We start from the raw sequence: 58,949 nt of genomic DNA on the forward strand, positions 1-58,949 counted from the left end.
AGTATAATAAAGCAATATAATACGAACGCAGACTTGTCCGGCTAAAATTTGTTGTGTATCGATGTGACGCAATTATAATAAAATCCTGAAATACAAGTGTTGGACTTAATGAAATTATAAAGTGATAATGTTGGACTGTTGCCATGGTAACACTGCTTGGACGGATTTGGAAAATACTCATGGCCACAGGCTTGCCTCTCATGTAGGCCTATTAACTGAGAGCTATTGGCCTTAAGTCTTCAGATGAGTCAGCAAGAGATGGATCTCCGTTCGCTAATATGTGCATATGACTTACAAACTATCTACAGCTTACAGGTCAACAGATCTGTTTATTGAGATCAATGAATTAAGTAGCCACCGTAAGTTTCATTGGAAAGTCCTCTGAATTATTGTAAATCAGTAGAAAATGTTCGAATGGGACTAACGGGCCACCGTACTGTATGCACAAAGCTGTATTTATTGCTGAATTTATACTCAAACCTTAAAAGAAAAAAGATTTTCTCTTCCAAAAGAGAAATTTGTCTCTTCCGTAGTTTTACGCCTTACTCAAGAATATTTCACTTATACGGTGGTGGCCATGACAAATGTACAGTGTTTTGATATAGATTTATCAAAAAACCTCACTTCACCTTTTGTTTAAAGTAAAGAAAAATATTTCCTCACCAACTGGATCACATGTGTACGTGGGAAGATCTGCCAGCAACCTGCAGATGGTCGTAAGTTTCCCTCTCCCGGCTCTTTCCGGTTTCCTCCCACGATAATGCAGGCTGCAGTTGTATAAGTGAAATATTCTGGAGTACTGCGTAAAACACCAATCAAATAAATAAATAAATAAATTGAATCACATGTTGGAGGAAGACAAGAAGACAACCTCAGCCCTATACGCTTTTTAACATTTTTATGGACTTTCCACCATTATGGCGGGATGTAATACCCTCTGATCCACAAATTTTACCAAAGTCCCAGTTTTAACAAAACACCTCCTTTGTACAGTCTCTTCTCAATCTGTATTTAAATCGAGGAAAGTTCTGGTATAATTGTAATGTAAGCCCGCAGCCTGAGGTATTCCTCTTTTTTTATAGCATACTCGAATTTAACAACATAAAGTTGGAACTACGAACGATTTGGGTGAGATAAGAAATATCATCTCGGTGGATAGCCCAAAACAATTAAGGATACACATGTACAGTATATATATGAAAGCGCTCTTCAGTCATCAGGAAATGACCGGTTATACCGTAATTAACTTGCATGTAAAACTAAATAAATAGCTCTAAAACTAAAACCATTCTATAACCTCATAAACCGAAGCGACGTTGAACACGAATTGGATGACTTGAACAAAAAGCTGCTATTAGACAATGGCATTAGAACGTAAAGAAACACTATAATAAAGTATACATCACATTAAAGACTACTGAACACTATCCAGCAGAATGGTTCCATTTAGCCTACCGGTATATATTTTTTAAAACATCAGACTCAAGAGTGGTTTGTAGTGACCCATATCAGTGACGTCACATCCATGTTTTTCTCATCGATCTATATGTAAACGCTTTGTAGATGATGAAATTCAGCTGTTTTGTGTTTTAAGTGAGGAAAGCCTGATGTGCCACCACTGGTTCCAATATGGCCGGAAGAGGCCAACACATAGAATCCAATGTTTCAAATGCATCCAGCTAGGTTGCTAGCATTCTAAAACAAACAAAAAAAAACCAAAACAAACTGAACCCTTTTATCAACAGCGTTTAATGTTTTTCCAATGGTATATTTCCATGGACATATACTTCACGTTTTCTGTTAATGATTTCTTTCTTTCTGACTGTTAACAAGCCATAACTGAGATATCAGATAAAGGTTTTAAATTTTAACAAACTGACATTTCAGTCTTCAAACGTAGCCGGTAATAAACTTTTCCGTAATAATTTTCCGACAGCTGACTAATCAGATGGATGTATATAGATGTATATATGCTTGGGGCTTAACGCCGTATGCCATGTGACGATGAGGAGTCATTTGGTGCATGCGTGTAGATATACTGTGTCTTCATGTGGCAGGACGAGTCTATGCCGCCGAAGCACCGCCGCCACTGAAGTATCATGCCGAAGATTCCAGACATGACAACTCTTCTTCTCGTCGTGGGTTTCCACGGGTCAAACCAAAGACTCTGAAAATAGTAGGCCTACTTGTTGCTGCCTTGATTGGCGCTCAACACTGAGAGGTTAGAGCAAGGAAACAGAACTAATTGGCTCGGTGTCAGTATAACATGTCTGAGTGGGGTGTCATGTCTGGCAAGGACTCGCGCTGCTACAAGAAGATACAGTATATGTACACAAACCAAATGGCTTCTCATCGTCATATGACATAGAACATTAAACCCCAATACATATAGACCATTTCATTAGTCCGCTGTCGGAAAATTATTACGCACAAGTTTTTACAACACCCACCAGAGGAAGATGGCCACGGTGCTGAAAAACGTGTGCCTGTCAAAATTCATTTTGCAAGTTCTTAATTCGTTAAAAGATGCCAACCGGGCTTTGGTGCATAATAGACAGACGAGCATTTTTTCGAACAAACGTGTGTTGTCAACGTCAGCTGGTGGTAAGGTCGGGCAGTGCTGTTTGCCGCACATACCACGAGAATTGGGCTTCAAATGACCTACAGAATGACATTTACCCGCACTCGGCTCAGCATGAAAGCCGGCCTGGGATCCGGTCTGGACATAGTAGTTAAACGACAATGAGTATCAACTCAAAACTGATATAGATGGAATGCTATTGATTTACTCTGTTCGAAATTATCTCCTGTTTACAAACCATTCAAACATTGTATATATACTAAAGTACTAAAGATTTTAAAACTTGTTGCTGCCTCCCTTGGCGCTCAGCACTGAGAGGTTAAAGCAAGGAAACGGGACAGGTTGGCCCGATGTCAGTATGATGTGAGAGGGTTAGGTGTCATGACATTAGGTGTCTTTGCCATGAGACTTCAGTGACGTCAGCACTTTGGCGGCATGAACCTGCCCTGCTGCAACAAGACACACTTACACACATCAAATGACTCCTCGTTGTGATATGTCTTAAAAGTTGTTCAGTACGACGTTAAACCCAAAGTATTCATTCATTCATGCTAGCTGGTTAAATCCAGCAAATCCGTAACATCTCGTCTTCCCATTGCCACACAATTTTTTAATGGTACAAGAGGGTACAAGAGGATGCTGGTCTTTGGCTTTATGTTGAACAGCCATGAATATGACATATCCAAATATTCCTCGATCTCAACCAACAGTCAGTGTACCCAGACCAGATAATCCTTGCCCCTAGGTTAGATTCATTACTGAAGACCTGCTTAGGTATGCTGGTAAAAGCTAACGAAATTGTTTGCTAGCAGTTTAGACATGGATTCCATGGCTGTTACAGTTTTGATATTTGGATTGGTCATCACAGCCTTAGTTCTCAAAAAGCACTACATAACTTTCAGGCTGCTGCCAAAAAATTTGCAGAGAATATTTATCAAGTGCCATGTTATAGCTATCTAGAGTGACCTCACAAAACCTAGGAGCTCTCCCTTACCATCGATATTAAACTATGTGACAAGGAGAAAATACAAACAAAAATGCCTGATGCCCAACCAAAGAGTATCAGCTGTGTTCAGTGTTCAGAGGTCTGATGTTTTGTTCAGTTTGGAGCTCAGTCAGGGGAATTTACCGACCATGCCATGCCAACCCTCTTATTGATAACAGACTCTTTCATGCAGATTTTGGGAAGATTTTTTGTAATAAATCTGACTTTGCTAAGGAAAAATAATGCAAAGTCACAATATTTTTTTTCAAGCAATGACTCTCCCAAGGTGGTTTTCCTATCAGCTCATCCTGACAAGTTACTGCAGTATCCTGCCCAACATGCACGCATTGTGACACAGGCAGCCGTTCTCAGTTCCTTGCTTATAAATGTGTGGTCGACAGTTCATCAGTTCAACACTGAAACAATTCACAAAATCTAATTTATTGCATCGATATCTGTCTATCCACTATAAGAAACCACACTGATAATCGAGAGCTAATGGATTTTTTGACATGACAACCAATTATCACAGGATGCTTTCAGTGCTAGTGATTGGCTAAATTCTTAAGGGCTTCTACAACATGGCTAATCGGAATCAGTTGTCCATCAGTGCCGTATCCCCAGTGCTGAACTTCATCCTCTTAGCTTTCAAAACTTCACAGAATTTGTTACATATTTTTCTGTGATAACTAACATGTATCATTTTTTGTATGTGTACATAGTAGCAGACTTTCTAAACTTACTAAACAATAAAGTCTTGGTTTATACATGTATGCGGCTTTCAAAGGTATTAAGCTCGTAGTGAATTGCAGACCTTACCTACCGTACCTCATGTCGATGAAATAGGTAAACAGTGCATTTATGTTTGCATCACAGATGTTCTTTCGAGTCGTGTTCAAATTTGAGTAACCAATACCAAATCTATCATGAAATTTGTAATCCTTGGCAGTGACATTCAGTTGCTAGGTGAAATTTTTGCTGACTTGTATTATTTTCAGTACACGCAATTGATCCAACCAGATACATGTATGTTGTCAGTAAACAAGCAACAATCTGTAGACCGGTGGGTTGGGCCAGGACCATGAAGAGATTGATTATAAGCAGGGACTGTGTCATTTTGTGTTAACACAGTGATCATCATTCTCACAAATATGCTTCTTTCCTAGGACAAGATGTGAAATCTGAGACAAATCAAAGACAAGAAGATCCACTGCCACTGTTCTGCAGTGAACGAGTGCAATCTCTTCTGGGTCGTATCACCGGGTTTGATGTCACTAAAATAAATCGTGTACGTCCAGCAGCCTCAGTGCCACCCGAGTACCATCTGCTGACAGAAGAACAACTGAAACAGGTGAAAGTCATGCTGGATTCACATGGACTAGAAAACTAGATAACTAGATATATCAGTTTTAACAAATATGTAGAATGTGTAACTACAGTGCTGTAAGAAGTGTTAACTACTGTGACCCTACATCAGCACTATAAGATGAGTAAACTGCTGTGACTACACCAGCACTGTCATATTTGTTAACTTCTGTGACTCTACACCAGCACTGTCGTATGTGTTAACTTCTGTGACTCTACACCAGCACTGTCGTATGTGTTAACTTCTGTGACTCTACACCAGCACTGTCATATGTGTTAACTTCTGTGACTCTACACCAGCACTGTAAGATGTGTAAACTGCTGTGACTCTACGCCAGCACTGTAAGATGTGTAAATGACTGTGAATGTACATCTGTACTGTAGGCAAAGCCTGGTTTCCTCCCACTATCATGCTGGTCACATTGTTACATGTACATGTATATATTTGTTAATAACTCTTCATTAATAGGTGAAATCTTCTGTTTAATGTCAGAAACAAGAATTGGCTGAAGCTGAAGCTCGTGATCGCCTGCAGATGCCGCCCTACATGAAGGCTCGTGAACCAATCACAGAGGTGCTGAGTAGGGATAAACAAATACAGGGGGTGAATCAGCACAAGTATGTCTTTACAGACATCACCTACGCCATGCTGGACAGGGTCAGTTCATTTATAGTGCTCTCCTACCTGCCAAGCCCAACATTTCTTGTTCTCTCTCGCCTGATCAGCCAGGTGTCCACATTTTTAGTTTTTCCCACCTGTTCAGCCAGGGGTCATCATTTCAGCCAGGGGTCGTCAGGGGTGATCTCCCCCTTTCCGAACCAAGAATTATCATTTCTAGTTTTCTCCCACCTGCTAGCTCAGGGATCAATATTTCTAGTTCTCTCCAACTTGGTTGGCCAGAGATCAACATTTATAGTTCTCTCTCACCTGCCCAGCTAGGGATTATCATTTCCATTTTCCCACCTGTTCAGCCAGGGATCAACATTTCTAGTTCTCTCCCACCTGCACACCCAGGGGTTAACTTTTCTCTGTGTTCTCTCCCACCTGCTTAGCCAGGGGTTAACAGTTCTAGTTCTCTCCCACCTGCCCAGGCAGGGATAATCATTTCTAGTTTTCTCCAACCTGCTCAACCAGGGATCAACATTTCTAATTCTCTCCTACTTCATTAACCACTTCATTTGCCACTTCATTTACCAAGGGTCCACATTTCTAGTTCTCTCTCGCCTACTCAGTTAGAGGTCAATATTTCTAGTTCTCTTCCATCTGCTCGGTCAGGAGTCAACATTTCTAGTTCTCTCCCGCCTACTCAGGGAGGGGTCAACGTTTCTAGCTATCTTCTGCCTGCTCAGCCAGGAGTCAACATTTCTAGTTCCCTACCATCTGATCAGCCAGGAGTCAACATTTCTAGTTCCCTACCATCTGATCAGCCAGGAGTCAACATTTCTAGTTCCCTACCATTTGATCAGCCTGGAGTCAACATTTCTAGTTCCCTACCATCTGATCAGCCGGGAATCAAAATTTCTAGTTCCCTACCATCTGATCACCCGGGATTCAATATTTCTAGTTCCCTACCATCTGATCAGCCGGGAGTCAACATTTTTAGTTCTCTCTTATCTGCTCAGTCAGGAGTTGAGATTTCTAGTTCACTTTCCCTCGTGCTCAGACAAGCCTCAACATTTCTAGTTCCCTCCTGCCTGCTCAACCAGGGGTCAACATGTATAGTTCTAGTGTTACATGTGGTTGAAAAATCATGCTTGTTATGTGGGTGACAAATCATGTGTGTTATGTGGTTGATAAATCATGAGTGTTGTGTGGTTGACAAATCCTGCATGTTGTGTGGTGGACAAATCATGAGTGTTGTATGGTTGACAAATCATGTGTGTTGTGTGGTTGACAAATCCTGCATGTTGCATGGTTGACAAATCCTGCTTGCAGTGTGGTTGACAAATCCTGCTTGCTATGTGGTTGACAAATCATGCATGTTGTATGGTTGACAAATCCTGCTTGCTGTGTGGTTGACAAATCCTGCTTGCTGTGTGGTTGACAAATCGTGCATGTTGTGTGGTGGACAAATCATGAGTGTTGTATGGTTGACAAATCATGTGTGTTGTGTGGTTGACAAATCCTGCATGTTGCATGGTTGACAAATCCTGCTTGCTGTGTGGTTGACAAATCCTGCTTGCTATGTGGTTGACAAATCATGCATGTTGTATGGTTGACAAATCCTGCTTGCTGTGTGGTTGACAAATCTTGTGTTGTGTGGTTGAAAATCATGTGTGTTATGTGGTTGACAAATTATGTATGTTGTGTGGTTGACAAATCATGGGTGTTGTGCGGTTGTCAAATCATGTGTGTTGTGTGGTTGATAAATCATGTTTATTGTGTGGTTGACAAATTATGCATGTTATGTGGTGGACAAATCATGCATGTTGTGTGGTTAACAAATCATAAGTGTTGTGTGGTTGACAAATCCTGCGTGTTGCATGGTTGACAAATCCTGCTTGCTGTGTGGTTGACAAATCCTGCTTTGCTGCGTGGTTGACAAATCATGCATGTTGTGTGGTGGACAAATCATGAGTGTTGTGTGGTTGACAAATCATGCATGTTGTATGGTGGACAAATCCTGCTTGCTGTGTGGTTGACAAATCTTGTGTTTGGTTGAAAAATCATGTGTGTTATGTGGTTGACAAATCATGCATGTTGTTTGGTTGACAAATCATGTGTGTTGTGTGGTTGTCAAATCATGTGTGTTGTGTGGTTGATAAATCATGTGTATTGTGTGGTTGACAAATTATGCATGTTATGTGGTGGACAAATCATGCATGTTGTGTGGTGGACAAATCATGAGTGTTGTGTGTGGTTGACAAATCCTGTGTGTTGCATGGTTTACAAATCCTGCTTGCTGTGTGGTTGACAAATCCTGCTTGCTGTGTGGTTGACAAATCATGCATGTTGTGTGGTGGACAAATCATGAGTGTTGTGTGGTTGACAAATCACGTGTTTTGTATGGTTGACAAATGCTGCTTGCTGTGTGGTTGACAAACCTTGTGTTGGATGGTTGAAAAATCATGTGTGTTGTGCGGTTAAGAAATCATGTGTGGTGTGGTTGACACATCATCTGTGTTGTGTGGTTAACAAATGATCTGTGTTATGCGGTTGACCAGTTGTACACACATTACAACAGTAACACATATAGATGTTTTATTAAAGAGCAAAGGGAGTCACTTACTTGACCGAGGTGGTAAAGGTTCCAACGTTTCGCAGTGACCCAGGAGCCTCTTACCAGTGCAGCCGCTCATGCTCAGCTCATTCTAGCTTCCTCTCCGGTCATATGTGGGAAGGTCTGCCAGCAGCCTGCGAGTGGTTGAGGGTTTCCCTCGGGCTTTGCCCAGTTTCCTCCCGCCTGCGGCCTCGTCCAAAAACAATGGACACTTCCCTTTTAACAGCAGTTGTCACAGCGTATATGCAGTGAATGAAGCCATTATTTCTTAATTAAATAAAAATGAATTAAAGTGCAAAAGACTGCTGGTTATACAACAGAGTTGTCCCATGGGTTCAGTGTGGTTGTATGTGTGTTTCAGGAACGACAGGTTGTGGTCCGAGAGCCGGATGGTACATTGCGGAGAGCAACGTGGGAAGAGAGAGACAAGGTCAACCAAATATACAACCCTCAGCCAGGGCGCAAACTCTTTGTCCCCAAAATGTTTTCACCTGAAAACTTGGAGGTACAATGTTTTTAGATAATGTTCAGTAACTGTGAAAATAAAGATAATAATAATAATAATAGTATTAGATGCTGGTCAGGAGGTGATTATTTGTTTAATACTGTTCTCAGGAGTTTTTCACATATATGGTGATGGTCATATTTATGTGTGGAGTCAGTCTTTGTAAGCAATGCAGTGGCCAGATTCTCAGCATGAAGGATTATACCAGGCATGGATTGTCTCTGTCTCTGGTGTTTTTTAGCGAGATGAGGAAGTCTGAGGACGCTTTATGCATTGTGGCCTACTTGCTTTCAGTAGACACTTTCATGATAAGACTGAAACAGTGTTAAATGAAGTACATGTAAGGTCAGCCACATGCAAACAAACAGAACGCCAATCACACAAATATAGATTGGTGCATGTATTATGTCTTATTGGCATGTTTATTCCCCAGAAATTGTTAGCACAGAGAAAATATGAGTATGTTTTGGACCGTGCTTGTGTACAGTTTGAGCCAGACAATGTGGAGTACATCAGAGTGAGTCATTTTTTTTGTTATCACCTGTAGATTTCACTGTCAATCAAATAGTAATATTGTTTACTAAGAATCTAATGTATGTGTAACCTTTTAGCCCAGATAACCTGTGTCCATATATAATGAGTTGTGTCATACATGTACACAAACTTTAATATTGACTATGTTGCCACTCCCCTTTGGGTTTAGCAATGGGGATAGGCCAAGTAAATGTACTGATTAGCTCAATGTAAGTGTATTGTGACTGGGCGGGATATCATGTTCAGTTGTACATTGTAGCTACATGGATATGCCATGTCATTTCTAAACTAAGATTGCACTTTGTCCCTTTGTTATGTAATGGAAGAATTCTTATGTCGTTCAGATAATATTTAATAGGTAAGCTGAAGAAAAAACCTATTTTTCAGTGGCCTTCACTGAGTCAAAGGCACATTTGGCATTTCCCCTAGCTTCGGAGAAGAAACCAAAAATTTAGTTTATAGGCCCACTTTTGTTTTTGTTTTGTTTTTGATCTGAAGAAGTAACGAACTAATAATCTTAAATAAGAGTTACCATTGTGGTTCTGTTGTCATCTCCGTGATTATTGGCAACAATAATAATTGCGAGTGAAAATTGAAAGAAGAAGTACATGTAGTTGACTCTTGCCAAATGGCCACAAAATCAAGTGCAGACAATCCAACATGAACCTCCTGTCCATTAAAATTGGGTGAACTTGTTTTGTAACATGTTAAGTTATTGTTCATTTCACTCAGAATAAGTTTCCCAATAAATGAATTAGCATGATTTTTTCAAATTGCGGGGATTGGGGAGGAATGTCTTTTTTGACCTGTTAAACGAATTCAAGTATAGGCTATAGGAAAGTTTAGGAACATGTTCTTAAGTATGGTGTAAAGCTGCCATGAATTTAATCATTTGTTTGATATTCCTGATAATGTGTGCTTATATTCATCAGGTGACTCATAGAACTTATGAGGTGGTGAACAGCCGGCATGATTTTGATGAACTTCGCTCAACTCGGCATTTTGGTCCAATGGCGTTTTACTTGGTGTGGCACAAGAACATTGACCAGCTTCTTGTGGACATGCTCAAGAGAGACAAGTGAGTCTTCTTCTTTGTCAGAAATCTGGGTCCGGTTGTTCAGAAGTGTATTAAAAGTTAAGCCAGTCTTAAATCTTAATACCAGTCTCGACCTAATAAAATTAATGGCACTTAGTACAAACTACAGTTAATACCAGGATTAACTGCTAATACACTTTGGAACAACTGAGCACAGAACACTAAACCCACCGGCTGCATGCATAGGTGGTCTAGAAACGAGTGGTGCAGTGAGTAAGAATGAACGAATAGGGGCACAGTGGATCATGATGAAGAGATAGCAGTAGGATGGTTGGTGATGTGGCGATAGGAGTACAGAAGTAGTGATGAAAGGATAGTGGTGGGTACTAGTGAGAGAGCAATGAAGCACCCCTGTGTCGAAGCAGTAGAGTACATGTATTTGTTGTGATTCATCTTTTCTGTCTTATCTTTGGTGTAAAGAGATTCACTCTCACTAGCAGTTGTTGTGATCAGTACTTGACAAAAGTTGTGTTATTTTCCAGACTTGTTGATGGTGCTGACCTAGTCCAGCTGTTCCATGCAGTGCACCCAGACTGCGAGTCTGCCCAGGAGTCCACAGGGCTCACAGATTCCTTACAACTCATTGAGGTAAGAAACCAGGGAAGGCAGTGCTGATAGAAACTGGGTACAGGTATAATATGACATCAGTAATAATGAGTTTCTTTAGTTAATATACACTTTGTATTCGACCGGAAGTAACTTATTGAATTTACATGTATCACCCAATCCTGCATGTACTTAAAAGTACATGGGACACAGCTTTTTGCACATATTTATCTCCCTTTAATGTGTAAATGTACTAGAGTATCCACCACTAACTCTTGTTAACTCTGAGCCCATGTGATTGAATGTAGATATATTAAACTGGAGATAGACAGATTACTTACCCCGGTATGAGTTATTGTGTTGGAAAACGTGTAGTTTCAACGTTATTGTCAGCGAGGTGTTGGAGAGTGAGGTGCAGTGGTGGTCTTGTCCGTTTATGCACTACAGATAGAAGGATTAAATGGTCGTGCAAGCTGAAAATAAGAGACATGTCCCACCTAAGCAAGTTGTGACCCCCTCCCTCGTCTTGCATCGTTCACTTCTGTTACTCTACTTTGCTAAAGAACTATCTCATTGCTTCACAAGCACAGCTTTAAAGAAACAATGAGATAGTACAGAAAAGAACAGGTGAAGGCAAGACTGGGACGGGCTGTTTTCAGAAGGGTTTTGTTCCCTGTGGTGTTAACATGCTGGGTTGTGAATCTGTTGTTGTTATTTCAGCTTTATTGTCAGCGAGATGCGGTGGAGCGCGGTCAGGTGGAGCTGGCTCTTCAGGCTTATTATGCTGAACTGCAGACAGAGAAAGCTGCATAGATTATGACATCAGATGGCAAATCCACCAGGGGAGGGGAACCTGTTACCCATCCACAAGCAGACAGGTGCTTTTTTATGGCTGTGACCCTTTGACATCACAGCTCTGAGTTAGACGCTTTGTCTGTCTGCACAGAAAATGAGCACGTATCAGTCTAATTTGTCTTGTTGAAGCGATGCGGAGTTTACATTGCTTCATGGTGCTTGTGGCAGCTGACTGGTATGCTCTACAGCTGGACAGACTTTATACCAAGGATTTAGTGATGATACTGTTTGTTAGTTGATGGTACAAGTGCATTTATGTTGTCATTGTTTGTGCTGCCCACTCTATAAATGGATATTTTCATGCGAGTCTTCTAGCAAGCATTGCACCACATAGTAGACCCACACAGCAAGCTGGTGTAACAAATTGCCCTCTTTCAAATAGATTTTCACTACATCTTGTTTTAACAACGAACCACAAATGTATCAGAAAAGATGTTATAACAAGCAAGTACTTTTCAACTCATGTACAATATATGCAGCAACTTAGGTAAAGACCTCCTATGTAATCTGTTGAACTGAAAATTTCAGTATGTTATTTCATTGATTGTAGAGGGTTACTTTCTGTATGTAAGTCAAATTGGCGTATACATTTCCATAAAACAGCTGGAAATACAGTGATACTGAAGATTTTAATGTTAGATTCAGGTCAGTTTCAGAAGCATTGTGGATTGATTATGTTATGGCGTAATAATTAAAGATACCACATGTTCCATTTTGTATGGACATTTTTACTGACTCAGATTTGGATTATGTTTGGATTGCTTTGTCTCCTTTTTTGTGAACATTATACTATATTATATTATATGCACAGCATTTTCGAATAAATAAAATGGAAAAGGTTATTTCCTGCTACATTGTCAAAGGACCAAATCATCAAGTTTTTATTAAGACAATGGGTCCATTACTTCAGGACGTATGCTGTTGAGAATGCCAAGGACGAGGACCGACGCCAAACGGCAAAATGTAGGCCCCATCTCTCGGGGACATAAATTCATATCCATGAAACTAAACTTCTATGTAAGGGTGCAACAGCGTAGTCGTGCACGGCTGGTGGGTTGTGTGTCAATAATTGCAAAATAAATTTGGATCGCAAAAACTCCTCCAAATATGCGATTTTTATGAATGTTGTATGCACGTCCATTAACCTTGTGGCACATCAGATGTGGTTTGAAATCGGTCCAATTTATACACTACACACTATGGCGTATAGTTTGTAAAGCATAAATGACATAGCATGCGTCTTGTGGCATCGAAAACTCGAATACAGACCAAGTGAGCAACACTAAACGTGGGTCTGGTAACGCATGTAAGCACTCCCGGTACGGTTTTCACGCTCCGAATGGTTTCGTTGGTCATCCGGCGCCCACTGTACTGGTGCTGTTGAATTCAGATTTACAGAAATAACCGGCCATAACATGTCACCAAATGTAAAGCTTCACTTCATCAATAACTTATTGTGTGCTACTAACGCAGCGACAAATACCCGTACGTAACATATTTTTAAATCGGTCAACTGGGTGTCCGTAAACGACACTAGCTTGGGCACTTGCAAAACATCACAATTCACAGAAATGTACACGAATATTCATATTATGAGATTATTATAGTTTACGCTGCTGTTTGTTTACGTTGTTATAGTCATGGAGTGAGTGAGTGCTTGGGGTTTAACGTCGTGCTCAACAATTTTTCAGTCATATGACGACGAAGGAATCCTCAGGGTGAATGTGATGTGCCTCCTTGTTGCAGGACGGATTTCCACCGCTCTTTAATCTAGTGCTGCTTCACTGAGACGACTTACCGAAGGTAAGTAAACCGCTCCCTCCGAGCCATTATACGTGGCACTATCCCCTTCATGCTGAACGCCAAGCGAGGAAATTACAACTTCCTCTTTTAAAGTCTTAGGTGTGACTCGACCCAGGATTGATCCCGAAGCTATAGTCATGGAAGAATCTGAACGCTTTCCACAGTGAACAACGACAAGGAATTGCCGACAACATAGTTTGTACCACACTCCCTTGCGTTGATATAGTGAGACTAGACGAACAAGACAAAACGAATTCCCAAAAGACAAAAGAAAGAATTCTCCGATAGATTTCCAAGACCTCGCGACTCGAAGCAACTGGGTTTTTGGCCATTCAAAGCATATGGCGATTTTAAAGCCTTTGGTTTTCGGGTTTGATTACGGTTTCCTGACTTCGAGGTGGAAGCTCTAACCATTTGGCCACGGAAACGGTCCGTGAGCACCTGGAAGCAACTGTATGAGAGCATGCATTTGACAACGCGCCGTTTCTAGTCGAGCTTATGATTATTATATACCGACAACTGCTGACTCAGCAGTTGCGATCGGAGTTGGACATCTTCTATACTTTTGTGCAACCCAAAGCGTCAAGTTCTATATATATTTATAAGCCTTATAAGTGTTAAATTCTTAAGTACGGAGCAAAATACCAATGAAATAATTAGATAAATCCCGAAAGCAATGGGCTAGAACCCACCCACGTTAACAACTTGACCTTCGTTTAAATTGACGAACTTTGCCCAGAAGGTTTACCGGTTCATCGTATTGAAATGAACTTGGTACATACCTTCATCATAACAATTAAGTTACAGATCAAGTTCGAGTTTGGGCTGTTTCGTCCATTTTTAACAAATTATGTTTATTTTTTAACTTCATAGTTTTCCAGACATGTATCAACGCTGTTCATCCAGTGCCGTTACCAATATCAAAGCGGTTTTTGTCCTGTTTTAGATAGTTTTTCGGAGTTCTTTTAAAAACAATTGCATAGTTACTTTGGTCTTAAACTTAGAACATTTATTTATCAAGACAACTTACAAACCATGTTTTGGTCTGTTCCAATATGAACACAGTTATGACTGTTTTTTGTTCAGCTGTGGATTATGGAACAATTGTTTTTGGATAGTTTTTCGGAGTTCTTTTCAAAACAGTTGCATAGTAACTTTGGTCTGAAACATTTCTTTATCAAGACAACTTACAAACCACGTTTTGGTCTGTTTGTTCCAATATGAACACAGTTATGACTGTTTTTCTTCAGTTGTGGATTATGGAACAAAATGTATTTATTTTGGATTGGTGTAGGGGACATGGATACTATCGCTGGTGCAATACCTTCACAATGCTTGTTATTATTTTTCTCCCGAGAATTAAACGTTTATTTATTTATTTATTTGATTGGTGTTTTACGCCGTATTTCACTTATACGACGGCGGCCAGCATTATGGAATTAAACGTTTATAAAATGAATACAATTTGGCTGATTTTAGTGAAGTTACATGATCAAGTATGGCCTAGACTGGGTTCAAAAACTGCGAACATTTAAAAGTGACGCATACCTGTAGGCCTATATAATAGACGTATGACATGGCCTGCGTGGCGACCATGTTGGATCTTGTAGAAAACCAATATATATTATATCTATATAGTTTATGTAACCAATGGTCCAATTAAATTGAGATTTCGTGCTCAAACTAATTCCCAGGGTTCGACTTTTATGCCAACGTTTTTAGATACTTATATCTTGAACGTCTGTTTACTTATATGTAAACAGTTTGGCCATAAGAACGGAGTATTGCCATTAATGGAATATCAAGTCATTCTGGTGGAACGTTTAGAGAATCATGAAAGAAATCATTATCGGCAGAATTAAAGCCCAGATTTCTTCAGCATGCGCATAGGTCTACTACTGAGCTCTATTTCTGTGTAACTGGTTCCCTGTATGACTAATAGTATTTTCAATAAAATACACTTAGAACCTTATTATACTCACTTTTATAAGCCCAGGAACGCCACTGGGCGTTTGTTGTCATATGTCACATGGCCTGGGAATATAATTTGTAAATAAATAATTGAGACTGAGCCTTTACTTCAATCGTCATACTTGGATACATGTGAACATTTACCAGAGAACACTGTACACAAACGTATCGCCACCTGGCTCATGTTCGTTTCCACTGTGCCATTTTATCCTACTATGTTATCTCCCCTTGTACGTTTTTGCGTGTACATGTAGGCCTACTACAGAGCTGTGTTTGACCACAGCCATTTCAACTAACGAAATCATATTTCTCGGCTGAGCATGCGAGCATGACGCTGTATTTGTGTACGTCTATATATAAATTAACGCCCTCGTCTGCACTAGGTGTTCTGATTCTCGGCCTGTATAAATGGCATACCCGGTATTTGACATTTTTGCTCTTGGTTGTGTGTATGTATGTATGTATGTATGTATGTATGTATGTTTGCACGTATGCTTGGGGTTTAACGTCTTGCTTAACAATTTCCAATCATATGACGACGATGAGTCATTAGATGTGTGTACATATATTGTGTCTTCTTGTGTCACGGTGAGTTCATGCCACCTAAGTGCTGCCGCCAAGGAAGCATCATGCTGAAGACACCAGACATGACCACCCTACCACATTATACTGACATCGGACCAAGGCCGTTATATTTCCTTGCTCTAACCTCTCAATGCTGAGCGCCCAAGCGAGGCAGCAGCAAGTACCTTTTTATAAGTCTTTGGTATGACCCGACCCGGTTTGATCCCGGGACCTCCCGACTTTGAGGCGGACGCCCTAACCATTGGGCCAACTGCTAGAAATAAAAAGTATAAACATCCCTATTTTGAGCCAAAGAGCACAACAGAAAGTAACTCCAGAAGTAAGTTTAAGACGGGTGGGGTTCGAACCCCGTAAGTGAACCCAAACTGGAAGTTAAATCCAACGCCTTAACAACTCGACCATCATAGGCCAACTTCATATTTACAAACTGCTATACTGCATCCAAATGCCAAGTATGTATAGACAAAAGGGAATATTGATTTTATCAGCGTCGAACCTGAATCTAACCAGCCACCTAAGAGTCTTATTTCCTCTACAATTGGGTCTCCGCGCTACGATCTGAGCTATCGGCTGGGCAAACAGAACCGTTCAGTAACCATTCTGCTCACTACAGTATAATGTATCGTATCCGGACCCGTCCTCCTCTCCCCATGACTTGCATATCGGAGGGTTTTCTGTTACGACCAACGACAGAAGGGTATGATTTTATTCTTGGGAAATGGTTGTGAATTCCTTGCATAAAAGTGAATACATTTGACAGAGAGCAGGTTTTGAAGTTTGATGTGTAAAACATAAGCTGTGTAAGCCTAAATCTGCGTAAGTCCATATACTGGTTCACATGCAGTAAGCAACGTCAAAGTTCTGCATTGCGATGTAAAGACAACCATGCATACAAAAATATAAACATCCGTTGGAGATTTATATGTAGGCCCTATGTGTGTATGCTTGCGTTTTAAAGCAGTACGTAACAATTTTTCAGTCATATGCTGACGAGGAGTCATAATGTGTGTATACACATACTGTATCTTCTTGTGGCAGGCAAATCCATGCCACCAAAATGCTGTTGCCACTGAAGACAACAAGACAACAGACATGACATCCCACCCAGTCACATGATACTGACAATGGACAAACCAGTCATGTTTCCTTGCTCTAACATCTCAGGGTTGAGCACCTAGCGAGGCAGCAACATGTACCATTTTGTAAATCTTTTTTACGACCTGACACAGGTTTGATCCAAGGTCTCCCAACTTTGAGGCGGACGCTCGAAGCAGTCCTGGAAGATTTATAGTAACTGCAATGTTTGCTTGTATACACGTTGTATTTAATGTTCTGAATCTCTTCTCGGGGAAGTGGTTCCAATGAATGCGTTTAAAGGGTTCTCGCTGTCTCTGATGATTAAAGCGCTGGTTCACTGCGACTGCCAGGCCCTTGACCAATGTAGTAGCGTGTTTGAATCCAGCTCTTTTATAATTCGGTTGCGGCTTTAAGTCAGGGTGTTTTGTCGCAGACGTGGTGAAGGGCGGTGGTTAACTCCAGCATTCGCTAATTTCACCCATGAAGCTGCACAGATGACCGCCAGTACATGTATGTGCAAAATTCTAGTAGGTTAATCAATTCAGTTGGAAATTGTGGTGGTGGTGGGGGGGGGGGGGGGGCGGACTCCGTGGCCGAGGTGGTTGCCGTGCAAAGCCTCTCACAAATGCGGTGGCTATGAGTTCAAGTCCAGCTCATCCTGGCTTCATCTCTGGCTGTACAAGTTTGCCGGTAACCTGCGAATGTTCATATCATATGATGCTGGTGACCTTCGTATGGGTGAAATATTCTTGAGACTGGCGCAAAAAAAAAGCAAACAAACAGAAATAAAAAACAACAAAAAAAAAAACAACAAAAAAAAAAATAAAAAAAAACAATCAAATAAGTAAACGTTCACAATTCTTCTCCTCCAGGAGGGCAATGACATGTATGCATGTAGCGTATTTAAAAGCATGTTAAAACCAAACTCAAGAAGTTGACGCCGCCCCTCTACTTTTCGTCCGTCAAGTTTTTGGGGTCGGTAAAAGTGGGGTCTATTTTTTCATGGCACAATTAAACCACCATAGGCCCTACATAAAAAAGCAAGAGCTGATGTAGCCCTATTAATGCAAAATAAAGCCATAAAGGTGATGGTTGTGGGCTGGTAGGCCCTTCAGAATAGCATTTGTAAGGTGGGGGTTACTGTATCTAGACGACTTAACTACGTGTAGGCCCATATAACAGAATAAGAATGGGTCTTTAGTGGGCCTATGCCTTACAGGTCTGTCCATGTGCTAGTGGATATACAGGTTACATCCCTTGTCTCTACTAGGCCTATGGGCTGTAAGATATATAAGACTCAAGTCACTGTTCTGTAATTAGGCCTATTTGATTTATTTGGATTTGTGCTTTACGCCGTTCTCAAAAATATTTCACTTATACGACGTCGGTTGGCATTATAGTGGGAGGAAACCCACGACCATCCGCAGGTTTCTGCAAGACCTTCCCACGTACGGCCGGAGTTCCTCAAGAGCTAGATTTGAACTCACAGCGACCACATTGGTGAGAGGCTCTTATAACTTATTATACGCTGCACTAGCGAGCTGAGCAACTGAGCCACGGAGGCCACAACTCTTCTGTAGGGTAGATCTACTCATGTACCGGTGCCCGTGTAAGTCTACTTTGAACAATGCCTCAGCAAATCATCCGTGAGTGAGGGTTGTAAATCATTCGTCCCTGTTATTAGAACCAATTGTTTTGGCGCGCGTGCCCAAAGTTCCCCTTGGCATTACAACTCACTCATTCATATTGAGATAGGCCCTCTAGCCGCGCTGGTTGTTTACATGCGGCCATGACAACACCAGCTGCTTGACGCCTATAGCAAACTTCCCATTGACTACGCATGCTCACCTTTGAATTCTGGGATTGTTTGGTCGCCATTATTAGTTTGTTTATACTGGGAACAGGTGCGAAGAATCTCTTTGACATTCTTATCTAATTAAATTCCAAATTATTTCCATTATGGAGATTATTTTGAAACAAACGGTCTAAACCATATCTGTGAAGAGCAAGTCAGGCGAATCGTGATGCAAATGACAAAGAATAAGACGTGCTTCACATTACGTTGATGTTGTTGTTGTTTCACGCGATGGGCTGATTTTGACAGATGGACTGCTTATAGGAACCAGTAATGCCCACATTCTGAGGGTTCCCTTAGATTTTAACTTCACAATGTGAATATGACCGGGAGATATACAAGGAAACATGTGCCTTTCATAGAAATGTGAGTCTAATTCTGGAATATTTAATCTAATCATACGAATTTCATTTTCAGCGTTTTAACAACTCACACTGGCCAGTGCTCCGCCAAAACTTTTTCATACTGTTATGATTCATGGACCAGAACAGTACCTTTAAAAAAGACCGACCTTTTTGAGGATTCACTCTTCTGTCTTAATAAAGTTATATTTGCCCAATTCTTTCTTCTCTGTACGACTTGGACCTACATTAGAATGAAGCCTTTTTATCCTCCCCCCCCCCCCCCCCAACCAAACCACATACATATGTACGTCGATCGTCATGCTATATATTTTCCAACTTCAGTTCCACTGAACATACTGCCCCATGATGTAGTCTGGATGAGAATGGTGAAGCGAAGGATAGATGAATGCAATAGGGATGTTGTGATAAGGCCTAGCCTACAGAAGCAGTACTACTACTACTGCTACTACTTTATTTTCTGAGGGAGATCAGTTTGTTATAAAACCAGTCTTTCTTGAAATTTACTCAAATTAAAACAAAGAGTTATTTATTGATAGGAAATTCTGAATGACAAGAAAACCTGTTGGTTTTTAGGAGAGATGAAGAATTAAACTGCCAAAATTTTATTTTTTTATTTAGAATCCCTGTCACTTCCTCTGACAAGTTGAATGAAAAGCGGCACCATTCATAGTGCCAGCATATACAGTACATGTAAACCATCTTGTCTATAGTATGCTATTTTAAAATTCTGACATTCATCTGAGTATGTCCTTGTCTCATGTTGCAGATTTATACTCCCACCTACTTCCCAATGATGTCAATCACATTCACCTCCATTGTTCCATTTTCATGTCAATTTCTGGTTGAATGATCTCTAATAATACTATCTTACTCTCATCTATGGAACTAATTGAAATCCTTTAGAGAGTGAAATTTGTATTTCCCGTTACTGTAGCATATTTCTTACACTGCATTGTGCCACTCCTCGTGCTCACTTAACATCACTTCCACCACTAGAAAAGATTAACCTTTGGAGCATTTGCGAATTTTTTTGCTTAGTCTTAGCCTTACCACTGTTTTCCTGGCCAGGCTGACCTATAATTCAGTATTCATCAATTAAATTGTTAGAATCATGTTGTGCACACTTCAGATAAAGAGAATGCATGTGTATCAAGTATCAACAGAAACAGTGTTTTTTGGACATCACTCCCTGCCTCATCACTGACCCCAATGACTGGCATTGTTTAAAAATTCTGCACCAAATTGAATAGTCTTGGCAGTGATGTAAGGCGAGCGTAGAGAGTAGCACATACATGTACATGCTGTAAAGTGACCAGTGTGAAACATGTTCCATTAAGGTGTCCTGAAATGTGTGGCAATTTTTTTTTGTTTTTGAGAGCCAGTGATGGACTTGGTGTCCACAACAAATTTCGGAATTTTAAGATAGCACACTAAGTCCATCAAGATGATGTTGCAACTGAGGGTAGTATGTCTATGAATACTTTCACAGTTTCACTTACAAGTTAATATATATTACTCATCTAGTTGAAGTAATAAGCTAAACTGCAGTGAAATTTATGGCTGTGGTGCTATTTTCTATTCCTTATTTTCATATCGTGAACATATTTCTTCCATTATTATCACGAGGAACAAGTTTATTAGGTCTAGAAGGTAAAGTGATATTTCCCATAGTTTATTATCAAAACATTGTAAAAACATTATTTTAAGATTTTAAGTGCAATACTGTTTATATTTAATTAATGTGCGTGACTTCTTGAGGACAGCTTCAAACAGTGTCTAACATTGTGGAGGCACAATTTGTTTTATCAGATAATATCTGTCCTACTACTTGATGCCAACCTTTATTTCCTGTGGTAAACATGTAATCAAAGTATCTCAGTATCTCTGTGTAGATAAATCATGTACATTCATTTACTAACATAAAGTTGCTGGCATAATCAGAGTGCTTGCAGTTTTAGAAAGTTTTAGGTGAAAGTAAGATTTTTACCATTTTGTTCATGATCATGTGGGTGCCGTTCAGGATGGGTTCAGGAAATACATGATGCATTTAGGGTATGACTGTCCATGCTTTATACTTCTTCATGTTTGACCAGTGTTTTTTAATTCATAACTAATCATTGCATTACAAGCCATTTAGAAGTATCTATACATGAATCTACAATCAAGGTTACCCACTGTAATAATACAGAGTGGAGGAAGTATCTGAACATTTTTATCCACAACAGTTCAGTTTCGAACGATTTCACTAACTTAAAGTTAATGGTTAACATTCATGATTCATGAACCTTGAGGTATTGTTCATTGCCAATAAATTTCATGAACAATTATGTCATACATTCATGAGCAATTATTGGTTAGCGCGCTAGCGCAGTGTAATGACCCAGTAGCCTCTCTCAAATGTGGGCCACTGTGAATTCAAGTCCAGCTCATGCTGGCTTCTTCTCCTGCCATATGTGGGAAGGTCTGCCAGCAACCTGTTGATGGTTGTGGGTTTCCCTTGGGCTCTGCCCGGTTTCTACCCACCATAATTGCTGGCCGCCGTCGTATAAGTGAAATATTCTTGAGTACGGCATAAAACACCAATCAAATAAATAAATAAAATCATGGGCAATTACTACACTGTTCAAATGATATTGCAAACTAAAAATAAAAACAAGGAACCATACAATTGTGAAAAATAAATTTGTGGAGTGGGAAAGGTAATGTCACATCATAACTGTTGTAAATTTACTTCTAGCTGTGCATTCTAAAATGTATCTAATGTGTTGTACATGTAGTACAAATTGAAGCCTGATGTTTATGTGTTTGTAATTAAACAACATTGAAATGTCACAGAAGTAGAGTGGAATATACATCTGTTTTTTTGTTTGTTTGTTTGTTTTTCCCTTTTTTTCTTTTTTTATCTAACCAAATATGTGGGAGGCCTCTTTTAGAACAGGTGTTTCTTTCTCTGTGTGTACACAAGGTAAAGGGTGATTTCTTCCTTTCTTTCAAATTGGGTTTATAGCTCCATTTCTTCTGGGGGAAATATCATAATCCATTAAATTTACTAGAGTGAAAACAGTTTTACTGTGCTATTTATTTATTAGTATTTGATGATAGTTTAATTGTAGCAGTATTGGACGAGAAAGCTTACCTGCATGCCACAAGGCCCAAAGTAAAACTTTTCATATGACACATGAGACCAGTTTGCCTCCAAAGACAGTTCGTTTTTCTGTCTTGCTGTATACTATACTCTTGTTTAAAGGAAAAGACCTCTAAAAGTCGAAGTAGACACCACTAAATAGACCACTTAAGACTACGCATAGATACACTTTTATTTATTTTTTTTTTCCTTGTGTGTTAAGAGAGTTGAAGACGTTTAAAGATTAACTCTCCAATGTATAATAGATTCAGTATGGCTCATAAACCCCACCTTACTTATTCAAATATTTGAATGCCTTTCAACACCATTAAAAAAAAACCCCAAAGATAAATGAAAGTATTTTTTGTATAGTTTCAGTTGTCTGTATGATGAACCTTACTTCACATTTTAGCTTTCTTTTACTTGATGTGTGTGACTTGTATAGAGAGTCTGCACGTTGTCCTGTTGGTTTGTATGGGCAGTCTGCACAAAGACTTGTTGGTTTGTATCTAGAAAGTCTGCACATTGTCCAGTTGGTTTGTACAGGAAGTCTGCAGCTTGTCCTGTTGATTTGTATAAGAAGTCTGCACATTGTCCCATTGGTTTGTATCCAGGAAGTCTGCACATTGTCCGTTGGTTTGTGTGAGAAGCCTGCAGCTTGTCCTTTTGGTTTGTATAGGAAGCCTGCAGCTTGTCCTGTTGTTTTTTTTTTTTTTTTGGAAAAGGACAGCTTTGTTCTGTTAATTAGTATCAGAAGTCTGCACATTGTCCTGTTGGCTTGTTTGAGAAGCCTCTAGCTTGTCCTGTTGGCTTGTTTAGGAAGTCTGCACATTGTCCTGTTGGCCTTTTTTGGGAAGCCTGTGTCCAGTATAATAGTTTGTTTGGGAAGCCTGCAGCTTGTCTTGTTAGTTTGTGTAGTCTGCACATTATCCTGTTTGCTTGTTTGGGTAGCCTGTAGCTTGTCCTGTTGGCTTGTTTGGGAAGCCTGCAGCTTGTCCTGTTAGTCTGTATAGGAAATCTACACATTGTCCTGTTGGCTTGGTTAGGAATCCTGCATTTTGTCCTGTTAGTCTGTATAGGAAATCTGCACATTGTCCTGTTGGTTTGTTTGAGGAGCCTGTAGCTTGTCTCTAACATGTAATTCTCTCTACAAGTAGTGCCAATAGATCAGGCATTTAGAATGTAGTGGAATTGCTTATTTACTGGGATCACTTTCTTCAGCCTTTTCGTGTACAATGGCCATGATAGCATTTGCATACATAGTAGTAGGCAGATATTAATGTTTCACTGAAACCATTTTATGTATAAAGTCTGCACATTGATGTGTTGATTAGTTTGGGAAGATATCTTAGTTTGCATAGGAAGTCTACCATTGTCCTGTCAACTGGTTTTGTTTGGGAAGAGAGTAGCTTGTCCTGTTAGTTTATATAGGATTTATTTATTTATTTGATTGGTGTTTTACGCCGTACTCAAGAATATTTCACTTATACGACGGCGGCCAGCATTATGGTGGGAGGAAACCGGGCAAAGCCCGGGGGAAACCCACAACAATCCGCAGGTTGCGGCAGACATTCCCACTTACGGCCGGAGAGGAACCCAGCATGTGCTGGACTTAAACTCACAGCGACCGCATTGGTGAGAGGCTTCTGGGAGTTTGTATAGGAAGGTCCGCACATTGTCCTTTTGGTTTGTATAGAAAGTCTGCACATTGTCCTGTTGGTCTGTTTGGGAAGAGGGCAGCTTGTCCTGTTAGTTAGTATAGAATGTCTGCACATTGTCCTGTTGGTTTGTTTGGAAAAGAGCGGCTTGTACTGTCATTTAGTATAGGAAGTCTGCACATTATCCTGTTGGTTTGTTGGGAAGAGGGCAGCTTGTCCTGTTGGTTTGTTTGGGAAGAGGGCAGCTTGTCCTGTTAGTTTGTGCAGGAAGTGTGCACATTGTCCTGTTGGTTTGTTTGGGAAGAGGGCAGCTTGTCCTGTTAGTTTGTGCAGGAAGTGTGCACATTGTCCTGTTGGTTTGTTGGGAAGAGGGCAGCTTGTCCTGTTAGTTACTATAGAAAGTCTGCACATTGTGCTGTTTGTTTGTATAGGAAGTCTGCACATTGTCCTGTTGGTTTGGTTGGGAAGAGGGCAGCTTGTCCTGTTAGTTACTATAGAAAGTCTGCACATTGTGCTGTTGGTTTGTTTGGGAAGAGGGCAGCTTGCCCTGTTGGTTTGTGTAGGAAGTGTGCTCATTGTGCTGTTGTTTAGTATAGGATGTCTGCCACATTGTCCTGTTGGTTTGTTTGGGAAGAAGGCAGCTTGTCCTGTTAGTTTGTTCAGGAAGTGTGCACATTGTCCTGTTGTTTAGTATAGGAAGTCTGCACACTATCCTGTTGGTTTGTTTGGGAAGAGGGCAGCTTGTCCTGTTAGTTACTATAGAAAGTCTGCACATTGTCCTGTTGGTTTGTTTGGGAAGAGGGCAGCTTGTCCTGTTGGTTTGTGTAGGAAGTGTGCACATTGTCCTGTTGTTTTGGTATAGAAAGTCTGCACATTGTCCTGTTGGTCTGTTTGAGAAGAAGGGCAACTTGTCCTGTTGGTTAGTATAGAATGTCTGCACATTATCCTGTTGGTTTGTTTGGGAAGAGGGCAGTTTGTCCTGTTAGTTAGTGTAGGAAGTGTGCACATTGTGCTGTTGGTTTGTATAGGAAGTCTGCACATTGTCCTGTGAGTTAGTGTAGGAAATGTCCACATTGTCAGCTTGTACAGTTAGTTTGCATAGGAAGTCTGCCCATTGTCCTGTCAACTGGTTTTGTTTGGGAAGAGAGTAGCTTGTCCTGTTAGTTTGTGCAGGAAGTGTGCACATTGTCCTGTTGGTTTGTTTGGGAAGAGGGCAGCTTGTCCTGTTGGTTTGTTTGGGAAGAGGGCAGCTTTGTCCTGTTGGTTTGTTTGGGAAGAGGGCAGCTTGTCCTATTAGTTTGTTTAGGAAGTGTACACATTGTCCTGTTGGTTTCTTTTGGAAGAAAGCAGCTTTGTTCTGTTAATTAGTATAGGAAGTCTGCACATTGTCCTGTTGGTTTGTTTGGGAATAGGGCAGCTTGTCCTGTTGGTTACTATGGGAAGCCTGCATATTGTCCTATTAGTTTGTATGGAAGTCTTCAGCTTGTACAATATGTATCAATGAGAGTGATGATAATGTGCTAAAGAATGTAAATGTAGATTAAGTTTCTCTTACATGCAATTCTCTCTACAGGTAATGCCAAGAGATCTGGCATTTAGAATGTAGTGGGGTTGCTTATTTACTGGGATCACTCCCTTCAGCCTTTTCGTGTACAATGGCCATGATAGCATTTACACACATGTATGTTTAGTCAATGGTAGCTATGAATGTTTCATTGAAACCATTTTATATATTCTGTGGTGAACATTTATTTGCCATAGCTTCATATACCTGCCATTACCACACACCATCAATTCACTTGTTCTTGTTTGCATGTTGATGTTAATTATAAATAGCTATGCCTCCTTGAGCTTCAGTAAAGGCCATTTCAGGAACACTGGCAATCTGCCTGTGACTTCTGACCTTGTAATGTCCTGCTATCTGATCCAAGTTTCTTTATGCCATCAGACTGTAAAGTAATACAAAAGCTGTTTGTATTCATTAGTGTTACACTTCAGCAAACCTGGAGAACTGTTGACTTTTGTTGTGCTTACCCAGTAGCGTTTTTACTGTCAGACTTCACACACATTTTATTACATCTTGACAATGAACTGTGACATATATTTGTGTGAATTTTTGTTTCCTCTATAACAAATACACGTACATTTTGCTCTTCAGAATTAAACTGAATACAGGAACTCTTCATGTCTTGTATGAATACATTCATATAAATGTAAAGTACCCTGAGGCAGGATGGGGGCTACTGAGATACCTGTACACAGCAAATAGGATTTAAATGATACTTTTTGGTATGGGGTAAGGTCTAACCATTGAAGGTGGGTTATACCAGTTAGTCGTGTGTGAACAGGATCTGTTTGATCTATTGTTAGGGAGTCCAGGCAGTGTCAAGAGGCCAGAAGGAATGTAGACAGGTATTATTTGGCAAACAGTGATAATAAGTGCATTGTGCACTGGGAAGAGTAGAGAGGTTAGGTGCTGGCCCATGTTGACAGGTGTCTCCACAGGTACCCTTTTGTGTTTACTCCTGACTAGGAGTACAAACTGACAAAACACCATTCACTTAGCCATTAAACTGTACTGACCAGCATGGCATTGACTGGACCCTACTGGCCAGTCCTACTATAGCCCTGGCGTATCCTTCCACAGACTTCACCTGAAGCAGCTGTAACAAGTGGTTGTTATGCCATTACAGTGATGTTGGATCTGATGTGCATGTGGTTTTATATCTGTGTCATTCAGTCAGTCATGTGAAGTGCATGTACGTGGAGATTCTGTGGCTCCAGTATTGGACTCTATGGAGACTTCAGTTGAGAATTACCACCAGCATGGCTGATTGTGTCTTTTGTCTGCTATCCTTCTGGGTCTTTGTGTTTGCCCTAAGTACATGCACCATAGTCTCATGTAACTGTGATATTTCAGGGATTGAAAGGAAGTGAAAAAGCTCCAGCCACTTGACAGGTGCTTAAATGTTGGTCATTGAGTTGTTCAGTCGGATATGGGAAAGGCTAATTGATGACCATTTATCAAGAACTGAGTGCTGAATGTCAAACTGACTATACAAGTGCTCACTGAATACGACAGTGTGGCAAGGTAGAGTAAATTACCCTGATCAATGGGCTCTGAACTGACCATAGCAGAAGCAGCATTGATTACGGCATGTTCCCAGGAGTTGTATATTAACCACAGTTGTGCACACCTCATAAATTGCCGACATTTCAGGCAGTCTTTTCAAGAGTTTCTGCTTAAGACACGCACACATCAGCAACACAAGCTATGGATTTGCCCTTGGCCAGTTGGCACACTTGTATTTGTTGAATCCAGTTCATTATCAGATTTGGAAGTGTTTCCATGGGCTCAGTGAATAGCCTCTCAGTGAAGAGTGTAAATTTGTTAAACATGAACTTCACTAGAGTAGTCATGCCCATGCAGGCAGCTGCAGTCTCAGCACTACTTCAGCCTTGTAATCATCATATATTCTGTGTCATCCTTTGCTGATCATATCTGCTGTAAATATTTAATGGTTGCGTGCCAACAGTGCGCCGGAAAGACGCTGCATAGAGGTTTGTGTCTACTCAAGCATTGCTGATAAGTTCTTTTCTGGAACAGAAAACTGTAATTTGATGGTCGTGGCTGTTTATTTTAAGGCGTTGTGGATTTTATTTTCTGTAGTACTATAAATGAGTCACACTAACATTTATAGTTTTGTGAGAGATTTTTGTCTTCTTGACTATTTCTCACTGTGTCTCTGTGACATCATTCTGCTGTTTAGCTAAACATGGAACAAAACTAGCCCATTGTACACAGAGCCTAGATCAGTTGCAAATGACGCTGCCTTTGGAGATAATTGGTCTGAATCCCACTCCCAGACCTGCATCTGTCTCAGAACAGATCTACTCCCTCAAAATGGGATATGTGAGGAAAACTTTCACACCACCTATTACAAGTCTTTTCCCCAAACTAACAAGGCGAAAGAGAGAACAGCCAAGCTCAAGGTGAGTGCCAACTGAAGAAAATTATGTCAGTAAAAGGTGTCATCCACCATGGACATGGATAAATGTGTATGTGACCTTTGGAGGCTTCCCTGTAGATAGGTGAGCACATGTTGCCACATATCTATTTACATGCATGTGGATAACATGGAGAAAACTGTTCTCTATATCTCAGCAGATTTTTTACCATGTGCATGTAAATGATGAGGGGAAAACTTGTCAAGACAAGTAAGCATATGTTTTTTAAAGCTTGTGTACATGAGCAGCTGTTACATGTGCTGTACAGGTAACGCTACAAAAGCTTGATTACATTGATCAGTGAGATGTGTTAGAGTGTTGATGACATTGTGTACGTGTGTATCTAGCTAATATGTCACAAAAATATTTACCTAAAGCTCGCATGAAAGAGTGCAAATAGTTAGTTGTAAATGTCTTCAATAACTTTTTGATATTTCTTTAAGGAGAAAAAGACACTTCGGAAATAATTTTAGTTATGTGGGTATTTGGACCACCTCCTGGTATTATTTATAATATTATTGCGTAATAATGTTATAAATAAGGGTGTAACACATGTTTAATAAATATTAGTTTATTTTCATTCGGATTCGGCCGTCACTTTTATTTTTTCTTCTTAAAAATGTAGAAAAGTGAGCATCACGATAACTTGCCCTAATTGCAGAGCAGATGTTTTTACAGTGTACATGAAATGACAGAAAATTTACTTTGTACACTAGGGTGCTCTCTAATGTGTAAAGTAACTGTCTTAAGAGTGTTGGTGACAAAGGGAAAACTTCAGTAGATCATTGCACACATGTAAGAGTGTAGATGACAGGTGGAAATCTTGCCTAGATAATTTTTAAATAATGTTGTTGAGAAAGGGAAAACATCACTAGATCATTTAGCACATGTAAGAGTGTACGTAGATGGCATAATGGAATCTTTAGCAGTGTTCCAGTGTTGATGACAAAGGGAAAATATCATTTAGCACATGTAAAAGTACAGGTAGATGACATAGGGGAATTTTGGACAGTGTTCTCAGTGTTGATGACAAATGGAATGCATCACTAAACCATTTAGCACATGTAAGAGTGCATGTAGATGACATGGGGGAAACTTGGGCAGTGTTCTCAGTGTTGATGACAAATCGAAAACATTACTAGATCATTTAACAGGTGTAAGAGTGCATGTAGATGGCATGGGGGAATTTTGGGCAGTTTTCCATGGGTGATGACAAGGGAAAACTTCATTAGATCATTTTAGCGCATGTGAGTGTAAATCACATCCATGGGGAATTTGGGAAAGCTTGATGCCTAGATCAGCGAGCACATGTAAGAGTGTTGATGACATTCATGGGGAATGCTTGCCTAGAGATGTTAGAAGTGCATGTACATGTAGTTGATACATGTAAGGAACACTGCACAGATTGGTGAATAGAGAGTTGAAATGCAAATGACATAGGCACAGTCTGTTTTAAATTAGTGAACACAAGACTTAGGGATAACATTTATTTATTTATTTATTTATTTGATTAATGTTTTACACCATACTCAAGAAAATTTCACTTATATGACGGCAGCCACCGTTATGGTGGGAGGAAACCAGGCAGAGCCGGGGGAACCCAAGACAGTCTGTTGCTGGCAGACCTTCCCACATATGGCCATGGATAACATTGGAAAGACTTGTATTGATCTGTGAGTAGATGTAATTACAGTGTGCGTGATACATGGAAAACTTACTGTGATCAGTTGACAGATGTTTTTGTCAGCATACACATCTACATGATATATTCACTGAGCAGATGTTGAAGTGTACATGTCATGCAGTTGACATACTGTAGGGAAATGTCAGAAAGGGAACTGCAGAAATTCCCTGATGTCCACTGCTCTTATGAATTGGTTGGCAAATGCAGACACTTGTTCAGGTTGTGTTATGGGTATATGGAGTTTGTTGGAGATGACATCTTTGATCCATATAACATACAATCATATACTTCAGTTACTGGCATTTAAAGCAAGGAGTTCACTCCATTCAGGTATAGCAAGTTTCCTTCTACCTATTAAAAACTGACCACTGTCATTAAAGCGAAATATTCTGGAGGATGGCATTTAACCACCCTGATGGTGAAGCAAAAATAAACTCACGTAATGATGTTTAAGTTGAACGATATTGCCTTTCCAGTGTGGATAATTTTTGGAACATTTACAATCTGCAACATTTGTATGCCGATTGTATTATTCTCGAATTTACAAACTAGAACAATGAATTTATAATTACTATCATCAGAAGAAATTACATGCTTTATGATACAGGTCATGTTTTGTTGAGGTACAAAAAAGGCAGTGCATATAATGAAAATTAATTATTTCAATTTTTGTAAGGATGCAAAGTTTTTGCAAATTAAGTTTACAGAACAAGAAAATATGTTATTAAAAGATAAACATTTTAAATATAGTCTCTTTTGAACTGGATATGTTGGATTTTGGCCTGAGCTGTATTGTGCATGGATATTCATTAATTTAATAGTAATATCATATTGGGAACTGACTATATTAAGTTCCAAAAAGTCCAGTACAATAGCTATACCATAAAATTTACAGATATTTTTTGTTTTGCACGGTATTGGTATAGCATGTCCACTGAGTTTGTTGTTAGAAATGCTATGGTGTTTTGTTGTTGATGGTTACCCAACATGAGACATGCAGAAACATTGACTAGCTGTTCTGTGAAGCTATTTGCATGAACATGTCTCTGCATACAACTTCACGTCTGTTTGGCTTTGTCATCCTAGTCTGCCTGTGATCGTATCTTATCATAAATGTGTTTTGTAACTGTATCCCATCTACCCTTTGTTGTTTAATAGTTTTTACGAATGTGATAGCTCTGCTGAAGGTTTAGTTCACAGGGCCTGGAGAGCGTTTTGAATAAAGATTTTCGTCATCCCTGACTGCTGACAAGTCCAGGTTACCCAACTCGTGATCCCAGGCCACCTAGGCCTTAGACTTTGTTGTTTTCTTGCATGGCCTAAAAGGGTTGTTTCTTATGACGCTCACCAAACTCTTACCATGCTCTGCCAAATGGGAAATGAAGGTATAATGTATAGGTTAACATACAGTCTGCATTCTCTAGTTACAGACATCAATCAAAGTAAAATACTTCAAGTTCAGTGCTTCTTACATGTATTTCTTACAGCAGAAATGGTCAGTTGGGTTTGACCATAGAGGCCAGGAAACAAAAGTAACACAACATAACTCTAATTCATAACATGATTCATTTCGTTTAAAAAAATTTCTATTCAGAACTTGTGCATGGCTAGTACAGTTAGTAATAAACTGGTTGGGAGAATCAAAATCGAAAACAAATTCCATGTCCAAGGCCAAGGCATGTCCATGATCAGAACACTGGTTACACTGTATAAGCTTATGCCCTGCTCCCCACACATGTGACAATTACTTCAGGATTCCTGTTTGTTCTTCAGCTGATTTTTTGTTCATTCATTATGGACACAAAGATCTAACTGAAGAGTTACTATGTCTCTCAGATGTTTTTCTGTTCATGTCAGCACACTGTCACAGATGAGAATAAAATGTCATAAAAACGACTCCAGTCTGTATATGGGTTAGTGAGACGTGAATTAAAGCCATGTATTTTCTCAGCTCGTTTCAGTTAGCATGAATAGTCATCATTTTAAGATATCTTTTTTTTTTGGTATGGCATACACATAGCTGAGTGTTTAAGACCCTGTCTTTCAAGATTCACTAGAACACACAATGTGGGGGTCAATTCCACCTTGGACATGGAATTTTAGGAAGTTGGGACAGCACTCGTTAGACCAGTTGTGAAGTACTGGTAAGTGTAGTTCTCATTGAATACCACTTGTCTTCCATCAATGCAGTATGAAAATCTGTACATGTACATCACAGGTAGGAAGTTTGTGAGTGACTTGACAAAGGTCTGTCATTTAGCCTGAGCGCTCTTGTTTTTTCCTCCCATAAAACAGACCAGGAGTCTGTAAATATAGTTAAGGTACAGTTTAACTTTATATGGGTCTCCAGTGTTTAAATTCTCATACATTCTCGTACAGTACTGTGATGTACATGTATGTACGTGAACTACCATACCTACACACTGTTTCTTCTTGGGCACTTACCAAATAGGTCATCAGTAGAAAGGTTTTCAGGACCATTTTTTGCATGAACATTTCCATGCAGATGAACTTGTATTTATTTTAAGGTACCTGAACATGTATTTATTTTAAGGTACCTGAACATGTATTTGTGTAGAGGCACAACCTGAACATGTATTTGTATTCAAATTGAAATGAACAGGCATTTTACGCATTTCATTGGTAGTAAACAAACTTGCCTTTATGTAAAGGTTACCTGGACGTTTATTTACAATAACGCCACAAAAGTTGAAATATTGCTGATGTGGCATTAAACCATAATCATTCATTCTATTTACAATAATATACATGAACATTTGCAACTGTATTTATGTACATGTACCAGTTCATGAACATTCTGTATGGATATAAATGAACACCTGAAATAAACATGAAAAGGTGGATAAACATGTAAAAAGAGCACAGGTACATTCATGTACATGTAAATACATGTGCAGGTAGATGAACGTGTAAAATTGAATAGGTAGATGAACAAAAAAATGTAACAGTACAAAGAGGTACATAGAGTTACATGTCTGCACTGTTGGATAAGCATGCATTTTTGTACAGGTCCATGCAGATGAAGATGTGTTAACAGGTGCTTGAACAGATATCGGCTGCCTTGTTCATACCATTCATTGTAAAGTCAATTGTTTGGTTTACAATCCTTGTAGCTCTAATACCTTCATGCAAATGAACCCAAGGCGTTACAAGTATTTGGTGCCTACAGTGTTTAATAGGCTAATAGATGTACATGTAAGGAAGGTACAGCTGTTCAAGGGTTGTCCCACCTATGAAAACTACATGTATATGTAATTGAATAAGTATGTGATTAGAAAACCATTCCGGCTACCATACCTGTGGTTCCTAATCATTATAATGTGGAAAAAGTAAGGTATCAGTTGTTGCTAGGCAACTGAAGAAGCATGTATATTTCCCCTCTTGAGTTTTCCTCCTGTGTTTTGTTTAGAAACATTGCCATGGTGATGGAGTGCATGTGGTGAGAGTGACATAGAGTCCTATGTGATGATTGTATGTTCTCCTGTCTGCAAAACATGGGAAAGTACATTGTGAACAACTCCTCAGATTTCAGTGTTGTTCACATGGTTGCTGATTAAGCTTTAAATAGTGTTTGAAACTATGAATATTAGCTCATTTATATGTAAATTTTGTTTGAATATGGTGTTCAGCTGTGATACACATGAACGTTTGGTTTATAGTTTTTTAATCGTGTAAGTTATTGTCATTTGTCAGCTTGCTTATCTTAAGTTACATTAACATGATAAATGGGCCTTAACCTCGCGATTGGGCCCCCTTTCCTTTGATGTGGGTTGAAGTGTTTACACACATCATGTAGCACACCTTGCTTGATCAAAAACGACACAGCTGCTACATTGTTGCCATAGCAATGAATTAATATAATCACTGAGGCTTAACTCATCCTTGCCTCCAGTGATATTGATGAAGATGGGCAGGGCGTAAAAATGCAACGTCGCTAGGCACACCATCACAACCTGCAGGATTGGTAAGGATTGGAATCCGATGATCACATAGCTTTACATAGTGCTGTTCACATTCCTAACTTCTCTCTGATGTAGTGGGGTGAGGATACAGTGTGGATGGTATATATTTATGTCAGGAGGCTGTTGGGTTTGGATCGGCAGTACAGTTGGCCTGTCTGAATGTAAGGTGGAGATGTTGTGGTGTCTCCAGCTTCACTGAAGGCGGTGGAAAATGGGATGGAATACTGTTTTATGTACAAGCACTTGCACAGGCTTGTGGATGGGATGAGCATGACATGGCCACACAAGTTTGAAATGTGGCCTTTTGTTTGGTGTTTGTGATGTGTGGTTATTAATGCGCCTGAGAGAGAGAACTGAGATCTGTTTTACAAGGCCCGCTGTAAAATGAAATTCGAGAGCTGAATCAATCATCAACCATGCTGATTTAACATTTATTAACCTTAACAAGGCCGGGGTAGTGAACTGTGTATAACTATTACTCTTGGATACGCTGGAACTCTGAAGTTGAAAAGCAAAATGCCTGTTCATCATGCCATGGCTGCAGCAACAGGGTATTGTGGTTTGCTTTATCGGCTGTTTCCAGCAGGTCTCAACCATTATCAAGGCTTTCTACATGATTGCTTGACTTAACTAGATCAAGTTACATTGAGTGTATGGCTTCTCCATCAGTGACTCCACAAACCTGGGGGAAGAGGACTACATCAGTATATGTAGCCCATGTAGGTCATCATCCAGACTTAGTGTACATGCAAACTGGTCTCCAGAAAGTGGAAGCTTCACTTCAGTTTGAGGACATCACTATTTACTCCCTGCTTCAGTTGGCTGCTTTTTTTATAGTGTTGTGACATTGTCAGGTGTCGATGTCCATTGTCATATTGATCTAATCAGATGCATATCGGACGGGCAGTGCAGGAGATAGCTGTTAGTTTGTCACTCTCCCTTTTCACCTGATCATGTAGCCTTTGTAAAGCTTCATCTACTGTACACTGAGAGAACAGCTATTTTTACACCCTTGAGATGGGTGTCTATTAAGGGCTATCCTGTACTTCATGTGCAGAGACTCAACAGCTGATGGTTTTTGTATACCTAAGCAGAAAATGTAACAGTGTGCTATAGGTTATCACAGTGGCCTCTAGTCGGCAGTCATCGTGGGGTCGCATCAGAGAGATGACTGTCACCATTCCAAGCCGCTTGGCCTCCCTGCAAAGGGACCAGTTGGACAGCATACTGATTGTGCGAGGGTAAGGTCTATTGGCCATTGTTTTCTGCCATCACTGCTAATAATGTTGTACAGATCATATGTACATGTCCATGAAGTCTACCTTGTCTTAAACTCGCAGAACTTGTGCTATTAAAAGTGACAGAATATGGATAGTGTGTGGGGTAGGTGTAGGGGGGCAAGGAGAGAAATGGTGAATATGCCTTTTAGCACATTATAAAATAAACCACTCTTCATTTCTCTTTACAAACAACAAGTGTAAATTATGTAAGTATACATGTATATATGAATAATTATAGGAAATTCGAAAAAAATGTGTGTTAAAGTTGCTTGTTCAAGGAAATTGGTCAAATTATCCTGAACATGCGCTGTATGGCTAAGCGCATTTGCTGGATGTATATCACATGTAGGCAGATACTGTAGATATCAGTGTGCAATACTTAGGCTCTAGCATTGAGAAAATAACCTCATGCAACCAGATAGTGCATCAGACTTTATGGTGTATGTTCAATCAAAGTGCATGCTGTAGATTAAATCCTTCTGTATGCTCTGTTGTGAACAGACTGGCACAGAAAGTGCCCTTTGACATGGATATGGCCCATGTGTCCATTTCAGTTGACATGTATGTTCAGCCATTAAGATATTACACGTAGATCTGGGGCCGCTTCCACAAAGCTGTTTGTGACGTAAAATTTGAAAACTTTTTGATAGTTTTTGATACTAGAACTTGATATTTAGACACATTCATGCTAAGATAACATTGATGAGGGGGACAACGTTTCAATTTCAAAAACCCCAAAATAAAATTTAAGATTGTATTTGAAATTTTTGACTTATGCCCTTCACTTTATCATTGGTCAATGTCGTGTCCATTTAGAAACGTGCTTAACAAACTTTTTGTATTACTTATAACCTTGTGCCTGCAACAAACAGTAGTCACTCAAGTAAGTATGAGTGATTTTTAATTTTACCTGTACATGGAATAGCAGAGAGGATATGTCGTATTTTAGGCTTGTCCAGGTTATAACCCTACAAGAGCTTTGGAGCTACAGTTTAAAGTCTTGTTGAATGGATATACATGTACATGTATATTATTAGGTAATGTGTTGTGATCTAGTTCTGTGTTTGTCATGGAAACCAGCGCTATTAATGTTTTAGCAACCTACATATAAGTACTACTACAGTCTAACAGGTACTGCTCTTTATTCAGTTGCACCTGGGATTTGTAGAGTTTTTGTAGCTACAAGTTGAATATTTTGTCTCCATGAACATGAGCATATATTGGTGATACCATTAGTTATAAAGCACTGTTGTTCATGACAGGTTCGTAGGGCACTGAATGGGTCTACATACTTAACATTTCCCAACAACCATGGCAGCTTTGTACAAGACGGAAGGTGTCTACATGTAAATTGTCAACATTTCCCAACATCTGTGACATTTTTGTGCAAAACTAAAATGCCTACGTGTACATGCATTTTCAAGACTTACCAACAACCATGTTCACAAGAAACTGAAGATGCCTACAGGAATACTTGTACACGTATGGATATATGAATTACAGGTGATATGAAGTTCATGTATGGGTATGTACCTGTACATTCAGTTCTGAGTGTACCTTTACTTTGTCACTATTTTTGTGTTTTCAGACGAGGCCTTGCACAGAGCCTAGATTCCCACCCCACCCTAGAGAAACCAGAAGAACCTAGCACAAGCCAGGTGTCTCCCCTCTCCTACATATTTGAACACTCCAGGGATGCTATATCTAGGTGAGAAGTCAACTGATAATAGCTGATCTTAGTTTGTTTTAGAGTGCCTTGTAATTGTTTATATGAAGGCTTTAATTTTTTGTCATTTTAAAGGTTGCTTTGAATTTTTTTAATATAACTATTGTGCATCTTGTTACACATTCAGCTTTTTACATGTATATGACAGTGGTACAAATTGCTTAGCTTACAACATTGTCTTGCAGCAAATTCAGGTATATTCACATGTACATGTACCTAGAGCAAATCAGTGAAAAACTGGCACATTCCGGTGTTGAACTGTTTGATACTTCTGAAATCTTTTTCACACCAATCTGAAAACTAAATTGAGTGAATTTTACAACATCATCTTGTACATGTCCTTAATAATGAAGTAAAAAATGTTTAGTTTGTTGCATACTAGTGATTGTACATGTATGTGATAGCAGTTAATAGTGTTGTTGTAATGCCATATTACTCTGGCCATGTGAGTGTTTGGAAGGTGATTATTGGCACTGATAGACTTAACGAGGATTGTAATAGATCAGGGAGTTAATGGGTTTGCCTCCATTAATTAGGTCGGGGACAGATGAAGTATGAGGTAACTTGAACCAGCCACTGCCCACTGAAAGCCTGATTTCATAGATAAATTCCCACGTAATGTGCACTTGTGCAATCAGGTGTTTATTAACACTTCCGTATCACAGACTGGTCCATTACTTTCAGCTCTTGTCGAGTAAAATACGTGTTTTATCGGCTAGTCATCAGGCTGAGGAAATGTGGCTTTTGAAAAGTAAGGGGGCAAAACATCCAAAGTGTGATTTGTTGTCAAGGTAAACAATGTAACTAAGGCTAATGCTAACAATTATTATGGCCACATGCAGTATGGCAAACAAGTTAAAACTGGTACCATTGTGATGTTCAATTTTTTTGCCAGCTATTATGTTGACTTTTAAAGTTTCTTGATTTTCTACAGTTTTTTTTTTTTTTTTTGCATGTTTGCATTATAATCTTTAGTGGTCTCTAAAGTTATAGCTTATATAGCTTATAAAGTGTGTAACAAACCAAAGTGATGATGGATAATAGAGCTCAAAATAACCTCCCGACTGCTGTGATCATCCTCTGTGTATTACCTGTAAATCTGAAGTGGTGCAAATTATGTGTAATTTTTTAGTCCTTTTGCATGTTTTCATTGTTGGACTTCATGTGTGCTTGAATGTCATTTATTTATAGTTTATACTGATAACACTATGTTTGCTAATAAGCTGACCATTCTTGCCAGTGAAGAACCAAATTTTTAAGAGTGATTAAGATTATGGCTTTTAAAATGATTGATAAAAGATTTATCCCTTCTCTCTGTAGTAGTCTAGTGTGAAAATTGCACTTTAAAAGTCGAGTTGTGGTCCGTCTTGCTGTCTTCAGGTATCAGTGTGAAAAGTCGTGTATAGAATTGTAAATTGTGTGTAAAGGTCTGAATATGATGATGGTATTATGAATGAATGAAATGTTGTCAACGCAACTCCTCCTATTAAAAGTTTTCAGAGAATTTTCATGAATGTTGGAGATGTCTTTTCTTTTGGAGACAAGATGTATACGGTATATGATGAAATGTGAAACTTTTTGGTCTCATTGTTGTCATAGATGTCATTTTAATATCATTGTAGAATTTGTACCTAAATGAAATTAGACCCTGTTTACACAGCTTCTCCAAATGAAAAGTGACAGATGTGTGAAGAACTATATATGTAGATATGTATAAGGTTTTGTGTTTTTTGGTCTCAGTCCTTGTATTATTTTGTTCCAAGTTATAGTTTGAAAATAGAATTACCACTTAATGAGTGTAGGGTCAGTTGTTGGTGTTAGAGTTGAGAGTGGAATTTGCCTCTCATGAGGGCTCTTATCAGTGGAAGAATCACTGATCATTGGCCTCTCATAAACCTATTTCCCTGAAACTAACATGAAACTAAATAGACATGCATACAGTACATGTCTTGGTAAGGCCTTTTCATGTGCATCTGTAGGTCTAATGGGTGAAAAAGTATCAGGGTAGTCCAGCATGTAGTCTGCAAAAGATGAATTAGAGCTTGCTTGCACACAAACTGAAGGTTTCTGTGCCTTGGCCAAGCTAATGCAATGTATCCATTGAAGCTTATTTTCCCTGTGCACATATACTGTAATATGGTGTGAAGGGCTGAGTATAAGTGATCAATATTTGGAGTTGATCAATTTCAACAGAATAATTCACAAACTGTTTTCTATAGTAACACCTGTACCATAGAAAGGGCCTTGGAAACTGCCTGACGACCAGATATTTGTTGGCACTATAGGGTGTTGTCTATGACCTAGTTAGTCAGAGAAGCTGAAAGAGACAGTAATTCTCTTGAATATAAAGTGACACTTGTGTCCTGTAGCCAAACTCACACTGGCTGTCACTCTGCTTGGTCCTTGTTACCAATAACTAACAGAATAAAGAATTGTAATTAGGTTGCCATCATTCTACGTTGTATTTAGGACATTGATTATTAATATGATATGAAAAGCATCTGGAAATCAGGTGATATAGTAAGTTCTATATTTGGTACGGATTAAGAGTGTTCAGTAAGGTCACCTTATTGAATACATGCATCATGTGCAAGTATTAAGTGCCATAGCCTGTGTATGTTTTGTGTGGCAATATTAAGTGGGTTAAATACTTAATGATTGGGCAAAATTTGGTGTAACAGTAAGATAATGTCTTCTTCCACTGCTGTGGAGAATGTCTCATGACCTATTAACCTTTATGTCTACATTATGATAAGCCACTCTTTGACCATTAATGGGAACCCATACTGACAGTAGGCAGGATCAAATCATCTTGTAGTCAGATTGGTCTGACTTAATTAATTCAAATTTTAAAAAAATGTAAATGGATATTTAAACTCAAAATGATGATGTGATTAATTACCAGTAACTAAATAAATTATGAAAGTATGATTTCTTACACATATTTTGTTGCTCATGTTAGCGCAGTAAAGGTAGAATTGAGAATCGAACGAGACAAAACACGGGGAAGTAAGGACATATTATTTCATTATGTTGTTGCTATGGAGACGAGTAAGAAGTAATCTCACAGATGTACAATCAGTGTTCTTGAAGAGATGCTTGAAGCATTGATTTGTCCAAGTTGTTATGGTATCTCCATGACAACAGAATCTCCAATTCATTGTGAGGAAAGAATTAAAATAAACATTGTGCAAATAAAACCTAAAATATTCACACATTGGAGACATTTACATGTATTATGGTATACACTAATTGGTATGTTCCAACAAAATCTTTCTGTTTTTCTTTTGCAATGGCTACTGGTGGAACAATCTGAATAAGAGAAAATACATCTCATTCCCCACACCTGGTGGAATTAAATAGTTAAGACTTGTCCATATGATTTCCATCAGAATTACCTTATTTCTATTTTTAGCAAGAATTGAGGATGTTTTACCTTGGTACCAAACTAAACTTATTGATTAGTAATCTACTGAAGGGTGTCATTTTAATATTCTGAAAATTTATGCACCGGGTCTGGGCCCAGATTCACAAAGATGTCTTACATGGAGGATAATCACACATATAGCACAATGGTACAGTAATAGTGAGGTACAAAATATCAAATACAAATGTGTGGTAAAATATCAAATACAGATGTGTGATTAAAAAATGTTGTACATCATTTGTGAAACTGGGCCCTGCTGTGTAGAAACATTTACAGCTAATAAGGCAATACTGTAATTCTTTTCTTTCTAAATATTTTTTCGCATGTTGGCAAGGTGTTTATTCAAGCATGTTCTGAAGGCATTATTCTGATAGACTGATAAAATTACCCTGAAATTGGCCAGCCCAACAGTGTAGTTTTGTTTCCAAAATCAAGTTCAAAATGTGCATAAATTGCGCTGAAAGTTGCTCTATCATATGCCAAAATGTTGAGTGAGTGAGTGCTTGGGGCTTAACGTCGTACTCAACAATTTTTCAGTCATATGACGACGACCAAAATGTTGAGGAATTAGGGCACGTGATATGTGTTCATACATACTACAGGTTAAGAATATTACTGTTTGAAAGGCCTTAAAATGATGTTCTTGGTGCCAACACTTAAATGTTTCTAATACAAAATTAAATTGTTGCTTGCGTTCACCTGCAACCTTGGATAGGGAATTTTTACAAGCTTTGGCAACAGTCCATGGTCAACTGTGCTTCTATATTTGGTATCTCGTCATGGTCTTACATGGTCGTACAAGTTTGTTGGTGATCACCTTTTTTTCCACCAATATGGCAGTTGATATAAACTCACTCTGCTGATGAAAATTGGTTTGGCGATACATGGGTGTGTCACCCAGATCCCAGGAGCAGCATTAGAGAGGTGTTTAATTTTGTACTTGTATCTGATCTATAGAAACATGTAGTAACAGACTGATCTGTTTTCTTAGTTACCATGGCACCCTTACTCCAAGTGGGCCGTCCTCACCATTGTACGAGGCAGACACACAAAGCACCCTATCGGCCTCCAATTGCTGGACAACAGCAAGTGGTAATACAACGGGGCGTAGCCGTAGCAGCGTAGACTCCACCTACTCCTGGGGTGATGACGTAAGTACACCATGTTACATGTACATGTAATCATTTGATCATTGATGTCTGGAAATGGTTTGGGTAGTGAGTATTCAGTGTACATGTACATTTTGTCTCTTTCATCATGAACTACTTTGCATAATTTGCAGGAATTTGATCGTCATGCATCAAAGACAGTGCGCAATCTGTTTGAGGAGATTGACTCCATGTTGTATGAGGAGCGGAGAGATGGCCCCGAAAACAGCTACAGGGAATGCAGGGAATGGGTTTCACAATTTCCTCATCTACGGTCAGTTGGAACATCTGAAGTAGTTCTTCAGCCTTTCACATGTTTGCTAAATGTTTATATTCAAGTCCCTTCTGAGAACATTGTTCTGTGTAGACTGATAAAATACACTCCAGCTCATGCTGGCTTCCTCTCTGGCCGTATGTGGGAAGGTCTGGCAGATGGTTGTGGGTTTCCCCCGGGCTCTGCCCGGTTTCCTCCTTCCATAATGTTGTCCGCCGTATTATAAGTGAAATATTCTTGAGTACGACATAAAACACCAATCAAAAAACAAAAAAAGTACACTGATAGAAGCCACGATTTTGATACATGTATCTTTGCATGTAATCTACATGAAAGATATTGGCTATCATGTACTTTTGTACTGTTCTTGGTTTTGGTGGACTTTTACAGTCATTGTGTATGCATGTATACATGTATTTATAATAGTCAGTATGGTTTGTGCAGTAGCCTTTTCAGACTTGGTCTAATGTCTCTGTCAGGGAATCCATTTGGGAAAACTTTGGTATAGAACTATTACAGCAGGGGTTGAAATTTTAAATATCAAAATTTTTTTTAAGGGCAAACCTTCAAAATTTGTTCAATGCATTGCCAGATAACTACAGTGTACCATCAGTGCCTTGGTATATGTGTTAATGTATATATCTGGTATTACAGATAGTAGTATATCTGTCTCTGTGTATGTGTGGCAAGATAGTTGTATCGGTATCAGCCTTTCTGCTTGGCAGGATTCTGCATGGGATCAGTGTCAGTTGATCTACATGTGCTTGACAGACTTCTTGTATAACCATGTTTCTGCTTGGATGGGTACTGGCATCTGTATCAGTGTACATGTATTTCTTTGGCAGAAACATGGGAACTGTGTCAGTGTAAATTGTTTGTATGCTTGGCAGGATTCTTGGATCATTGTCTGTGGATCTGCTTGACAAAAATTTTGGATCAGTGTAACTGCTTGGCAGGATTCTGGCAACTGTGTAACTGCTTGGCAGGATTCTGGGATCAGTGTTTTTGGTGGGCAGGATTCTGGGATCTATGTCATTGGATCTGCTTGGCAAAGATTCTGTATTGGTATCTGTTTCTGTGTACATATACATGAATCTGTTTGATAGGCATCTGGTATATATGTCATTATATATGTCAGTTCTGTTGATGTGATTCTGAGATCTGTACAATAAAGTATGTCATGCCGTATATCCTTTTAACAGGGTTCTTGGGGTGCAGGGAGTGGAACCTAAAGAGGCAGGGTATATGGCTATTCCCAGAGACTCTCCTCGATATGGCTGCAGCAGTGTTCTCCAAGATGTCACGGAGCAGGACATCTTCTCCACAACTCAGGATCTGCAGGGGTGAGTTCAGCATTCCCATTAGCTCACAGCAACTGGCCACACATGAAACACTGAAACTGCATGGACCATGCACTACAGATTACATGTACCATGGATTGCAAATTACATGTGCGTATACCATGCACCACAAACAACATGTTCCAAATAATTTATGCACTGCAGACTATATGTACTATACTCCACAGACTGCATGTCCCATGCACTGCAGATTAGTTAGTCTTGGACAGGTAGCCTGAGACCTTGTACATGTACTGCAAAAGATTCCTTTTTACACTCACTGTAGCTCTCCAAAAAACAGCAGCAATTCATATTCACCACAGAACAAGCATTCCTGAACACCTGTCTATGTTAAAGATATTCAACCTGTTCCTTTTCTTAACACTACATTTGCCATAGTGATTGATGAAGCTCAGAACGAGTAGCTGTAATGTCACCCAAGCTCAGATCCAGTGGTTGCATTGCACGTCGTATAATGTTACTGAATCTCAAAATGATTTGTTGTACGGTGCGCTGTGTTACTGAAGTTCAGAATTACTTGTAGTCAGTCTACTGTACCTGTAATGTCACCCAAGCTCAGAATCAGTGGTTGCATTGTGTCTGTAATATGGTTGTACTGTAGTATGTGTTGCTGTTCAGAATGACTTTTAAGAGCTGATGTCATGATGCCATGTATGCAGATTACAAGTGTCAGGCCGCGCGGTGTCAGCTAAGCCCTGCCCTGTGGACAGCAAAACTCACCGACCTCCAGCAGAGCTCAGTTACCTGGAGGAGGAGGTCTTTGCCCAGGAGGGAGAGTATGAGGAAATTCTGGCAGTGGATCATCGGGACATGTGAGTACTGCTTGTGGTCATCATGTAATACAGTCAAGATTAGCACTCTGCTCAGGCACCTGATCTGAAGAAAGTGAAAATCTGTACTATCTTGGCACTATTTCTTGCACTAGTCACTTTGCATCTGGAAAGTGTTTGGGCTTCCAAACTGTTGGTCGCCTAAATTAAACAAGCTGTATTTAAAGTAATAAGTAAATTAAACAAAAATATGATGGTTTACTAATACAAAGTGAAGTTTTCATCTACGTTTCTTTCATTCACAGACTTAAAAGTTTTTAGAAAACATTTATTTGAGTTGAATTTTAAAAATGTCTTTGTGCATATGCTGTCACATTGTCATCATTAAAGTTTGGAATAAATGTTCAATGCTCTTCTAGATATGGCCTTGATCATACATGTAAATCACTGAAGGTGGAAATTTTCTTCAAGTGTATAAGTGTCTGTAAGGTTAAGTTATATCATCACAAAATCATGGTCAGATTATATCAGCCAGTTTTGGGGAAATAGACGAATAGACAAAACTCTGTCCAATCCAGCAAGTTGACAATGCTTTTTACATGTATATCTAGTATGGCACTAGGTACTGAATGAACACAGGCCACAGATTTTTGATTGTCTTACACCATTAACTGTAGATGTGTGTTTCATTTGATTAGTGTTAAAGCACATACTCAAGAACTTTTTACTTCTACAAGAAACCAAAAGGTTTTTGGGGTGTGGGGAACTGGGGGCTTGAGAACCCCATGGAGCCAGCCATTTAGCTGTCTGAGTAATGAGTCTTCCTATATCAAGTGTATATTATAGGTTGTTTGGTAATGGATTTGTGTAATGAATTTTTCCCCCTCAGGTTTGAAGATGCATTAGAGCAGAAGAGAAACATTATCCCTCGCAGGCGGCGGCTAGGCTTTCCTCCTGTCACCCCTAACGCTTGCCTTCGAGATACTGTGTCCTGTGCTGTATTCGACTACATCTGGATAGAGGTACATCAGATATTAAATTGAGCTTATGGAAGATATTGTTGTCGATCATCCAATCATTGGTAACCAAGAAAACCATTGGTGATTACATGTATAGGAAATAATCCAGGGCTTATGAAGAATTTGTAAGACTATCAGTGGTAACGGTCTCAGAATCAAGGTTGAAATTTCCCTACTTAATAAACTTAAAAGTTGCTATACAGGCGTGCCATAAGCAAATGAGTTGTCATTCCCTTAAAAACTACAAGCTTACAGCTTTAAAATATTGTGTAGTAAACTTCTGTAAAGTTCTGTGTTATATAGTATTAAAATGTTTAGTTTGTTGTAAAGGTAAAGCATTAGCCCCAGCTAGTACTGACTGCTACATGTATATTTTCGCAGTTCCTGGAATGGGCCGGCAAATTGATCAAACATTACTCATCAGTTCTATTAGGTAAGCATATGACATCAAGATGTTTTTCCTTTATATGGTTATATCTGGCTGAACATGTATCTATATCTAGAGAAAAGAATGATTTGGGATAGTATAAGTATTGTTCAAATATTCTTGTATAGCTGAGCTATGTATATTGTACCATGCTTTAATACTGTCTACAGAAAGTTAGAGCAGTTTGTCAGCACTGCAGTTGTTTTTTGATGTTTAGAACTTTTTGGAATGTCTGTTAATTCACGTTTTAACATAAACAGATATAATGCAGAATTGGGTTATTGTGTGGTAATGGAATTTTGTTTTTACTCATTTTGTATCTGAATTGACAATGTCTCGTCAAATTTCAGAAAACACTGTGAACCCCACCTTGCCAAATCCACTGGATGCCATATTGTCAAAGGTAAGTCTTTTGGTGACTCTAATGGTTCTTTCTGCTAAAGAAAATATTATATTTCCCTACTCTGGTCGTAGCCTGTCTTTGTCTCTCTCTGGTTCTTGCAATACATCTTCATTGTATTTGTCGAGGAGTATTTTTACGCAAAAATCTTTTGTGTTACAGACTAATAGACTGTCAGCCGGCACTTCAGGTCTGGAATCTCGTGGGCCATCACTGGGAGATGTGCTCACTGTGTCCAGGAAAGAACTCCAGCTCAGGGAAAAGTCCAACCTACAGTAAGTTGCTGTGGATGTTTCTGGACAAGCATTCAGTAAGATACGGTGGGGTTTGTCATGTGGTTGTTTAAGGTTTGTAAGTGGTATGTATTCACACTGGGTTATTGAGTTGTTTTTCTCTCAGTCACTAAGACATTTGGGGTGTTGGTTCAGTCTCAGACAGGAATAATTGGAGATTGCCCAACTTGGCTTGTTTACAGGACTTTGGTGATAAATGCTCATTTGTCGGTAAAGGAAGTCTTACGTGAAGTTTGTTTTTGATTACTTGCCTTCCACCTGACCGCTCTTTTGGGCGGTGAAAAACTATACAAAGTCCTAACCTCAGTTCTCAAGTCCTAAGATGTATATGGTGGAGTTTACTGTTCAGTTTGCAGCTGGTCATCCCTTGCATCTGGTCATCTCAGATATATCAACAGGTATGTGTTCGGTACGGAGTGTAAATATGGCCTTCCCATGATTGTATCATTACAGGGACATAGCTGAGGCACAGTCTCCACTACCTGCCCTGGAGAACCATCCAAACCACACAGGTGTGATGGCTGTGAGACGCCAGCGCCCAGGCAGCGTCCGCTTACTCTCTGCCACCCTGCGACGCCCTGTGGGCCCCAGGACAGGTCCCGGGGTCCGCCTTACTCCACTCCATGTCACTTCTCACCTTTCAGAGAGCAGATCACGCACACCTAGTGTTGTAAGTCCAAGTTGAAATACCTCTCTATTGGAATTATTTAGTTATGAATATGTTCACAATATATATGAGGGAGCGTATTTATTATGTCAAACTTCAAAAAAGTCTTAAATGAACCTATAGAGGATGAGCCAATCAGAAATCAGGCAAAATGTATCACCTGAAATATACTAAACTTTAGGTGAAATACAAAACTTCTAGCCATGATACCTGTATCATGAATAAATGACTATAGGTGAAAATAGTCCACCTTTGCAGAGTAGTGTTGCAGAAAGAGCCAATATCGTCTTGCCCTATGTACATGTAAATCTTCACGAGTTAAGACCTACAAAATGGCAATCTGTGGTGGATGAGCATCATTAAAGGAATTTGGCTAGAAGTTTTGTATTTCACCTAAAGTTTAGTATATTTCAGGTGATACATTTTGCCTGATTTCTGATTGGCTCATCCTCTATAGGTTCATTTAAGACTTTTTTGAAGTTTGATTACAATCTTATCAGAAAAACTTACATGTAAGTGTTGGATCAAAAGTGTCACTTTAAGGTCTTTATACCCTTCTGATAATGCATTTTTGCATACAAAATTTTAGGTGAAATATAGTAACTGTTTGAGGGATATTCAGTTAATGTCTTTATAAAAGTAATTGCTGTAGTGCCATAATGCTACATGTACATACAGTTACACGTAGTGGATCATGTTGCCATTCTCTTTCCAGGAGGATACTCGCAGTCTGCAGATGCAGAACGAGGTTCTAGTTGGACACCGGCTGCCAATTGGCTCTGACCGTCTCCAGTCCCCACCCTCTGGCCTACGGAACAGTGCCCTTCCACCACTTGACATGATTGTGCGCTATAATAACATGGTTTGTGTGTGCCCTGATTGAGTGGCCTCCCTTCTCTCCTCTCTAACTGTCACCAAAGCCTGCCAAATAACAAAACCCATCATGTGTCTTGTTTGCGCTACCTGCCACCAGGTGGCACTAGTGCTTTTTGGCACCTGGTGGTTTGTGGGGGAAACAGGCCATGGAGTGATGGAGAAAATTCTGCTACCACTGACATGTTGTTTGTTTGGGGCAAATTTGTGTTGTTCTTTACTTGAGTGTGTTAACATCAAAATCTTGTTTTTTCTCTCTTGCACGTCATTGGTATATATCAGCTGAACATTGATTTAAACGGTTGAATTGTTAAACATAGTTAGATAATGTATGAGCAGGACCAGGTTGTTCAAAACTGATTTGAGACTTAATGCCAGGTTTAACTTTAAGCCAATTCTTCAATTTTGTACTTAGCCTAAAAAAATTGTGTAACATTATAATAAATATGAACTTAGAATGCTGCTCTTATACTTTCACTTTGGTGAATTGGCTGCTGAGTTTGGCCAGAAATTTAAATATAAATTGTGACTTAATAGCAGTATTAATTAATACATTTTGGAATAACTGAGCCCAGCATGTTTATCATCTTTGAGAATTTGTCTTGATAAAATCTTCTCTAAATATTCTTCCTGAGATTGTTGATGATCATATGCATACGTGTAGTGACAACTAGTGCTTATAAATTCTCAAAATATATATGTTCTTATAATGTAATACAGGTTTGTTACATTGTAATACAAGTTTGTTACAGTGTTATACAGAGGTCTCTGAAGCCTCCCTGCTCTGACCTGTTTCAGAAACGTGCTCACAACCGTGCCAGCAGTGCACTGGTCACAGACAAGGAATCCTCCCTGAGGCTGTCCAACAGGGAAAAGTACCTGCAAACTCAGGAGAGCTTTGCAGTGGCGCGTCCCAGCACTACGCATGCCTTCCACAGGGTCAGTACATGTAGCAACCCATTGTTGACTGCAGTGTTACATATATATTTTGTAGGCTAAGATGAAGTACTAAAAATAATTTTCCTTGAACATGATTGTGAGTATAGTGTGGAATGCAGGATACAAAACAGTTTACTAAAAACACACTGTTTAATAACATTATATTGATTGTGGTGCTCTTTGAAGGGTAAAAGTGGTGTACAAATAACGCAGTGTGTCGACGTTGTCCTACAACACGATTTCCTTGGTGAGGGTGGCATTATATTTATAAAATTAGTTGTGTACCAGTGACACAGTTTCTCGTTTAATGTGATACTGTATGTGATGTTACAGTCCGATACCCCGGGAAGCTATGGGAATGTAGCAAGTCGACGGTCCTCCACACCTCTGGGCTTTTACACTATGACAGCCAGGCAGGGACACTCATTAGGTAAGTCTCCAGTAGTAGTGAGGGACAATCAAGTGAACAGCTGCGGGACAGGCTTACTAATGCGTCTTATGGTGGACCTGATTTACATGCACATTCCACTAGTGGGATCAGTTCACTCATACAAGAATCAGTTGACATAACTTAAGTTTGTGCATATTTTTCTTGCAGGTGCACCAAACTACCTGGGTGTGACGGGCAGTGGGATTTCGCAGCAGCCCGCTGACCTCAACCACCTCACTCCAGAAAACCCTACTGACTCAGAAGGGTATCAAGAAGTCATCCACAGCCAGTGGAGTGAGTTGTCTCCCTTTGTTATCAACGCTTTGCTGGCTTGTTTTCATAGCAGCTTTGCTTTTCTGGCTTCCTCAGGTTGCTTTGTACCCCTCACACAGTTTTGTATATTATTGTGGATAGATCTGTGTATCCTTATGTGCAAGTCATGTAGATTTGCTGTGCATACATCCATCCACCCTCTCCTAAAAAGTTTTTAGTATCTTTATCAAGTTGGGTGAAACTCAAATCACTGGGTGAGTAGAACCTAGTGAAAATGAATAGTGTAGAACAATTACTGATCTATGACATATTTGTCATATCATAGTACTTACATCTATTTAGCTTATGTACTCTTATTACTGTTGTTAAACATCTCAGATTTGGTAAAACTTCATGCATGAATCTAGTGTTGGGCCCATTCCTACATTATAACTACATTTTTTTGATTGGGGAACTATTGTGACATTCATTTCAATTTCTATCAAGTATGTCTAACATGTATGGATATTAGGTACTTTTTGTTTGGCACTTTTTCATTTCTTTACATGAATGTAGTTACTGTGTCATCGATACATTCCATCAATGCACTGCTACATCTCTTGACATCAAGGCATATATATGTACTGTGTGTAGACCCCCCAAAGCTAGCCCTGCCATTTCATAGGTACCCTGCTACATCTCTTGACATGAAGGCAAATAGTGTGTGTATAGGCCCCTGAGAGTCAGCTCTCCCATTCCATCGATACACTGCTACATCTCTTGACATGAAGGTAATTACTGTATGTAGGCCCCACAGAGTTAGCCCTCCCATTCCATCAATACACTGCTACACCTCAAGACATGAAGGTATGTAATGTGTGTAGGCTTCTGAGAGCCAGCCCTCCCATCTGTTGACATGAAGATATTTACTGTATGTAGGTCCTCGAGAGTTAGCCCATCCCCGCCTTATTGAGGTACAGAGGAATACTCCACCACTTCAGCTGTTTCACCGCCGATTATAAGTTAGTCAGTTTGGTAAACAGGGTTCTAACAATACACATGCACTTTTCAAACTCACAAAGAAGAATCTAATACTTGAAGTTACCTGATGATGTTGAGAGATTAAAGCACAGTTTCTTATTTTCTTACCTGCATGATCACACCCTATTTTTCTCACTTGAAAGATAGCCTCTACACCTGTTTTACTTTTTAACCCTGTTTTTAACTTGAGTGATTGAATTTACACACTGTTGTTTTACCTGATGAGTGATTTTAGTCACACACTGTTGTTTTACCTGTTGAGTGATTGGAGTGACACACTGTTGTTTTACCTGTTGAGTGATTGGAGTGACACATTGTTGTTTTACCTGAGTGATTTTAGTCACACACTTTTGTTTTATCTGAGTGATTGCCTTTACACCATGTTGATTTACCTGAGTGATTGGCATTTCATACACCATGTTGATTTACCTGAGTGATTGGCGTTACACCATGTTGATTTACCTAAGTGATTGACTTTACACCATGCTGATTTACCTGAGTGATTGCCTTTACAACGTGTTCATTTACCTGAGTGATTGCATTACATCTTGTTTCTTTCTACAGGTTTTAATGGGGACTACTGACTTATTTGACATGTAATGTGCCTCTTTGTGTTTATTTGCTTGCTTCATTAAGATTTTGTCCCATTTAAAATTTCGAATGAAAAAATTTCACATTCTTATTTATTTGAATGGTTTGGAGGTTCAATTATTTGAACTTATTAATGTCATTTTTACTTCATTTAATGTGATGTACAAAAGAAACTTGACAGCTGTTGATTTCCTGAAAGAATGTAAAAGTAAAATGTAATGTTATTTGGTGTGGAATTGTTTCTCAAGACACCAGTGATGAAATTTTGAGTGAAAGTAGTTCTTGGTCATGTTTGTCAGGAGCTTTGACACAATAGCAGACAAATAATTATCAGTCTTCATAGACAGTTTAGCCATATTGATCCAGCTGCTATATTGATCCAGTGGAAGCAAACTAAGGCTCACAACCGCTGCTGTAGTGGATTAGTAGCTTCTGTAGGTTACAGTCTCCTTAGTACAGTAGCATTATGTCATCGCATTAGAAGAAATGCAGTGATCAGACGTTTACGTCCTCCAGGTATCAGGGCCACATTCCTGTGGGATGTCCTAATCATTAAGGTCACTGTGTTGCGTTTGGCAAGGACTTGACTGGGTTCAGGTGTACGTGAACATTGAGGAGAAATCGTTAGCACCGTCATGTTTCCGAGAAATCCATCCCCTGGGTGGCAAGGGAATAATGGCTTTGGGAGACATTTCGGGGGTAACAAAATACCTTTCTGACCACCATACAATAGTACAACTGATATAGGAAATCAGCCTTGTTGGCAGTGTTTCTTCCTTTTCTACAACAATAGCCAGAGACAACCATTTCCAGCACTACAAAGCCAGACCATACAAAATCTAATTTTAATACATTGAACCATAATAATGTCGCCCACTGAACAGCTCTGGCATCATTATGGCAGACAGCTGAGCCGCCAAGTTACAACAACCAGAAAATTTGCTGTATAAGCTGGAACAGGCTATGTATGATGAGATTAGGCGAATCTTTGGTGGCATCATTGTCTTTTTATGTGGCAATCAGCAATGGCTTATATTATTGACAACTGAAGTCATGAGGTCACAAGATAGAAGATAGTGGCCAACATTCAACCTCAAAGCAAATGATCTTGCTTCATTCTTGACAGATACTTGAATGTTGGCAGTGTTTATGCACAGGTGTCACTGCAGGCATTGTCACCATTAACACCTGCCTGTGATAGATGGATGTTGTATGAATCAGTTCAGTGTGTTTTTGGTGTATGAACAAAAAGGACATGAGTATCAAAGTTTCTATTGTACATCATTTTATATTTACCTGTACATTTAGATCATTAAGAATTATTATCAGTAACTTTGTAACTTGAAAGCTCAGACTTTCTGTTTTATATCGTATTAAGAAGTAAAAGGTACTTTTGTCGATGTCAACTTATTAGGTGCAATGTACATGTAGATGTGAAACATTGTTTGTTATTTGTCAAGTATTATATATGTATTATACATGTGTCCCTGTATTATTATACATGTATTTCCTCACATGATAACTTGTGTACAATTGAAATTAATGTCCTGGTGAACAGACAGCTTATAATCACATAATATTTTAAATAGTGTTGAGCAAGCAATTTATCCTTTTTACATTTAATTGTAGAGCAAAACGACAGTAGCCTGTTGATTGAATGTATTTTAATCATGTTAATTTCATTTTAAAGAATGCAATGTCTATGGTGGCTTGAAGGAAATGTCTGTTATTTTCTAAGAAGATTAGCAGTTTGATTTTTTTTATTTCAGCTCCAACAGCTACAAGAAACAACCCTTATGGAAAGAATAGACAACAGAGCTCCTATCTTATGTCTAGAGTGTGAACGTCATACCAATACATGTCTGCCATTGCTCTACAATTATAGAGTTGTAAAGGCTGAAGGTCCTGATCAGCTAGTCTGCCTTGGCTCTTTAACCATTGAGCTTTTATCTGATGTCTAAAGTGTGAAGGTCATATCATTCCAGTCTACCATGGTCCTTCAGCCATAGAGCTCTTATCTGATGTCTACAGTGTGAAAAACTGCCATGGCTCTTCAACCACAGAGCTGTTATCTGACACCTACAGTGTGAAAGACTGCCATGGCTCTTCAACCACAGAACTGTTATCTGACTCCTACAGTATGAAAGACTGCCATGGCTCTTCAACCACAGAGCTGTTATCTGACGCCTACAGTATGAAAGACTGCCATGGCTCTTCAGCTGTAGAGCTGTTATTTGACGCCTACAGTGTGAAAGACTGCCATGGCTCTTCAGCCAGAGAGCTCTTATCTGATGTCTACAGTGTGAAAGACTGCCATGACTCTTCAACAACAGAGCTGTTATCTGTTGTCTACAGTATGAAAGACTGCCATGGCTTTTCAGCTGTAGAGCTCATATCTGACGTCTACAGTATGAAAGACTGCCATGGCTCTTTAACCATAGAGCTGTTATCTGACACCCACAGGGTGAAAGACTGCCATGGCTCTTCAACCAGAGAGCTCTTATCTGATATCTACAGTGTGAAAGACTGCCATGGCTGTTCAACCACAGAGCTGTTATCTGACGCCTACATTGTGAAAAACTGCCATGGCTCTTCAACCACAGAGCTGTTATTTGACACCTGCAGTGTGAAAGACTGCCATGGCTCTTCAGCCATAAAGTTCTTATCTGATGTCTTCATTGAAAGACTGCCATGGATCTTCAACCACAGAGGTCTTGAATGATGTCTAAATCACAAAGTTTCCATGCAAACAGTCTGTGTGGATAGGTCAATCTGTGAATTACCATACAGATAAGGAATGATGTCACAAGTTGACAACATATCACAAAACATGCGTAGTCTCTGAGAATCTGGCTGCAGTGCTCAACTTTACAGAAAAAGTTCATGTACAGTGTAGCTGGTTCAGCGCCATGATCATGGAAATCACTGTTTCCATGTAGGATGTTCTCATACCTACCTTTAAGGTCATCATGAAATGTCATCACATGTACCATGAATGCAGTAAAAAGTGATCTCATGCAGGAAGCTATCATGTGTACCACAAAATGGTAATCACTAATTTCACACGGGATGCTATGACAGCTAAAATGAGTCTAACAGATGCATCATTTCAGATCAACAGGATGTTCCAATATTCTGTGACCTTGTAAGAAAATTTGATTGGCTTATGTGTGACCAAGTACATTATCTGTGTTCCGTTTACAGTTTAAGGTTTTGTTTTTGTTAGAATACCAATTGAAATGATCTGAATTTTTTAAATTGTTATATATATTGTTGAATGCATGTCTGTGATACATATTGGACTAGAATGTGAATAAGCAGCCAGCCATGTCCCGCATACACAAGCATTGTCATATCCCCTTGGTATAACCATGCATGACATATACATGTATCATAATGACATGTACTTATAGAATCAGCTATGTACAAGAGAGAAGACTTATATTACTGAGATGGCTGATACATGTATCGTGTTGGTTACAAATGGAGATTCCAATTAAACCTACACATATAAAACCATAACATATATATGAAATGAGTTCAACGTCATCTGTTTCTGATCTGAATTTATTTACAGCTGTATGTTGTTTGGGATGAATCAGTAGGCTGCGGTAGATAGATTCTCTCCCTTGTTTGTGGTAGCGACATTAATGTAACCACATTGGTAACGTGTTCTTGGATCTGTTCATTGTAGGACATTCAAACATTAACGTAGAGTCTGAAACAGCCTCACTTTGAATGTAGCAACCAAAAGCCTTATGATACATGTAAATCAATGGTGTGATGTAGCATTTCTACTTCTCAGGCTGGCAGTGAGTGGACATTTTTCGAATAGGTTCCGTCTGCACTGTGTTGCATATTTTGGCTGTCTGGAACAGCCAGAAATGTAAAAAGGTTGCCGCACTAGATTTCCACACATTTGTAGTACGTCTGTGTGTGCAGAAGAGACAGCTCAGTATGTACATGAATGTAAAATTTGTGCCAGGTGACCCAATAGTTTGCCACTAGGAAGCTTGTAGTATGCTGATGGCAGACAAACACTTGTACAGATATTGCATGACGATGTATCCACAGGTTCAGGATGGACCCCAAAACTTTTCAAACGTCCCAAAGCTCGGATTTCTGGCTGCTTATACAGTACATTGCTTGCTTCACCCATTTATTCTCCAGGAAATGTAAATTCACACAGTTCAAAGTATGAATCTCAGTCATGTCTGTGTAAACATAACAGATGATTGATGAGCTCCAACAAGCACAGTTATTACCTCTTGCCTGGCTAAGTTCAGGTTCTCAGGGATGTCTGTGTCATTTCACCGTAACACAGTATATCAGATATATGGGATATTTTTCAGCTAATCTAAACCCTTGCCTTTTGGTAGGCAAGGCATATAGATCAGAGTCATTGTAGTTGAAATAAAGAGACACAACTGCAAACCAACACCGACAGCATTTCGTGATAGTATACTACCTCTTTGGTTTGCTCCCTGTCATGGCATGTCTCTGACTTTTACCATTTTAATCTTATGGAATAACTTCAGCACTGATCTAGACTACAGACGGATCTATGCATCTCCATGGATGTTAACATAGCTCATGTCCATCTATTATTATTAAGTTAAACACGGTTCTTCACAAACTACCTCTGTTAAGACTACCTGCACAAACCATGTGTTTAAGGAAGAATGACCGTTGATGTTTACCCCTGATATGCCTGAGTGAGAGGACTAGCACATGTAAACATTGTGGCAGCATACTGACAAATGGTTCTTGATCAGTGGAGAAGGCTCAATCATTTTATCATTTTATATGAGTGATTTACATGTATGTTTTTATGTATATCATGAGTGAAATGCTACGTAATTGTACTATAATCAAGAATTTTAGATCATGTTAAAGAACTTGATGAAAAAAAAAAACAAACAGTAATTCTTCTTATGGTACAGTAGTGTTCCTTTTTTTATTTTTATCATTTCTTTTCTTTTAATAGCCTGACTGATAAATCTTCTTGGACTCATAGTTATTCAACATGTGCTTGTAAACTGGAGACAGATACATGTGTATGTAGTTATACAAGATGCACAATGTACACATGGTTGTGCAACATGCATGTAGACCATGTGTGTATAACAGTGGACACTGGTTGTGCAATGCAGACCATGTACATGTATACGATGGGCAGATACATGAAGTTGCACAACCAAGTTATACCAGGAGTAGATTGTTGTGCAACAGAGCTGGTACACAATGGTGAATAGATGACTGCCTCAGAATGGTTAAATCATTTAAAGAAAATAAACTGGTATGTTAATATAGACAGGCAGCTGAGCCAAAGGCTTACAGAATTTATCCTGTGTACTATAGGTTATAATTATATATAGTAAAACAGGTGTGTCATGAGCAGATAATTGTACAACATGGGATTTGTGTACCTTGGCAGTTGTACAACATGGAACATATTAAATATCGTTGATGATGTCATTATTATGTCATTATGTGTACATGTGTATAAAACAAATGTATGTCTCCCAAAAGTCTGTATGTGGACCTGTTCTCCAGATATAGCTGGACATCCATTATAAGTGCTAATTAACACATTATTTTCAGTAAGTAATGTGCAATATTATGTACATGAATAAAGAGTTTCAACTGATGTGATTGTTGTTTATCTATATTATCAGTCAGCATATAATACCAAAAGTGTTAAGTCATGGCAACCTTCATTTGTCGGTTGATGCCTGGCGTGTCCAAGAAGTGATCCCAATAGAAAGCAAACATCGTTATGGTTGATATGCAGGTGCGTATTGAAGTGATTGAAGCAAAGTATATAGAGAATTTGTGGATTCTCTTGCTGTCACTGTTCTTCGTAACAGTAAGCAGTCAAGAGGCTTGTGGTTGCAAAGTCTAATGTGAAAGACTTACCGTACAAACTGACAGAGAGTAAAAAGCAGAGCAGCGGCGACAGTGTGATAGTTGGCAAGTGGTCACACTTAACCCGTGAACGCGGCCTCCTGTCAATTTACCAGAGTTATGGTTTTCTTCTAACTGTCCATTCAAATGCCCAAATGGTAGCAAGTTACATTCCCTCAAGCACCATGGCTTATTCGATATACCGCAAGTGTGCTTTGTAGACAGGGGCATTATCCTGCCGACTAATACTGTGGCTAATCATTTTTCGACTTCAGCTGGAAACTCAGAATTAGCTGTAAAAAAACAAATCGTGACCTGGTGTGAAAGAAAAAAAGATAATTTAAAAATGATTTACATATTCGATGCAAATTAAACTTTGTCCATAAAAAAAATTTTTTACTGGTATTTCTTTAAACGGAGTAAAATTTTTCTTCGGATTATACGTCAATCTGTTGGAATCATATATTGTTCTCAGTGGCGTCACATTGGGTTCGAATGCAAAACTGACCTTGTAACTAGCTTTTTCCGGTCAAAAATATGGACTTTACATGCTTGGTTCTCGCTGAGAACTGAAAGAACAGCATCAAAGAATTTGATGTTTTAAGAATCGTCTTAAATCAAAATACAAAACAAACTAAACACACTTCTGGAAAAAAACTTTTTTCCATTTTAGTGTTGTCTGATGTTTCAAAAAGCATCTTAAATAAAAAAATAAAACGGACTAAACACTTCTGGAAAATAACTTTTTTCCATTTTGGTTATCTTTGTTTTCAAGACACAATTACGTACAACTTTCGGTCGCATTTAGCCTTTCTTTTGTACACAATTAAGTCTCGACTGAACGCTAAGCGAGCGTAATTCGTTTTTGTATATCACCATCAATTACAACATACTACAGCATCAGTTAGAAAATGTATGGTTAGGTCAACTACATCAGTCATCGGTCAGAAAGCAGTTACTGACTTATGGGAAAAAATTACTGCTGCATCGGTTAGAAAAAATTATTATCGGTAACTTGAAATTTACTACAGTATCGGTCGGAAAAGTTAATAAGTTGAAACATTAACGGTCCTTTTTATAACAACTTCGGTCGTTGTAACGTTGTAGGTCAAAGACTGATACAATGGCGGTTACATGGGGATTACAGTAGGGTAGCGGTTGGCCTGTATATAACCTACTCTGTAAGTCGTAATGACTGAGTTATAGTACTGCAGTAGCAAAGCGCGAATGTATAGATAAAGCCAATTTACTTAGTTTTACTACCTCGGAATTCTATAGGGGCCTACGTGTAGAAAGTCGTTAAAAGGGAAAATCCAGACAAAGCTGGAGATACGATGCCTTCCCTCTTCCGTTCAAACATCAGTGGTCCATTTTTCCTTTCAAACGAGGCACACATGTCCATTTTATGAGGATTCTTGTACCACATCAATGAAAGCATGCTCGTGTTTAGGCTAAGCCAGGCTGCACGGAAATCTTCAGAAAATTGAAAAGAAAATTAACTCTCTTTCCAAATGTGTCTGAAAATTGAAATTAAAACTTTTTGACATAAATTCAGAAATAAATTCCACAAAAGTACGAAAGGTGATTGCAATGAAAGAAAGATAAGTTCATCAAGAAATAAAAGTAAAACCCACTGATGAGGACATGATAGAAGAGTTTCTGGTTATAAATAGGGTCTTTACACCTTAAGGATCGGATTATTTATGAGGCAAACATAATGCCAGTGGAATCCATATTGAGATGGCTAAGAGGTTTTAGAGTATAAAGCACACGATGGGCCAAACCTACAGAGTGGAGCACACGATGGGCCAAACCTACAGAGTGGAGCACACGCTGGGCCAAACCTACAGAATGGAACACACACTGGGCCAAACCTTCAGAGTGGAGCACACGATGGGCCAAACCTACACAGAGGAGTTAGTCAAATAATCAAATAAAGTTGTAGAGGAAACTATAGGAGCAGACTCTGCAGGCCTATGCCTATATTCCTCTAGTTAGACTGACGCCAAAGTCTGTAGAGGAAAGTATAGGAGCGGACTCTGCAGTCCTATGCCTATATTCCTCTAGATAGACTGACGCCAACGTCTGTAGAGGAAAGTATAGGAGCGGACTCTGCAGGCCTATGCCTATATTCCTCTAGTTAGACTGACGCCAAAGTCTTTGGAGGAAAGTATAGGAGCGGACTCTGAAGACCTAGGATTATACTCCTTTGGTTAGATTGACGCCAAAGTCTGTAGAAGAAACTATAGGAGCGGACCCTAAAGGCTTAGACATTTATTCCTCTAGTTAGATTGACGCCATATCTCGATTTCAAGAGAAATTA

At 39.3% G+C, this 58,949-nt stretch overlaps 3 protein-coding genes across 5 annotated transcripts; all 3 read left to right on the forward strand.

Moving 5' to 3' along the window:
- The first annotated feature begins 2,393 nt into the window (after nt 1–2,393).
- LOC135481834 (small ribosomal subunit protein mS22-like) lies at nt 2,394–12,730 on the forward strand. Its single transcript, XM_064761558.1, has 8 exons — nt 2,394–2,604; nt 4,733–4,917; nt 5,425–5,589; nt 8,514–8,657; nt 9,091–9,174; nt 10,124–10,269; nt 10,770–10,875; nt 11,554–12,730. Exons 1-8 carry the CDS (start codon nt 2,460–2,462, stop codon nt 11,644–11,646), a joined length of 1,068 nt encoding a protein of 355 aa, XP_064617628.1. The 5' UTR covers nt 2,394–2,459; the 3' UTR covers nt 11,647–12,730.
- A 6,283-nt stretch (nt 12,731–19,013) lies between these two features.
- On the forward strand, nt 19,014–56,361 carry LOC135480822 (protein FAM149B1-like). 3 transcript variants are annotated; one of them, XM_064760760.1, is made up of 17 exons: nt 27,726–28,119; nt 36,670–36,789; nt 41,226–41,385; nt 41,517–41,656; nt 42,859–42,999; nt 43,677–43,829; nt 44,677–44,809; nt 45,188–45,239; nt 45,584–45,636; nt 45,796–45,908; nt 46,380–46,596; nt 47,309–47,455; nt 48,265–48,405; nt 48,739–48,835; nt 49,004–49,129; nt 50,693–50,724; nt 52,489–56,361. In XM_064760760.1, exons 1-16 carry the CDS (start codon nt 27,950–27,952, stop codon nt 50,710–50,712), a joined length of 1,983 nt encoding a protein of 660 aa, XP_064616830.1. In that variant the 5' UTR covers nt 27,726–27,949; the 3' UTR covers nt 50,713–50,724; nt 52,489–56,361. The 3 variants fall into 3 exon arrangements, with proteins under 3 accessions (XP_064616838.1, XP_064616830.1, XP_064616823.1); XM_064760768.1 differs by lacking the exons at nt 27,726–28,119; nt 50,693–50,724 and adding an exon at nt 19,014–19,345; XM_064760753.1 differs by lacking the exon at nt 50,693–50,724.
- LOC135477236 (uncharacterized) lies at nt 52,860–53,441 on the forward strand. Its single transcript, XM_064757719.1, has one exon. It carries the CDS (start codon nt 52,860–52,862, stop codon nt 53,439–53,441), a length of 582 nt encoding a protein of 193 aa, XP_064613789.1.
- Nucleotides 56,362–58,949: the final 2,588 nt, after the last annotated feature.

Source organism: Liolophura sinensis, chromosome 1 (assembly GCF_032854445.1).
Source record: "Liolophura sinensis isolate JHLJ2023 chromosome 1, CUHK_Ljap_v2, whole genome shotgun sequence".
Taxonomy (NCBI): domain Eukaryota; kingdom Metazoa; phylum Mollusca; class Polyplacophora; order Chitonida; family Chitonidae; genus Liolophura; species Liolophura sinensis.

Coding starts and splice junctions, on each gene's coding strand:
- LOC135481834 (XM_064761558.1), top strand. CDS start 2,460: ATGGCCACGGTGCTGAAAAACGTGTGCCTGTCAAAATTCATTTTGCAA. Junction 2,605..4,732: donor GTTGTCAACGTCAGCTGGTG/GTAAGGTCGGGC, acceptor CTTCTTTCCTAG/GACAAGATGTGAAATCTGAG. Junction 5,590..8,513: donor CCTACGCCATGCTGGACAGG/GTCAGTTCATTT, acceptor TGTGTGTTTCAG/GAACGACAGGTTGTGGTCCG.
- LOC135477236 (XM_064757719.1), top strand. CDS start 52,860: ATGAAAGACTGCCATGGCTCTTCAACCACAGAGCTGTTATCTGACGCC.
- LOC135480822 (XM_064760753.1), top strand. CDS start 27,950: ATGACGCTGCCTTTGGAGATAATTGGTCTGAATCCCACTCCCAGACCT. Junction 41,386..41,516: donor CCTACTCCTGGGGTGATGAC/GTAAGTACACCA, acceptor CATAATTTGCAG/GAATTTGATCGTCATGCATC. Junction 47,456..48,264: donor TTGTGCGCTATAATAACATG/GTTTGTGTGTGC, acceptor GACCTGTTTCAG/AAACGTGCTCACAACCGTGC.